This window comes from Dasypus novemcinctus, chromosome 22 (assembly GCF_030445035.2).
Source record: "Dasypus novemcinctus isolate mDasNov1 chromosome 22, mDasNov1.1.hap2, whole genome shotgun sequence".
In the NCBI taxonomy this organism is placed as follows: domain Eukaryota; kingdom Metazoa; phylum Chordata; class Mammalia; order Cingulata; family Dasypodidae; genus Dasypus; species Dasypus novemcinctus.
Genome location: NC_080694.1, coordinates 10,323,978 through 10,396,066, shown reverse-complemented (window position 1 = coordinate 10,396,066; position 72,089 = coordinate 10,323,978). Strand labels below are relative to the sequence as shown.

The 72,089-nt window shown below is 36.9% G+C and overlaps 2 protein-coding genes across 2 annotated transcripts; one reads left to right on the top strand and one right to left on the bottom strand.

Moving 5' to 3' along the window:
- Positions 1-7,231: 7,231 nt before the first annotated feature.
- LOC101425002 (olfactory receptor 5V1-like) lies at positions 7,232-8,197 on the top strand. Its single transcript, XM_004484818.2, has one exon. It carries the CDS (start codon positions 7,232-7,234, stop codon positions 8,195-8,197), a length of 966 nt encoding a protein of 321 aa, XP_004484875.2.
- Positions 8,198-47,508: 39,311 nt separating this feature from the next.
- On the bottom strand, positions 47,509-48,423 carry LOC101424551 (olfactory receptor 5V1-like). Its single transcript, XM_058285050.1, has one exon. It carries the CDS (start codon positions 48,421-48,423, stop codon positions 47,509-47,511), a length of 915 nt encoding a protein of 304 aa, XP_058141033.1.
- Positions 48,424-72,089: the final 23,666 nt, after the last annotated feature.

The window sequence follows — 72,089 nt, the reverse complement described above, 5'->3', positions numbered from 1 at the left end:
GACATATTGACCAGTGGAACAGAATTAGAGATCAGAAATAGACCAACACATCTACAACTAACTGGTATTTGACAAGGGTGTCATGCTTCCTCAACTAAGAAAGAATAGTCTCTTCAACAATGGAGCAGGGACAACTGGATATCCATATGCAAAAGAATGAAAGAGGATCCTACCTCACATCTTATACACAAATTAACTCAAGATGGATAAAAGACAATACCATAACTCCAAGAAGAAAATGTAAGGAAACATCTTCAATATTTTGTGTCTGGCAATGATTTCATAAATTTTACAACCACTTCACAATCAATGAAAGAAAAATGAGATGATTGGGACCTACTCAAATTTTTTTAAAAATTGTGCTTCAAAGGAATTGGTAAAGAAAGTGAAAAGGCAACCCATACAATGGGAGAAAATATTTGGAAATCAACTATCCAGTAATGCTCTAGTATCCAGAATATATAAAGAAATCCTACAATTCAAAAATAAAAATACAACCCAAATTAAAAATGGGCAAATGTAATAAATAGACATTTTTAAAAAGATGAAATACAAATAGCTAAAAAGGATATGAACAGATGCCCAACATCATTAACTATTAGGGAAATGCAAATCAAAACTGTAATAATGGGGGTGAGTAATGGGGAGTGGGGTATATGGGAACAACTTATGTTTTTTAATGTAATGTTTTGTGTGATCTATTAATTTTATAAAAGATAATTAAAAAATAAAATTAAAATTAAAAAATGTTGTTGGCAATCTAAATGTCCATCAACAGATGAGTGGATAAACAAATGGATACACACAATGGAATATCAGTCACTTGCACAAAGGAAAGACACATGTTATAACATGGATGAACAATGAAATGTGCATTTGAATTAAATAGGTCAAGTATAATCGAAAAAGTATTGTATGATTTCATTTTCATGGAATGCCTAGAATATGTTAATTCATAGATATGAGGAAGTTAGCAGATTCAGGATTGAATGGGGATTGAAGTCTTAATGGGTACAGACATTCTGTTTGATGTGATGAAAAATTTTGATGTTTGTTGGTAATCCTAGTATAAAATTGTGAATTCAATGAATATCCCTCATTGTACAAATAAAGTGGTTAAAGTTAGAAAAAAAAACTGTAATGAGGTATCATTTCACACCTTCCAAGCTATCAAAAAAACAGAAAACTAAATAAATATTGGAGACGATGTGGAGAAATAGGAATGCTCATTCTCTGCTTGTGAGAATGTGCAGTAGTGTACAGACTATTCTATGTGTAGGACAATTCGGTAGTTCTTCCCGAAGCTATGTAGGCATTGCTATATGATCCAGCAATCCCACTACTAGATATATACTCAAAAGAACTGAAAGCAGGGACATGAACAGATATATGCACCCCATTATTCACAGCAGCTTTTTCACAATTGCCAAAAGATGGAAGTAACACAAGTGTCCACCAACAGATGAATGGATAAACTTAATGTGGTATACTCTTATAATGGAATATTATTCAGCCATAAGAAGTAATGAAGTGAAAATGATCCTAAAGTAAAATATGGACTATAATTAACAGTAGCAGTTTAACATCCTTGCATGAGTTGTAACAGTTAGCACATAAATGTTAAGTTATCAAAAATTTTGGAATGTTGCATATTTTATTCTTAGAAAAATGTTATAGGCTGCAGAAACAACCAAATTTCCTTGTCCATTATTCTCATTTCCTCTGTGACTTTTCTCAAATTACATGTGAAGAATTTTACATAAGAACCAAGGCAAGTATATGATCTCTGTTCCAATTCTCAAATAACATAATCTTGGTTAAGAAGGAAAACATAGGATGTGATCAAGTGTCCTGATTTCTTTGAACATATTGTAAACTATATAGCTAGATACCTCCACGTAAAGGTATCCTGATTGCCTGTAGGTATGTTTACTGGATAGAGAGAGGCCCCCACAATAGCCAAAAGAAATACTATGTTTCTCTTAGGGAATTCCTGCTCCTTCTTAAAATAAGATGGCAAAAAGCTCTGGATTATACAAGCCACAATAAATGAAAACAGAACAAGTGAAGCCCTTGATCTTAAGGGCTACATTTACAAAGCTTATTCCTGTAACAATGAAATTAAGCCTAAGTATAATTAATGCCTAAGAGTTGCTTTCTGAAAACCACCTTATTTCTCAAATGTGGCCTCTCTCTTAGGCAAACTGCAAATAAACTCATTACCTTCTGTCCAACATGAGACATAACTCCCAGGGATGAGCCTTCCTGACACCTTAATGAGTGATGTATTTGGAGGAAGGAGTTAACCAACATGGGTAAATAAATAAAATATGGATTTTGTGTCTCAGAGATTGCAAAGTGAGCTGGGGTGTCATTCAAGTGGTCACACTATCCAGATTTCAGTCAGACTTCACAAACTTCTACAGTAATAAAAGCCTCAAACAAAAGTGCCCCTGAGGTCCACAGGGATGTTGTGACACCATAGACAAGCCATATGCCCTTTTGAAATCAACACCCCCTCAGTAGGCCCTATCTAGGAAAATATATAAATCTATTTCCTCAATATAACAGAGTATAATTATTTATAAAATCCTTAATCAAAATTTGTCTATTCCTTTTATCTGACTCTATTATTTTAAAATTAGCTGTTAACTATAGCCCTTAGAGATTAATAGGCTTCAGATGGTTCCTATGTGTTTAACAGACCAATCACTAATAGAAAGATATAATCAGTCATGAAAATCTACCAACAAAGGAAAGACTGGTACCAGATGTTTTCACAGATAAACTAGCCAATCATTGAAGAAGTATTCATTTCAAATACTGCTCAAACTCTTCCAAAAAACTGGAGGGGAAAGAATATTACTTAACTCATTTTAGGAGGCCAACGTCTTCCTAATATCAAAGCCATGTAAAGATTCTACAAGAAAAAAACATTACAGACCAATTTCTCTTTTGAATATTGATGCAAAAATCCTCACCAAAATACCTGAAAATTCAATCCATCGGCACATTAAAATAATTGTACAGTTTGATCGAGTGGGCTTTATCCCCGGTATGCAAGTGTTGTTCATCACAAGAAAAGCAATTAACATTACACCCCACATTAACAAATCAAAGGGGAAAAACTCATGATCATCACTATTGAAGCAAAAAAGCATTGACAAAATCCAGCATCCTTTTTCTAATAAAAGATTGGCATAAAAGGAAGCTTTCTCTATAGGATAAAAGACAAGGAGAAAAAAAAAAAAAAAAAGCTTACATCATGTCCAATGGTGAAAGTCTTAAAATTTTCCTCTAAGATTGGAGACAAGACAAGGATGCCTATTCTCTCCAATGTTATTTAACATCGTGGTAGAAATTCCAGAACAATTAGGTGATATAAAGAAATAATTGATTTGAACTCCTGTGTTCTTAAAATATATATTTAAGCATGTGTAAATTTAGGTAAAATAATTTATGATAATCTCAAGGACCTAGATAATCAATGAACTACTGAAAATTCATGTTAGGATTTAAATTTTAAATTAAGATAAAAATCATACCAAGGGTACTAAAAGGGTCATAACAACACAATTTTCATGGTGAATAGCAAATAATATTAACAATCTAAAATATGTAATAATACAATAAAATAGTGTTAATGTTTACCTATCATGAAAAATGAAAATTTATAGTGAGTTCATTATATATTAATATTTTTGGGAAACTTTTATTCGTTACAGCAAAAATACCTTAATGACATAAAATAATTATTCACTTTTGTCTGGCAATACAATTCCTGAAAAAAAATTTGCTGTATCTTAAGACATTAAAATAACCAAAATATCACTCTTCTACAATTTAATTTCTTTTTCAAAATATTAAATTGATTATTTATAAAATAAGTACCCATTATTAGGTTGGGAGTACTTCAGTTGTAACAAGAAAAGCTGTATATTCCCTCAAGAGTCTTAATTGTTGCTTCTCCTAAGGGGAAATGAGGTATAATATAAATTATAGAATAATTTCCAATATGAACTCTCTATAAAATGAAGTATTTGTTTTTCTTAACTGATGTGTTTTTCTTTTGTCAGATCATTTTATTTTCATCTTGTTGAAATCTTGTATTGGTAATGAAATTTCTGAAACTGAGAAGAAAATTCTTTGTTAAATTTTGGATTTTCTATGGTAAAAACAGATATTTATAAAGATGCGTGTGTGGTATGGTGTAATATTTAAGGCATTTGTTAAAATCAAATATTAACTAAGTAAGATAATGTCTATATTTTAATAATATTAGAGTGGGTGGCTAAATAAATGTATGAAAATCGTTCCAGTCTGAAGAAATATTGATTCTACACAAGTGTGACCAATACCATTGTATCTAAATTTCTGTTGTATATAAAGCATGTTTCTGACCAATTCTTGATTTATATTTCTAGCTTGATTTATATTTCCAAGATCATAATAGTCTACAAGGATATCACAAAGCAGGGGAGAGATTATATCTTAGAAAGGCTTTTTTTTGTTTCCACTAGTTTATCAGTTATCAATTCAATGGGTATTAATAGGTGTGAAAGATCTTTTCTTTAGCAATGTATTTTAATAGACAATTCAATAGTCCATTTTCAATGAAATTTTAAATGTAAGATTTTCTTGTTATATTAAATTATAAATTTTGAATTATCTTAAGATCTAAGATTTTTAGTGATAATTTTGCTTAACAAAATAATTTCCTTTTTCTCTGTATAGTGGAAACTTGAAGAAACTGTTTGTTAGAGGAAGAAGATCCATCTATGTTATGTTTGCTTTTGATCATATGTAAACCTGTAAGTGACACAAAATAACAATGCATAATTCTTGGTTAATTTCCAATGTAAGTCTAAACCTAGCCACAGGCCTCTTGTTCTGGATACTCCTTAAATTGTTTGGCTGTTTATTACTGTTTAATAATATGACTTCAATATATATAATTCATGTATTTATATGCTTAGTTATACTTAGTAATCTCATATGGCAGTTTTGGAGATTGAACTTTATAAGGACTTTTTCTTCTAGAGGAAATAAGCTGTTGATTCATTGGGTTAATTAGAGAAGTTACAGAATCTTTTCCTGAGCAATATATTTTTAACAAAAATATCTCCTCTACTTTTCTAATCATATGGCAAATAACTGAGATTTAATTATGTTTGCTTCAAAAGGAGGGGTTTGTTAAATAAGTTCCCTCCTCACATGAAAAATTTCTGAGTTTTATGTGCTGAAACCAGAATTTTGACTTAAGTAATTTATACTTTCAATGGTGAAATTTAGGTAAAAAGTATTTTCATTTCTTGAGGACACATGTTGTTCATATAGCCTGATCTAGAGCCCTGGGTGTAAGGTACTAACTTATTTCTTATTATCCTTGTTTAGAAAAATTAGGTCAAATTAGTAAGTGTGGGTGTAAAGGAAAATGAGCCCTTAATATAAAAGTTGTATTTACTCTCTCAAAATATTAATGTTTCTTGTAAAAAGGTGCCTTTTTATATTGACTATTATCTTTTTAAAATACTAAAATATAATATAAATTACTTAGTAAAATCTTAAATATTTGAGAAGTTGAGAATTAATGCTACAGATGTTCCTTTGTTTCAAACTTCATTCACTCATTTAACAAACTTTTGTCATTGAATAATATTATCTAAGTATTTTGTGCTTTGTATGATAATTTTCTTTGAAAAGATTCATTGTTTCAACAGTATTGCTGAAAAGAGTTTTCTCTCAAGTAGGACAAAGATCTGGTAGTCTTTAAGAAAAGGAAAGGGTAGTGATAGTAACAATGACCTGAAGGAAAGAGCAATAACATTTTCCAATGAATCTCAGCAATTCCTATTTAAATATTTCTCATGGAAAAAATTGTATTATATATTTTTATCTCAATTAAGAAATAATGAAGAATTTCTACCAGGTAAAAGAAATGAGGGGTGAGTGGTAGTACAGAGAAATGGTAGCAACTGACTTTTGCACATTATTTTCTAAACATAATTTTAGTTTGACATTTCTATCATTCACATCTGATTTTTTTAAGAAAACAGAACAAATTAGATTTTTCCAAGTTGTAGTACATCATCTATCATGTATACATCATGCACACTTCACTTAACTGAAAACAACCATTCTGTATGTGATTTCACATTTTTCAAAAAATTTAATTATATTCCCCTTTTATGGAAAAATATCTCTAGGACTCTGTTCTTATGTTTTTGTGATTTTTAAAAACTTTCTTTATATATGCCAAATTGTTAATGTTAGGTGAAAACATACACACACACACACACACAAGTATAAAAAGAAAATTATCCTTTAAGGAATCCTGATGTGATTTTTTTCTGTTTTGTTTATCTTTTTGTACTATTGATAATTGAGCTTTAAATTTTCTGCCTATGGATTTTAAATGGCTTTTTTATGTTCTTTTTTATCTTTATATTCAATCCTTTCTTCTATGTGTCATTTTTCATGACACACATATCTACCATGTGTGTCTACATGACACACATTATATTTTCTATGTGAGGAAAAATAGGAGAACATAAAGGCAATTTAAACAAAAAACAAAGATATTAGTTTTTAATGGGGCAATACGACATGTACATAAGTATCAATTGTAGACTTTCAAGTAAATTAATGCTTGTTGTAAATAATCATAAATATTCTGATGATTTGGGCTATTATGGTATAATAAAACATAAATAGAAAATAATACAAGAGTAAATGAGAGCATATAAGAATTAGAAACTCCATGTTGTCAAGTATTTGAGCTTTAAGGGGGAAGTGAATTGCATATATATGCAAATATTTCTGTTCTTCTGGTCACATGCAGACATTATCAACCAGGCATTATTTATATTACATAGGCTATCTTTAATTTGACTAAAATTTGTATTTAATTTATATTAAGGTATGCTTTGAGACTAAAATACGTTAATGTTCACATATAAAGGAAGGATCAACAATGTTTCTTCGTTAGAAACAAAGAAACTGAGCAAAGGAACTTAGTATGAATATTCCTAGAAACATAATAGCTGCATTCTATGTTTTTATCAATAATTCAAATAACTGAAATTTGTAATAAAATAGGGCTAACACAATTCATCATCAAACAATCCCAAACTATTTTCCAAGTGTTCCTCATTACTAGACTGCTAAGTGTTTTTTATCTTAACCTCTTTTGGTTTCATTTGCTCCAGAAAGAGTCTTGTGGAAAGAAGAGATGGACATGGACAATCTCACTACCCTGAATGAATTCATCCTTATAGGGCTCTCTGATCTACCCGAGGTGCGCTATCCTCTCTTTGTGGTTTTTGCTCTCATCTATCTGGTCACCTTGATGGGAAACGGTACCATTCTCCTTGCCATTGGGACTGAAAAGAAACTGCACACACCCATGTATTACTTCTTGGCAAATTTGTCCCTCTTAGACATATTCTGCCCATCAGCTACTGTTCCCAAGATGCTTGAGAATCTCCTGACTATGAAGCAAAATATTTCTTTTGTTGGGTGTGCTTTGCAGCTTTATTTCTTGGTGGCCCTGGCAGGGACCGAGGTCTTCCTTCTAGCTGTCATGGCTTATGACCGGTATGTGGCCATATGCTTCCCCCTTCATTACACATTCATCATGACCATGGCACGCTGTGCCCAGCTGACAGCTGGAACCTGGGCAGCTGGGTTTCTAAATTCCCTTCTGCATACAGTGTTGACATTCCACCTGTCTTTCTGTAAGTCCAATCAGGTTAACCAGTATTATTGTGACATCCCACCTGTGGTGGCACTCTCCTGCTCTTCTACGTACCTTGCAGAGATGGTTCTTTTAGTGGTTGCAGGAATATTAGGGATCAGTGCTTTTCTAATCACCTTTATTTCTTATCTCTACATCATATCCACCATCCTGAAGATCCCATCATCCGAAGGTAAGCGCAAAGCCTTCTCTACATGTGCTTCCCACCTCCTTGTGGTATATTTGTTTTATGGCACAGCAATATTTACATATATCCGCCCTTCCTCTAGTCATCACTCCCCAGACAGGGACAGGCTCATCTCAATGCTGTATGGGGTTATCACTCCAATGTTGAACCCCATCATCTACAGCTTGAGAAACACAGAGGTTAAAGGAGCACTTAGAAATTTTTTATGTCATAAACATGTTTACAGTTCATATAACATTAACAAAATTAATTAATTAGCACATTACTTAGATTGTATTCGTAGGAAGAATTGGAATAATTCATAGAAAAATAATTCTATCTGGATACCTTTCTATACAATGTAGACAGACCTACCCATGTATACTCAGAAATTTACACTCTCTTGTACCTATACACACATACATATAACCAAAGCTATGCATACCTCTATTCTTTGGGATCATAAAAAATTATCATGCAAATATATCCATTTCTGAGAGTAAAACAGTGACTAGGTATTTCAGTAGGATAAGTAGTATATACTGGACCTGTCTTATGTAAATTGAAACCTGTGACCATGTAATCTATGTCCATGTCCACAGACAGAGCTATACCTGTACTGATGTGGGTTATGGGTGGGAGGCTCTTTGTCTCTTCAGAGATAACCTAAGCTGTCTGTGACTTGTGGGTGTGGGACAGTGGGAGGCTGCAGTCCTGCCTGGTGACCATGGCAATGACTCCAGTCCCGGGAGGCAGTTTAGCAATGCAAACTCTATAAACTTTAAATGTTCAGGAAGGTGCAGACCAAATGTGCTGGAAGCTTATTTGGAATGTATAGGGTCCATGCTGGAAACTTGCCTAGGATGTCGAGGATATGTGCTAATTCGGGCCTATTGAGCACTGAAGCAAAGAACAATTTGGCCCTTCCTCTGTATAAAAGGAACTCGAAATTCTTGTTCAGGGCTTGGGTTTGAAATAGAAAGCACCTGAGTCCGGCCAGCCATCAATAAATCATTTTTCCTTCTCAAAATCATTCCTGAGTCCAGGCCTTTCTATACACAAATAATTGAACCTCTCTCAACTTCTACAACATTTTCTATACATATTTTCATCTTTATACATATCTATTATCTGTAGCATCTGTATTACCTATATAATTTATATCTATATATACTTATTTTATTTTTAAACCAAACTATCTATAGCTATTCTGCTTATTTCTTTACCTTTTCTATCCACTTATCCTCATAAGTGTCTTTACTATATCATTGCACTCTTCTTCATTTTTATTTTCCACTTACTCTATATTTTCCACATTTCTCTTTTTTCTCTGACCACATCCATTCCTGTTTCCACCTGTCCTTCCAAGTATAGCACATACTTTTCTGTATCTCTGATATCATTTGATGTATTACCATCATCCTAATCTCAATATGCACAAAACTGAAAGCACCATCTTCTACCATGTACACACTTGGACATAACTTCTAATTAGATAACAGCAAGTTTGTTATTTTTATCAATTTTTCCTAGTGAATCAGATTATAATTGCTGAAATTAATCTCTGTTCTTTCTTGATGCTCAGCACTTGCACTCTGCGTGAATAAAGAACTATCATTTCTGATCATGGATTACTCACCATTCTCATTTTATTTTTTTATCCACTAGAAAGTCACATGTTTTCTTCTGAACCACTGCTTATATAATACATGATTATAAGTCAGCAATGGTATATATCTCCTTAATATTCTCCAACTCTGCATTCTTATCACTTCCCACAATAGCCCCAGTCTGGTGATCTCATTGCTTTGTGTTATATTATAACATGCAATATCCACCTAATTGCTGTATTTCTTGACTATTCACCCTCTAGCTTTCAATATCTTCCCTCTTCCTCTTAACCACATTCTGTCCTTTCTTTACAAATTAAGCAAAGTTATCATATCACTAGTAAAACGATCTTATATTATTCAAAGATGTAAGGTTCTTTCTTCTTCTGGACTGTCATTGTTCTATTAGCTGTTTTCAAAGATTAATTAAAATATAATATTATTACATGTAGCATTGTTTTTAAAGTTAGAGGTTATAAGCATTTTGAGATAGCATGATTTGACATCGAGTACATTTTTCAAATCTCAGCAATGTCTCATATATAGCTTTTACAACTTTACAGATCTATTCATAGTAGTTTTTGATCAAATATCTGCTACTTAGATTTACAAAAAGTAGTAAATTCCATACAATACTGAACAATAAAATGAAGTAATAATTGCACATATTTGATATTTGCTTTTTATTCTCAAAAGCATTGTTTATATGTAATATGAAAGAAGTATAATTCCCCTTGTATAAAAATATCATTGGATTATTAAAGGAAATATATAAAATTCAGTAGATTTTAAACCTCAGATAATTGTTCATGATATATTTAAGCTGAAAACCAAATATTTATTTAATATTTCATCATTAAGTTGAACTAATTGTCTCCACCAAACAGATTGGATATTAGTGTTACATCTCTAATAGAGGAACCACTGTGAAACTCAAATTTTGCCATGCTGTAATTAGATTAGGGATTATGTACTCCAGGGGAAGGAGAGAAGGTTTGAGAGGTGGCTGCTAAGAGGTAGATTTTTCTTTTATTAATGAGAATACTCTAAAATTGATTGTGGTGATGAATGTACAACTCTGTGATTAAACCAAAAGTACACTTTAGATGGATTGCATAGTATGTGACTATATCTCAATAAAATTGCTTTTAAAACAAATTCTGTCTTGCTATAAATAATGTGTTTCTCACTAAATCTTAAACAAATTATGCATTTTTTTGATGACTGGAAGAGTGTATGAAAATGTAAAAAAATAAATTTTTGAAATTCTCAAGCATATTAAACTACAATCTTTTTGTAGAGCATGTTTTTGTAGAAAGACAACTTTGATGGAATCATGGTAATGCTAATTTATTCTTATTAAATAAAAAAATATCCTTGACATACAATTAAAACAGTGGATTTCTCTCTAGTTCCACACTGAAATATTTTGGGAAAATTGTGCTGAACTCATGATATATTTAAGCTAAATAGTGTTGGTGGATGGCATGTTTTCCCTGGTCTTGTGTAGATGCAACTATCTAAATCTACATATAATAAGAAATTGATGATGCCATTTTTTTTAAGATACTGTAGTTGCTGTGTTAGAAAAAATGAGTATATGTTCCTCTACTTCTCTCTTCCCTAAAAATCACAGTTCTCTTAAGATCCTGGCCAAATTACTTGACAGTTATGCTTTGTGTAACTTCTCTTGGAATATTGCTGCAAAATTAGCAGAAATGTGGATGGATAGTTCAACTTCAAATAGGTACTTCTTTAAAATTCAAGGCACAATTTGTTTATCCATTCATTGTGGTGTATACACACAATGGAATATTATGCAGTGGCAAGAATAATTTCAGTTGTGAAGCATATGACAACATGGATGAACCTGGAGGACATTATGTTGAATGAAGCAAGGCAGACACAAAATGACAAATATCATAGGATGGTGCTATTATGAACTTAACATATTGTGTAAACTCATGGAGTTAATAATTAGAATACAGGTCACCAGAAAATAGAAGGAGGGTAGAAAATGGAAAGATGAGGGTTAAAATGTGCAGAATTGGTAAGAAGGTTGTTTGTAAATCTTTGGAAATGAATAGAAATGGTGAAAGTATATCATGGTGTTTGGAACTAACAGAGCTATTACATGTATATGACAGTGGTTGAAATGAAAAGTCTAAGGTCATGTATATTACTATAAGGAAAGCTAAGAACTGTAACATGGGACTGTATAAGAAAGTAAAATCTCTTGTAAAACACAAATATAGGTGATATTGGATATATAAGATTGCTCTTACTAAATATAAATACAAATATTCTAGAGAGAAGGAAAAAGAATAGCAGCTATGTATGGCAGGGGGAGGAATAGGTGATGAGTTTTGTTTATTAATATTAATGGAATAGAGAAAGTGCACTAAGAATGATTGAAGTGCACATATATATATATATATATACCATCCAATCAGGCCTCTGATCAGAGGTGGGTCAGGTACATTGGTGTGTCTCCTGGTTTTGTGAGCTTGTGAATGTATGTATGCATAACATGAGGGATTGGGATATAGCAATTGGACTCTGTTTACAGATAATCCTTTGCTTATTTTTTATTCTTTCAATTAACACAGATTCACTAACTATATATATTTATATTGCATCCAATTGAGACTGGCCAGAGATGGGCCAGGTATGTCAGTGTGCCTCCTGGTTTGGTGAGCTTATATCTATATGTATGTGTATCGTAAAGGATTATGATGTAGCAGTTGGACCTCCATTTGTAGACAATCCTTTGCTTATTTTATATTCTCTCAATTATTAACAGAAGTTTAATAAAATAAATAAATACATATTCGTGTATTGTTTTCTTATACTTGAGTTAATTAAGTCATCATATCAATCTATATACATATACTTAGCAAAGCATTAGCAAAGCATTTTCTTTAGCAGAACAGTTACATTGGATAACTTGGAAAGAAATGAACTGTGGGCTGTGTGGTTCTGTGCATTGAATACAGAGTAGCATACAGGTATTGTTTTTGTTATTGACAATCTTACTTATTTTCTACTGATGGAAAGAAAATAAGTCTCCTTGTTCAGACAAATAACTTGCTTTCAATTTGGGCTATCTGCTGTGGAGCTGTTACAATCGAAACACAGTCTGTGTCTGTCTGGGGAATTTGGGGTCATTAATTTGAAGAAACTCAAACCATTATCCATATAGATTGTAGATATGAAGAAATATTAATTCTTTGACTAAAGATAAAAACATCAATTTATGTGGTTACTTTTCCCATTCTCAATTTAATACATGGTTAATTTTAAGATTGAGTCCTAGAAATTTGTAGCATTAACTCAAGGGACAAATAAACATTTGTCTCAATGTAAAATGAACCCGGTGTATGAAGTTGGCTATCAAGTTCTGTAATATGTGTCTTCTTAAGGTAACTATTCTTCATGTCTTTGTGTGTGTGTGTAACAGGTAAATTTGAAATTATGTGAATGCTAAGGTTTTTTTTTCCTCCTAATTTTCATCTCAACAGTGTGTAGAGCTTTCAAATATCTTATTCTAGTGTGAACAGAAAAAGTTAATATTTTATATGGTTAAAGTTCTGATGTGTCATATAATAATTTTTAGAAAATGTGGGCACAATTTCATCTGTTAAGTGTCTTGTGAGTGTGTATATTTATGTATTTAATTTTATAATAGTCCCTTGTTTAATAGTGTAAAAGTTCTGAGCAAGTTTTAATATTTCAAATGCCTTTGGATATTCCTGCCATAAAGGCAACACATTCTACATTAGGACTTATTACTCATTTGCCTATTGTCCATAGCTGAGCACAACTTCCATTTACAAATTATAGAAACAAGGAAGAATAATAAATAAACTTGTGAAAATTATATTTCTGTTTATGCCTCTTTTGAGTGATCATTCACTTTATGGCTAAAAATACCACCAAATATTTGCTGCATCTGGCCTATTAGTATTAATTAAAAACAAGTTTTGTGAAGTACCCTATTTTGTAATTTAAAGGAATGGTGAATATCAGTTGGGTTGGGTTTAGGGCTGAACACTAAAAGTTCCAATTGAGGGACAAATTTGTGTTTTCTATTAATTTTTGTAATGACACAAATATTAAGAGAACCACAATTCACTGATCCACTTATTCTTGTCCCTAACTGTGAATTTAGTAGTAAATGCACTTGTACCATTGAGAAAACATATTTCGACATTTCACACATTCCTTGATAAAATCAGTCTTTAAATGACTGGGTGCCTCTATGCAGACTCACAAGCCACCATTTTCTGCTCAAGGTGTCCCAGTAGACCTCTGATGGGCCCATATCAGCATCCACTCAGGTGAGTGTGGCAGGGATCACAGAGATGGCACCCAGATCACAGATTGTAGAACAGGGGTTTTGGCATGCTGGTCAGCTGTGGTACTTATCATTACTCAAGCCTCTGATGCTGGCTTCTCACAAGTGCTGAGGAGGTTTTCCACCTTCTGAGGAGATTTGGTTTGAGCCACCATCATGGGCTTAGGCATGCCACAGTTTGCCAGTAGCTGTGTTGTGAGCCCTTGAGATAGGGGTAGAGCCTTACAGTCTTAGCTGACTCTTGCTGCTCAAGGTTTTTAGCTCACACCAAGACTTCCATAACCCAACAGCCAATATGGTGCCAACTGCTACTGAGACCCCAGGTCACTGGCACAGTGCACCTGACTCAAGTGTCAAGACACCCCAGAGTAGAGGCCCACTGTGTAGGGATTCAATTCTAGAAAGGGCAGTGGAGACCACTTAGGGAAACACACCCACTTTCTACTAGGGCCTGTCCTTGGTAAGTTGCCTGTGTTACACAGCACCATGCACAACTTACAGCCATCACACTTTGGGAATAGTCCCCAAGGCAACACCCTGCAACAGCAGTATGTAAAACAGTTCAGAGCAGGCCATTGAACACCAACAAGTTGTAGCACTATCCCAGAGGAATTGGGTGGTCTAGTAAAGGAAGTCTGTTAACCATTTGCAGTGACCAGGCATTAGGAGAGTGTCAAGTTGCACCTGAGTTCCTACCAATCATGCCAATTGTCTTACTTTTTCTGTCAGGAGTTGGCAACTAAATAGTTTGCATGGGCAGAGCAGATAGGAAGCCTCTGGGTAAATGCTTCACATGGATGGATCACAGGCCCACAACACAGTCACAATAAGAAAGTTTAATTGTTTATTACTTATGGTCCTCAAGCTTGGCAGGGTGACCAGACAGGGCAGACAGCAGTCCTTTTACAAAACCTGAGCAGAGGGATAACTCACTCTTTGAAAAATCAGTCATCTATTTTAGGAGAACTGAGGATGGGAGGCCTTACTTTGGCCAGGATTTTTCCTATTGGGTCATTTAATTGGCTTTGGCTGCAAGGGCCAACCTGGCTATGAATTAAGGTTACTCCCAGCCTCCAGGAATGGGTTACCTAGCTTTCCTGGCCAAAGTTGACAACAAATAAAGGATGTCCTACCTACTCCAAAGACAGGAAACCACTTTGAGAAGTGGACAGACACATGAGGTTATTGCAGTAAACATATTTAGAGGTGGTAAAATAGAGTTATGTTTAATTTTGTAACTTCAGTAGTTAAAGCCTGCCTTCACAAAGACATGATCTGCAGAGAGATATTTTACACAGAAATTCATTACAATATTTTGAAGGAACTACACAAATAGGAACTTAATACTCAAAATATAAATATAAAATATACCAAATTTACATGACTGAATAGCATACAGTCAAACAAATCAGATGTTTAAAAATAATTTACTGGGAAGTGGATGTGGCTGAAGCAATTGGTCTCCTGTCTACTACATGGGAGGTCCTGGGTTCAATTCCTGGGGCCTCCAGGTGAAGGCAAAAGCAGTCTCATGTGGAGAGCTGACAGCCTGCATGGAGAGCTGATGTAACAAGATGATGCAACAAAAAAGAGACACAAAGGAAAAAAGACAATGAGAGATACAACAAACCAAGGAGCTAGGTGGCTCAAATGATTGAGTGCCTCTCTCCCATATTGGAAGCTCCTAGGATCAGTTTCTGGTGCCTCCAAAAGAGAATTTGAGAAGAAAAGACAAGCAGACACAGAAGAATGCATAGCAAATGGACACAGAGAAACAGGTGAGTGCAAGTGGCAAGGGAGAGGGATAAACAAAATTTAAAAATAAAAAAAAAAAAAATCTACCATTAAATTTGCTTAAATAACTATTTTAGTTTCCTAGACTGCCAAAATGCAATTATAACAAATAGGTTGGATGTCACAGTGGGGATTTTTTAACTTATAAGCCTACAGTTCTGAGGCTACGAAAATGTCCAAATCAAAGTATCATCAGATAATGCGCTCTCCCTGAAGATGGACTACAAGTGACCCTGGACTCCTCTGTCACGTGGCAAGGAACATGGTGGTGGCCACCAGTTTCTACATTCTCTTCCCAGCTGCTTTGCTCTCCACTACTGGCTTTAGTGGCTTTTCCTCTTGGCTCTTATCGCTTTTTCTCTGTCTCTTCATATTAATCCCATTTATAAAGGATGCCAGTAAGAGGATCAAGACCCACCTTGGGCTATCCCCATCTACAATAAGTTTATAACCACAGGAATGGATTAGCTCTAAGGACATGATTTTTTGGAAGTTCCATAAAAGCTTAAAAATAACACACTTATAAAAAGTAAACACAAGCATGCATCATCAATCCATTGATCAAAATGTGTGTATAAATACATTGTCAAGATTTAGGAAACAGTAAGTAAATATGGCCCTTTCTTTAAAATATGCTTGTCTTTTCTCTTTATCTTTTTAAATATTTTGAATATTGTCAAACATTCTTAAACTTTTAAAAGTTTATAATCAAAATAAAATTAAATATATTTGACTCTCATTCTGTCTCCCTTTCTCCTCATGTTGGCATTTTATTTGTGCTAAGATTTTCTATTTTATGAAAACCATTTTATTTTATTTATTTTTTAATTTTATTCGAAAGCATGCATTCCAGGATTCAGATTTGTCTGCTTTAATGCTTCCTTCCTAAAGAAAATGTGATAACTATTTTTATTGTCAAATAGCTCATTACAAGTGAAACCACACCTATTGCATTTACTACATTTTAAAAAATAAGTTCTAATAATTTGCAAACATACAATATGAGAATGAAATGAATGAATGGGATAACTGAGCTTCTTTAATAAGTCTTCAAATTGGAGTTAATTTTGAAATCCATAAGCTCTTAGATTGGTATAAATTGCCCATCCACAGCTCCTGTTTTGCCCTAGCTAAAGGAGGAAACAGTTTTAGGAGAGATTAAGTTACAAAGAGAAAACTGGGGTAAAGATGCATTATTAACATACATTAACCTAAGTACTCAAATTTGGGAAATATTACTACTTTAAGGAACTAGTTGGGAGGACATACAGAAGTTGCTTTCTTTGATTCAGAAAGTTTCACTATTATTTTGATAGTTTGCATATAGCTTTTGATTTTCTGATTGAAGAAAAAAGTTTAAGAAAGTTATATGGCATAAATTTCACATTTATTTATAGAGGAAACTTTGACAATACTATCCATGAATGCATAATGCCTTGAAAAGCAAAGCTAATTAGGCACTAAGAAAAAATATTTAGTATAGATTTTATATAATCTATACTCTGATTTTATATAATCTATACTCTGATAAATTTGAGAAAAATTTCAAACTTTTGCATATGTCACAAGCTGTTGATACCACTTAATTCTCTTATTGTTTAACAAATTTGTGTAAATACTACTTTGCTTAAAATAGCTCTTCTTAAAATTTAATGTGTATGCCAGTTACATGGGGATCTGGATAAAATTCAGATTTCCTCTGATCTGAAATGAATCAGTAAAGCTCAGACGGTGATAGCTGAACAAGAAAAATTAGATACTCTCATATTTAATTTTTAATAATGATAAATGATCCCTATCAATAACAGAAAGTGTTTGCTGAGAAAAAAATAGCATCTTTCTGATAACATGGACTATCTCACAGTATTTTGAAAATAAATCTCTAAGGTAAATATTCTAATAATGCATATTTTACAGACAGTTAAACCAAGGATGTAAGTAGCTCTCCCACAACTATAGTACTCAAGTAGTGGGTCTGGTTTTGAACTCAGCAGATTGATAGAAAAGACCAAAATTCTTTGTATTTTGTAATTGTTTGCTGCTCTGTGTACCCCAGTAGGGTATGTTCTTAAACATAATCCATTCCAGAGGGTGTGAACCAATTGTAGTAGGACCTTTTGATGAAGAAAATTCAGTTTAAACGTGACCCAGTCCATCCATTATGGTTCTGTATTCTATTGCTGGAGTCCTTTATAAGTGAAAAGAAGTTGTTGGGGGGGGAGAGGGGGGATGGGGGGGGTGGGGATGAATGGGACCTCACATATATATTTTTAATGTAACATTATTACAAAGTCAATAAAAAAAAATTAATTTAAAAAAAAAAAAAAAAAAAAAAAAGAAGTTCAGAGAGAGAAATGCCTTGCCATATGACAATTTAAAGAACAAGGATTACCAGCAGCCCGGCTCAGAAAACCACATCTTTGGGAGAAAGCATAACCTTGATGATGCCCTGATTCTGACTTCTATCTTAACTTCAAAAGAATGAGCTAATAAATTCTCTTGTTTACCCAACCTCAATTCATAGTATTTGCTTGAGCATCCAAGGAAAATTAAAACAGATTTAGTACCAGGAGTGGGGCACTGCTATTGCAAATATCAAAAATGTGAAAACAGCTTTGGAATTGGGTAATGGATAGAATCGGGAAGAATTGCGATATGCTTGATAAAAAAAAAAAGCGTAGATTGTTTTGAAGACTGTTGGTATAAATATGAATGCTAAAGAGACATCTGATGAGGGCTTAAATGGTAATTGGAAACTATAGGAAAGTTTACCCTTGTTTGAAATTCACAGAGAACTTGGTGAAATTGAGTTCTGAGTTCAGAAGGAAGGCAAAACTAGAAAATGAATAACAAACGGATATTGAGGAAAATTTCCAAGTTAAGTGTCAATTGTGCAGCCTGGTTTCTTCTTGCAACTTGTGATGAAATGAGAGAGTATCCTTTTATAGTTCTTTTTATTTCAGTGGAGTCCATCATAATGACCCCCACCATTTCTGATTTCATTAATTGTATCTTTTTTCAAATTTTCTTTGTCAGATTTGTTTGTCCATTTATTTTCATCTTTTCAAAACACCAACTTTTGGTTTGTTGATGATTTTTATTTTTTGTGTTTGCCTTCTATTTCATTCATTTCAGTTTGTTAATTCCTTCCTTCTCCGTTCTCTCCTTTTTATGGTTCTTCCATATTGGAAGTCAGGTTTCTGATTTGAAGTCTTTCTTCTTTTATGATGTAAGCATATAAAGCTATAAATTTCCATCTCAGCACTTCCTTCAATGCATCCCATTCGTTCAGGTGTATTGTATTTTCATTTTCATTCTCTTCTATATATTTCCTAAGTTCACTTCTGATTTTCTCTTTAATCCGTTGTTTAAAATTATGTTGTTTACACCCCACATATTAGAATATTTCCATTTCTCCCTCTGCTGATGATTTCTAGCTTAATTCCACTGTGGTCAGAGAATATACATGTCATATTTCAATATTTTTAAATTATTGAAATTGTTTTTGTGACATAACATATGGTCTATCCTGGAGAATTATGCATGTGCACTCAAGAAGAATATGTGTTCTGTTTCTCTTGGGTGAAGTGATCTCTGTATGTCTTTTAAGTCTGGTTGGTTTAGAGTATCACTCAAGTCTAGAGTCCTTATTGATCTTCTGACTACAAGTACTATCCATTATTGAGAATGGTGCATTAAAGTTCCCTACTAAAAATGTAGAACCGTTGATTTCTTCATTCAAATCTCTCAGTACTTACTACATATACTTACAGTTTCTGCTGTTATGAAGACATGTATTTATAATTGTTACACATCTTCCTATCAAACTGTCCTGTCTGTCAGTACATAATGATCATCTTTGTCTCTCTTATCTGTTTTTGACTGAAAGATTATTTTCTGATATTAATATAGCTATCTCAGCTCTGTTTTGGTTCCTACATGCTGGGATATTTTTTCCCTTCCCTTCACCCTCAACCTACTTGTTCATTTGAAATTTTTTTACATAGCTCTTATTTCATTTCGGTATATTTTATATCGTACAGTCATATTTTTCATTTCCTAAGTATTTTTCAATTTTATTGATATATATTAATAAAGCATAAATCTATCCAAACAGTACAATCAATAGTATTTGGTATAGTCATATGTTTGTGGATTCATCACCCCAATCACTCATGGAGCACTTTCATTATTCCAATAATAATAATAAACACAACTAATTACCTCTCAATCATTCTATGCCTTGCCTGGTGTACAAAGCTGCTATTGTTTTTCCTTCTCTCTAGTATATTTATATTTATATTTTATAAAAACAGTCTTATATATAGTATTATCCATATTCATATTTTACATGAGGTTTTACTATCTTATACTGTCTCTTACTGCAAATTTTAGCTTTCCTTCTAGTAATATACATAACCTTGGACTTTCCTTTTCAGCCACTGTAATATCCATACAATAGCACTGCTAGTTACAAACACCATGATAGGCTTTAACCATTTCTACCCACTTCCAAAGATTTACAAACTTTTAAAAAAAATTCTGCACAGATCAGCCCTCAACCTTCCATTCCATACCCTCCCTTTATTTTCTGGTGACCTATATTCTATTTATTAACTCTATGGGTTTACACAATATGTTTAATTAATAGCTCAATCATACAGTATTTGTCATTTTATGAATGGCTTGCTTCACTCAACATGATGTCCTCCAGGTTCATCCATGTTATCATATGCTTCATGACTTCATTTCTTCTTACTGCTGCATAATAGTCCATCGTGTGTATACACCAATTGTTTATCTGTTCATCAGTTGATGGACACCTGGGTTGTTTCCAACTTTTGGCAATCATAAATAATGCCACTATGAATATTGGTGTGCAGATGTTTGTTAGTGTCTCTGCTCTCATTTCTTCTGGGTATATACCTAGTATGTTATTGCCAGGTCACATGGCAAGTTTATATTCAACTTCCTTAGAAACTGCCAAACACTCCTCCACAGTGACTGTACCATTCTACATTCCCATCAACAGTGAATAAGCATTCCTATCTCTCCACATCCTTTTTTTTATAATTTTCCAAGTTTTTAATAGCAGCCAATCTAATAGGTATGGAATTATATCTCCTTTTAGTTTTGATTTGCACTTCCCTAATTGCTAATGATGTTGAACATTTTGTCATGGGTTTGTTTGACATTTGTTTTCCTCTTTGGACAATTTTCTTTTCAATTCTTTTGCCCATTTTTTTAACCTCCCCCCCAGTTGTGGCTTTTTTGTATGTGCTGTCTGCTCTCTGTGTCCATTCACTGTGCATTCTTCTGTGTCTGTATTTATTTATTTTATTTCCATCCCCCCTTGCAGCTTGCTTGTTGTCTGTTCTTGCGTTCATTCGTTGAGGGCTCTTCTGTGTTCTCACTTTGCCTCCCTTCATTTGTTGCATCACCTTGCTGAGTCAGCACTCTGCAGCACGTGTGGGCCAGGTAGCACTCCGCAGGGTGTGGGTGAGCCTACCTTCACAAGGAGGCCCCCAGATGTGAACCCAGGGCATCTCGTATGGTAGATGGGAGCTCTTCTGCTTGAGCCACAGCAGCTTCCCATGCCCATTTTTTAATTGGGCAGTTTATCTTTTTATTGTTGAGTTGCATGATACCTTTGTATATATAGATATTAACTCGTATTGGATATGATTGCCAAATATTTTCTCCCATTGAGTTGGCTGCCTTTTCACCCTTCTGACAAAGTCCTTTCAGATGGAAAAGTTTGATTTTGAGGAGGTCCCATTTATCTATTTGTGTGTGTGTGTGTGTGTGTGTGGCTTGTCCTTTGGGTATAAGGTTTAAGAAACTACCACTTACCATAAGATCTTGAAGATGTTTTCCTCCATTTTCTTCTGGGAGTTTTATGGTTGTCAATTTATATTAAGGTTCTTAATCCATTTTGAGTTAATTTTTGTGTAAGATGTGAGATAGGAGACTTCTTTTTTCTTTTGGATATGTCTATTCAGTCCAGCACCATTTGTTGAGTAGACTTTTCTTGCCCAGCTGGGATGAATTGACCATCTTGTCAAAAATCATTTGACTATAGCTATGACAGTCTATTTCTGAGTTCTTGATTCAGTTCTATTGGCTAATGCATCTTTCTTTATGCCAGTACAATGCTGAGTTTACCACTGTAGCTGGGTAACATGTTTTATTTATTTATTCATTTATTTTTAAATTGAATGGATAACTTTTTTTTTAAGATTTATTTATTTAATTCTGCCCCCCCTCCCCTGGTTGTCTGTTCTCTGTGTCTATTTGCTGCGTCTTGTTTCTTTGTCCGCTTCTGTTGTCATCAGCAGCACGGGAAGTGTGGGCGGTGCCATTCCTGGGCAGGCTGCACTTTCTTTTGCGCTGGGCGGCTCTCCTTACAGGATGTTCTCCTTATAGGATCCTTGCGTGTGAGGCCCCCCTATGTGGGGAACACCCCTGTGTGGCAGGGCACTCCTTGCGTGCATCAGCACTGCGCATGGGCCAGCTCCACATGGGTCAAGAGGCCTGGGGTTTGAACCGTGGACCTCCCATGTGGTAGACAGATGCCCTAACCACTGGGCCAAGTTCGTTTCCCGGTAACATGTTTTAAAGTCCAGAAGTGAGAGTCTTCCAAATTCTTTTTTCTTTTTTAAGAATGTTTTGGTTATTCAGGGACTTTACCCTTTCAAATAAAGTTGATTATTGTTTTTTTCACTTCTGCAAAAAAAAAAAAAGGCTTTTGAGAATTTTATTGGAATTGCAGTGAATCTGTAAATCAATTTAGGAAGAATTGAGATCTTAACGCTATTTAGTCTTCCAATCCATGAACATGGAATGTCCTTTCATTTATTTAAGTCTTCTTCAGGTTCTTTTAGCAGAGTTTCTAGTTTTCTAAATACAGGTCCTCAACATCCTTGGTTAAGTGTATTCCTACATATTTGACTGTTTTATTTTCTTTTGTAAATGGATTTTTTTTTCTGATTTCCCACTCAGATTGTCCATCTGTAGTGTATAGAAATACTATTGATTTTTGTGTATTAATTTTGTATCCCCCCCCCCACTCTGTTGAACACATCTATCAGTTCTGGTAGCTTTGTTGTGGATCTTCCAGGGGCTTCTAGATATAAGATCATATCATCAGTAATACTGAAAGTTTTAATTCTTCCTTTCCTATTTGGACATCTTTTATTTCTTTATCTATTCTAATTGCTCTAGCTAGAATCTCTAGAACAATATTGAATAACAATGGTGACTTTGGGCATCCATGTCTTGTTTCTGATCTCAGTGGGAAAGCTTTCTCTCTTTCACCATTGAGTATTGTTTGCTGTAGGTTTTCCATATATTCACTTTACCATATTGAAAAAGATTCCTTCTATTCCTAACTTTTGGAGAGTTTTTTAATCAAGAATGTGTGCTCTATTTTGTGAAATGCATTTTCTGCATCAATTGAGAGAATCACATGATTTTTCTTTTTCAATATATCAAGGTAGTTTATTACACTAATTGATTTTCTTGTGTTGAACCACCCTTGCATACCTGGGATAAAACCTACCTGATTGTAGTGTATAGTTATTTTAATTTAATTTGGATTCTGTTTGTAAGTATTGTGTTGAGGATTTTGTATCTATATTCATTAGAGATACTGGTGTGTAATTTTCTTTTTTTGTAGTGTCTTCATCTGCTTTTGGTATTAAGGTGATATTGGCTTCAAAGAATGAGTTTGGTAGCCTTCGTTTCTGTTAAGTTTTTTTGAAGAGCTGGAGCAAGATTGGTTAGATCATGTTTGAATGATTGGTAAAATTCAACAGTGATGCCATCTGGTCCCAGTCTTCATCTTTTGGAGGTTTTTGATGATTGTTTCAATATCTGCACTTGTTATTGGTTTGCTGAGACCTTCTGTTTCTTCTAGGGTCAGTGCAGATTGTATGTTTCTAGGAATTTGTTCATCTCCTCTACATTGTCCTTTTTTTGGCATACAGTCATTCATAGTATTCTCTTATGATCTCTCTTATTTCTGAGAGGTCAGTGGCAATGTTCCCCACTCATTTATGATTTTATTTGCATTTCTCTCTCTTTTCATTTGTCACTTTGGTTAAAGTTTTGTCAATTTTGTTGAACATCTCAAAGAATCAACTTTTGGTTTTGTTGATTCTCTCTATTGTGTTTTTGTTTGTTTGTTTGTTCTTGATTTCACTTATTTCTGCTCTGATTTTTACTATTTTTTTCTCTGGCTTGGTTTGGAATTAGTTTGCTGTTCTTTTTCTAGTTCCTTCAGGTGTACAGTTAGGTCTTTAATTACAGTTCTTTCTTCTTTTTAATGTAAGCACTGAGGGCTACAAATTTCCTTCTCAGTACTGTCTTTGCAGTGTCCCATAGGTATTGATATATTGTGTTCTCATTTATATTCATCTCAAGATATTTGCTGAATTCTCTTGCAATTTCTTCTTTGATCCATTATTTAATAGTGTGTTGTTTAATCTCCATATATTTATGAATTTTCCCTTTTCCATCCATTATTGATTTCCAATTTACTCCATTGTGATCAGAGAGGTTTTTTTCCCCAATAATTTCCATCTTTTAAAATTTATTAAGACTTGTCTTATGAAGAAATATATGGTCTTTCTTGGAGAAGGATCCATGAGCACTTAAAGAGAAAATACATCCTGCTGTTTTGTGATGCAGTCCTCTATAGATATCTATTAGGTCTAGATCATTTATCATCTATTCAAGCTCTCTGTTTATTTATCCTCTGTCCATATGTTCTATTCAATACTGAGATTGGTGTACTGAAGTCTCCAACTAGTAATTATTGTAGCGACATCTATTTCTTCCTTCAGTTTGCCAGTATGTGCCTCATGTATCTTGAGGCATTCAGGATAGGGGCATAAATATTTAGTACAGTCATTTCTTCTTGGTGAATTGCCTCTTTTATTAATATATAATAACCTTCATCTCTTATAACAGTTTTGCATTTGAAATTTATTTTGTCCAATGTTAGTATTGCTACTCCAGTTATGTTAGTAATGAATGGAATACCTTTCTCAAACTTTTCACTTTTAATCCACTTATGTTCTTACATCTGAGGTCATATCTTGTAGGCAACATATAGATGGCTCATAATGTTTTATACATTCTATCAGTCTTTGTACTTTTTTGGGGTTGTTCAATCCATTCAGTCCATTAATAATTCAATTTAATTATTGTATAGGCACTACTTACTTCTTCTATTTTGTCCTTTGGTTCTCTATTGTCAAATTGGCCTATTGTTGAGCAAAACACACACTGGGGGTCAAGGGACTGTGCACAAAAAGGATGAGGAATAGAGTGGCTTTTTGGGTAGAAGGAGAGAGAGCACCCTCTGCTAACTACTTCTCCTATTCAATCTCATTTAAAATGCAGAGCCTCCATATGAAAGAAATTCTATTATTCTTCTTAATTTATGGATAAACAAACAAAAACCCAAAATACAGAGTTTCTGTGTGGGGCCATGAAAAAGTCTTGGGATAGACAGTGGTGACTATAATTAATACCTCTAAAGGTACACTTCAAAATGGTTAAAATGGACTTTTTCATTTTATATATGTTATCACAATTTAAAAAAGAAAAAAAAAGAATTTCTGCAAGGCTGAGCAACTTGTTCAAGATCACAAAGCTAAGAAATTCACACTCTTTCCCAGGCCTAAATAATCCCACTGTTCTAACCCTTATTCATTAATAGCCCCTCTCAGAAAACAAAACCACAAGTTCCTAGAATGCACCAATGGTCAACACCTACCCCAGCCCTAAACAAATAAGATGGTTCAATCAGGTGGCAGGGGAAAATGAACAAGCTACTTTAGTGATTAAGGCAATAGGTGATGGGTTTTCGGTAGGAGGAATAAGGCAGCTGGAGATGAAACTTGTATTTCTACCTGCAGGCCCCATGTGCAACTCACTGTCCATCAAGCCATAACAGAAAAATTATTTACAGAGCACCAATGGCTCACTTGGCCCTTTCAAAGGAGATCCTATGGAGGGGTAGGAAAGTCTTCATTACTCCTCCAAAGGAACTAATCCCCTTTAATTAGGTTTCTTATTTGGAAATGCATTCCAAAGGAGGTGAGAGGTCAAGGCTTCATGAACTGACCTCTTCTTCTGTTGGCCAATCCATAATTACAGGCAACTATATCTTATGTTTCCATCTCATAAACAGAGAAGCACAATGTTGTCAGAGCTGGGAGGGACCTTGGAGATAAATTTGCCACTTCATTTTCAAAGAGGAGACCCTGGGGCAAAGAGCCTGATCCAGGGTTACACAGCCAGTGTGTGAGACTGAAGAAGACTGTCTCTCCAGGCCTAGCCGCTGCTAGTGTACTATTCTGAGCCCACCTTTCAAAGCTCTAACTGGGGCAATTATTTTGGCCTTGTGCCTGGACCCTTTCAAAAACCCCCAGTTTTCACCAGTCCATAACTGCATCCACATGATTTGGTTTACAAACCCAAACTTTCATAAAAGGGAAACCAACCTAACTGAAATGCAATTTCAGTCTTGCCAAGATTCTGCTTCTCTCTAATTTCATAAACTATGTGCCTTACTCACATTTCTTTTCCACCTGTAGGAGTCCCCGAAGTAATGTGCGGGCCTCAAGTCACTTTGCTAGGGAGGATCAATGTGTGCTGAGAGGTGAGGGTATGGTCAGCTGTGTCTGTACATGCAAGTAAGCAGAAAGGAGCTGATGTCCAGATAAGAAGAAACTCTAAGAAAACCCTCCTTAAAGAACTTCATGCCTGATAGCCCCTGCTCTGAGAACAATGACCTAGTAAACTGCTTTAAATAAAGCTTGTGTGCCAGCTCAGGGCCTCACTTTTGCCATCAGCTAGCCCTGGCCCACCTGGTCCCTTCTAATCTTGTCTTTGTCTCTATATGTCTTTCTTCAGCTCCCATCGCCTCCCTTCAGGTTCTCAGTTCACCCGCACAGGTCGTGGCATCCACCAGATGACAAGCTCATCGGGAAGCAAGGATGAGTTGATTCTCAGCAAGAACATCAAGCTGTCCTCTGTGCCTTCCTTACCCTGGAGTCAGTCTACGTCAGAGCCAGCAAGCACCATGTGGTTTGGTGGGTGCTGATATCTTAGGACTCTGCAGAGCCTGCACTCGTCAGAGGGTCAGAGACACCCACCTGCACACAGTGTGTGTGCATGGGGAGAAAGCTGCAGCCATGTGTTTATCCAGTTCTAGGCGACTGAAGTAGCCCCAACCATGAAAATTAGCACAGATGTACAAGTACTTAAAGGTTTCTGTGGATCCATGGTTCTGAAACTCTAACTGGTCAATTATAAAAGGGAGAAAATGGGGTAAGACAAAGGCTAATGCCAGTCCAAAGGGCACGTGTGTTGAACTAAGAAAAGGCATCCCTCCTTCTGGGCAACCACAGTCCCACACCAGGGCAAACAGCTTTTCCAACAGGGTGACATCTGGATGTCTGCCCCTATTCATCCCCTTGATCAGATGCCCTTGTGCAGCAAACAACTAGCACAACTTTAACAGAGTAGCCCTGCTAAGAGGAAGGAGGAGAAAAACAAAAGCTCTTAACATATTTTTTAAAACTCAGGCTGCAACTCATTGGTGGGCCATGAAATTATTTGAGAGGGTTGAGAGTGTTTTTAATACAATAGAAAATAAAAGAAATCTTAAGTGTCTTAATTTTTATATGCATATGTACACACACATTTGTATGCCTGTGTACTGGGTTGAGATGTAAAATGTATTCCCTAGTATTTGAAAGTCACTGACTTAACAGAGCCTAAGTTGCAATGTGAAGCTAATTTGGAGGCTTGCTTTTGGCTTTATTCTGTACTGCCCTGGGAGAAGCACTAAGATATAAGAGAACTAGCATACATTTTGGAATCAGACTCAAGATTATATGCAGTTTAAATACCACTAAGTTTGGACCTTAGGCAAGCCTTTTATGTTTTCTGATCCTCAGGTTCCTGATCTGTAGATAGGTCTGATAATATCTGTTTGAGAGGGTTGATGCAGTAAGTGCCTAGTTTTCAGATCCCTCTCTCCTTTTGAATCTGGAGAGGAGCTGATCCCCAGCAGATACCAGCCAACCTAGGTGCACATTTAGCTGTCAAGGAGGGCTTTCAATGCCAGGAGCCATAAATGCTAAGGAGAGCCAGTGTCCTGTAGTAAACGATAAAAGACTTTCTCCCATTTGAGTAGTTCTGTCTTCCTGGAAGAGTACTTCCCACAGCAGGCTTAAGCTAAAATTATTGCTTGGTCAAGCTGTTTAAGTAATTTAAGTGAAAATGCTACATATAAGCTTATTTTCAAAAAGAGAAGTTTGGTAATATTGACACGGTTAGAAACTGGCCTTTTGTTTACAGTAAATGTATTAGATTGCTACTTTGATATTGTTAGGACACTTCGCAAATAAAATAGTAGGCCTTCTGAGGACAAAAATGGAAAGCTAAAATCAATCTTTTAGGTCATGTAGGTCAAATCTCTCATTTGCCAGATGAGGAAATAGGGGCCTTAGGAGTTGCAGACTTCCCCAAGATCAAGTGGCCAGAGAATGTATGGACTGGGAATCTTGTCTACTAATTCCTCATCACAAGGCAACCTTTTCTAGAATAATCCAACCACTGAAAGAAAAACAAAGAAGTGAAAAACTTCTAGACTTTATTTAGGTGTGTTAATGTGAGGAGAGCTAAAGTTATTGAATCACAGCATCTATTTGTAGGAGATCTTTGCTTTAGTCATCACTGAAAACATTAAAAATGAATGACACCAAGTATGCACAGGAAACTAGTAATCCATAAAAGAAAACTTTAATTCTCAATAAACTTATTTTTCAATGCTCAACTTCCCAACTAATCAACTAAATGCAAATTAAAGCAATGAATGCCTTGTTTCCCCTATGACATTGGCAAAGACTGAAAATCATTATAGTCAGTGGTATCAAGTGTGTAGAAATGTGGCAGAAAGTTTACAAAGCTCATAAACTTTAACCCATAATTTCTACTTCTAAGCTCTCTTTTAAAGAGAGAGATAAAGAAAAATCATAAGATAAGGTTATCCGTAACTCTCTTGGGGCAAAAGAATTCATAAAGTTTACGTTGTCTCTTGCTGGGGAAACCAGAGTAGCAATGAGCTACTGAACTCTGTGTCCTAAACTCCACTGGGCCTTGGGTCTCTTCAAATACCTCCTTCACTTTCTGCACAACTACATTAGCAGCAACTGATTTCTAAAAAATAAATATAAGTAGATGAGAACAAAACAAGGAAAATATTGCCATATAGTATCCATCTCTAGACACACCCCCCAAACACACATATTCACAGGCATCTAGTCAGTTAAGAATTTTAATGCCTGTTTTCTTTCTTTTGAGGAAATAAGGAAAGTCTTGTGACTGTCCAACTATCCAGCTTTACGAATCCTTGTTTAGACCACTCCCTGCATTAGAACTGGGCAACTTGCTGTCAGATTACAGAGCCAACTCTAAGAAGTTAAATACCATGGACAACTTCTTTCCAGGCCAATTACCTCCTAGCACTTCAACAGCTCAGTGGACCCTAGCAACATGGCCAGGCATAGCAAAAGCTCCACTGAGTCAGATGGACTTTCTGTATATGCTGAAATGCCACTGCTTCACATTCCACAGGATTCTTATTAATTCCTAAACTGCTACAAAAATTTTAAGAGGAAAGCACCGATCATCTCTAAGTACAAATTCCCTTAAAATTAATAAATGCTGCTTGGCATAGCATTTATTTCTAAACCCCAGCCAATGTCCTACTTATGTCAAGCAAAATTCTACACAATAAAATTTCAGGCAACAAGGGTATTTGGATGTTCCTTTGAAGTTTATGATCATATATCGCCTGCACATATTCACTATATGTGAATTGAGGCTTAAAACTATAACATGACGAACATAGGTGCTCCAAAGGAGGACAGTGGCTTAACTCACCGATTCACTGGAATGAATCTAATCTTCAAGGAATGTTTTGAAATTCTCAAATTTGAAATATTTTTTTCTATTTCACTTTTCATTTAAGAAGAGAAGATGAAAGGGAAGTAACATTTATTGAACAACTTATATTTACAAAGGACTGTTAGCAGCTTAACCTTCATTTCTACATTTAATAAATACCCCCAAACTTATGAAAGAGGTATTAGTCTCATTTTTCAAATGAAGAAACTGAGGCTCAGGTTTAAGTGACTTCTCTGAGTTTGCAGGGCTTTTCACAGACCTGGGATTAAAACCCTTTCCTCCCTGAGTCAAAGCTATGTCGTGGTACTACATAACTTTTTAAAAAGGATAATGATGTCACTTAAAGACATAATAATAATAAATACACACACAGGGTAGAGCAATTAAAGAGGATGAGAAACTAATATATTATGGGAAAAAATGCCACTTCACATTTTTTTATGCTTCAAAGAGGCCCCATGACATGAATCATCAATAATGGAGCCAAATTAAAATTTCCAACTTGTCTATGAAATAGTTTCAAAGATATTTCACTGCCCAAAGCCCAACGGAGTTGATGCTTTTTTGTTTCCTTTAAACCAGAACCATCTGGTGATTTGTAAAATAATATCTAAAATGTGTTCCATCCACTTTCCCAAACTTGCATGCCTCATGATTGGGCAAACAAGACAATGAGACTGTTTTGCATGAAAACATACATTTCCGTTCCTAAATTCTTGTACAGAACATCACTATGCAGACTCCTTGAGAGCCACACCTGAACTGCAGTTTTTTTTCTGAGTGTCTGATGGTGTCAGACACACTGAGTTCTGTGGGGAAAGTGGGATGAACCGCCAGAGATGACTCATAGACCACACAACCAGACGGCCACACCCAGGAGCTCATCCCTCTTCAGGATGCCTGATGTTCTGGGCTTGGGGAGTCAAACCTCTTAAAGATTCTGAAACTGGGCATATAATGAGGCTAGAACTGCAGAAAAATACGTTTTTCACAGCAAGCACTCAACATAACACACCAAGGTAGAACATTTGTTACAGATAAGATAATATCATCTGATTGTTACCATGTCTGTGGTATACATTTGGCTCCAATTTTCCATACTGTCCCATTATCAACACAGTACATCTTTGGCATAGATGAAAGAATATTATATTATTACTGCTAACCACAGTCCATAGGTCATTCAAGTTGTATTTTTCCCATGTGTTCCCAACACCCTGCAGTAGTGATATACATTTGCTCTAGCTCACAAAGGACACTCTTGCATCTGTACCATCAACCACAATTCTCATCCACCTCTTGGTTTACTGTGCTATTCAGTTCCTAGATAATTCTCTAGCATTCTGTCAATTGGCATTTACATACCTAGACTACCATTTTCAGTCATATCCCAATTTATAAACTAGCTATTACTTACTGTTTGTTACCATCCATTCTATACATTTCCACACTTTTACAGTAAAGCTAAGTAAAACTTCTACATACATTAAACATCAGTAGTCCATCTCAGTCCTTCTCTTATCTCCATGAAGAATCCACCACCTACCACCAGGTCTTGAAGATATTTTCCTACAATTTCTTCTAGAAGTTTTATGGTTCTTGCTTTTATTTTTAGGTTTTTTATCCCTTTTGAGTTAATTTTTGGATAAGGTGTGAGACAGAGGTTCTCTTTCCTTCTTTTGGCCATAGATATCCAGTTCTTTCAGCACCATTTTGCTGAATGGACTGTTCTGCCCAAGCTGTGTGGGTTTGGCTAGTCAAAATCATTTGACCATACATATGAGGGTCTGCTTCTGAAGCAACAATTTGGTTCCATTGGTCTATGTGTCTGTCTTTATGCCAGTACCACGCTGTTTTTACCACTATAGCTTGGTAATATGGTTTAAAGTTCAGAGATGAGGGTTCGCTTTCCTTTTATGATGTTTCCGGCTATTCAGGACTCCTTGCCCTTCCAAATAAATTTGATAATTGTGTTTTCAATTTTTTTTTTTTTAATGCTGGTGGAATTTTTACCAGGGCTGCATTGAATCTGTATATCAATTTGAGTAGAATTGACATTTAAATGATATTTAGTCTTCCAATCCATGAGCATGGAATGTTCTTCCAGTTATTTAGGCCTTATTTGATTTCTTTTAACATTGGGTTGCAGTTTTTTTAATACAAGTGCTTTACATTGTTGGTTAAATTTATTCCTATTTGAGTTTTATCTGTCATATTTTATGTTCACCACTCTTTTGACACTTTTAGTTACTTCTATTGATATAATCTTCATTTCTACACTCCCTTCCAGGCCTTTCTTTCCTGTCTTTTCTCTTCAGGGTCTAGCACACCCTCTAGTATTTCCTCAAAATCTGGGCTCTTGCTTAGAACTTCTCTGTTTCCATTTATCTGTGAATATTCTAATCTTGCCCTCATTATGAAAGACAGTCTTGCTGGATATAAAATTCTTGGCTAGACGTTTTTCTCTCATAGTATCTTAAATTTATCAGACCACTGTCTTCTTGCCTCCATGGTTTGTGATGAGAAATCGGCACTTAATTTTATTGGGTATCCCATATATGTTATTCATGGCTTTTCTCTTGCTGGTCTCAGAATTCTCTCTTTGTCTTTGTCATTTGACATTCTGATTAGTATGTGTGTCAGACTTGGTCTATTTGGATTTTTGGAAAGGAGTATGTTGTGTTTCTTGGACATGGATATCTATGTCCTTCAATAGGGTTGGGGAATTTTCTACCATTATTTCTTTTACTATTCCTTCCACCCCTTTTTCCTTTTCTTCTCCTTCTAGGACACCCATGACATGTATGTCTACATATCTCTGGCTGTCATTTAGTTCCCTGAGACCTTGCTCAATTTTTTCCAATCTTTGCTTCATCTCTTCTTTTGTATGTTCACTTTCAGAGGCCATTTCTTCAAGCTCACTAATCCATCTTTCTGTCTCCTCAAATCTGCTATTATATGATTCCAATGTTTTTAAAATTTCATTGATCACACCTTTCATTCCCATAAGATCTGCTATTTTTCTATGCATGCTTTCAAATTCTTTTTTGTGCTCATTCAGTGTCTTCTTAATATCCTTAATCTCTTTACCCATCTCATTGAATTTATTAAGGAGATTTGTTTGAACATCCATGATTAGTTGTCTCAACTCCTTTATGTCATCTGGAGGCTTATCTTGTTCCTTTAACTGGACCATAGCTTCCTATTTCTTGGTGTGGATTGTAGTTTTTTGTTGGTGTCTTGGCATATGGATTACTAGAGTATTTATTCTGGGTGTAGTTTTTCTCTTTAGTTAAAGGCTTCCCACCCTTTCTCCCTTGCTGGTTGTGCAGAAGTAGCCAAGGATGTAATTGGTGCTATAAACTGTGGAGGCTCAAGCAGTCCTCATTACCCCAGGGACTGATGAAACTTTTCCCAACTTTCTCCTTTCCCAGAGGTATGAACAGAGTAACAGTTGTGTGGAATAACCCAACTTGTGCGCCATGAACATGTGAACACATTTATATGCCTTATACGTATGCCCAGGTGAGTTTCCTCCCATGTTATCCCCTGTCACTGACATCCCACTCCAGTGATCCTCACCTGCCACTGTTGTAGCCCTTCTGTGATCCAAAACTTCTTCAAAAATTGAACCAATAAAATAGCCAAATACAATTAATAAGAAAAGGAAATAATGATAGCTTTAAAAATAAGAAATAAGATACAAAATATTTAATTAAAAGAAAATATAAATTTGGGATAATAAATAATAATGAAAAGAGATTTAGTTTTTTGGACATTTTCCTTTTGTCACTGTAAGATCTGTTGCCCTATATGTACAGTGATATTTTACTTCATTTATTCCCTCAGTGTCTTACTTTTATCATTTTGTCTTCAAAGAAGTTTTAGGTTACAGAAAAGTCACCGAGTACAGGGGATTCCCATGTATCTAACGTCCTCTATAGGTTCATACCACCTTAAACCATGCAACAAATAATCTACCAGTACTAAAAATATCCCATGTCTCCCAGTACTATAAATTACTCATTTTGTTTTCCTTTAGTCCAGTTACATAATTCCCAACTATAAGCAAACTTTTCTGCTCTAACCTTTCATTAATCTGTCATGACAGATGTAAATAGACATGGAAAAGGTTGAGTGTTGGAGGAGGTAGAGCTCATTTCCTGCAGACATAAAGATCTCAAAACGTTATTTTTTCATGAAAAAGCCTTCCTTATATCAGATGCAGAAAAGCAGCTCTTCAAAAATTTAAGTTTACAAAGGAATGCTCTGGTGACAGAACAAATTGTGATCCCTAAACACGTAGACATTCTTTTCAGTGAAAGATTTTTAAATAGCAAAATTTTAGTCATATAAAAAACTGATGAATTAATAAGTTGGACTGGACTCCTAAAGCAGTAAATGGTTCTCTAAAAATAAGCTACTTGGAGACAGTGTGCATTTCAAAAACAATACGCAAGCTGCAGCAATACCTCTGTCCAAAAAAAAAAAAAAAAAAAAAACTGTCAAAAATAGCCCCAACACTGAAATCTCTAGTAGATTAGCTACGGAAAGCAGAATTTTCATTCTCCACCCACAGGGAGACGGGTAAAATATCGGGACAGGGAAGCGGATAATTAGAAGATTACTTTTTAAATCGTTTTTCTTTGAAAACACAGATTTTTAAAATTCCATTTTCGAGGCATTTGCTAAAATAATCTCAGGTGTAAAATCTGCTAATTAAACACTCGCCTGTGAAACACTGAGATTTGGGGGAGCTCAGGTTTGCAGAGCAGAGCAAGAGCAATAGCACAAGTGAAACCAGGCTGAGCTGCTGCTACTCCCAAGATAACCCAAACGGACCCCTGAGATCCCCGCCGCTGCAGAGGCCACGCTGAGCACCACGACGAGCGCCTCCCCCGGCCCCGGGATCCTCACCACGCCCGGCGGCAGAAGGACCCACACGGCTGCCGGGAGACCGCCCAGCTCCCGACCCAGGCTGCTCCCTGGGGGCTGCCTCTGCTGGCGAAGTGCATCTCCCCAGATCGTCCGTGGGTGCTTGGGAAAAGGGGGATGACCTCTGCGAGTTTCCTCCGACGGCAGGACCTGCCCCGCGCCCCCACCAGCGGCCTAAAGGAAGGCTGGCTGGAGGGAGAGGCGGGGGCGGGAAACCCGCCTGGAGCCCAGAGAGGCAGCTGCGCGCCAGCCGGGCCTGGGGGCGCGGAGCCGCAGAGGAGCCACCTGTGAGCCTGCGCCAGGAGGGGGTGTACGCAACGGGGCCCGGGGACAGCGACCGCCAGGCCACGTGGCCTGGCACGGGAGGGAGCCGTAGCTGCGCGCACCAAGCGCACGCGGCCGCACTCACCGGCTCCTCCCGAGGACACGCCCACGGCGCTGCCCAGCCGGTCCGCGCCCCGCGCCGCCGTCTTCGCCCTCCCTGGCTCGCCTGCTCCGAGGCCCGGGCTCGGGCTCCACTCGCCGCCGGCCGCTGTGGCCCGCCGGGGCCGGGTTTGGAGGAGCCTGACCGCGGCGGTCCCAGCGCGCAGCGTCCGGCGCTGCCCGGCCCCTGCCCCCCTCTCCCTGGGCGCCGGGAGCGAGGCCTGAGCGCTCACCTCCGGCGCCTCCTGCGCCTCCCGCTCCACGTTACCGGCGCGGAGGCCTAGGCCGGCCACCATCTGTTAGGTAACTCCATCATGGGACTGGGGTCAGGGCAAGTGGTCAGGATTTATTGGCGAACAAGGGCAGAGAGGAGAAATCCTACCGCTAGGCGTCGCGCCTGATTCCGGAAGCCTGAAAGTGCTGCCAACTTGAGGGTCATCCGTGAAGGGTACCTCCTCCTCTTCATTACCTGCAAATAGTAGTCATACAGTCGCATCTTTCTTTAGGAGGCAACGCAAGACCCCATTCGAATGATAGAAAAGACATCTAGAGGAAAAGCACTGGGCAGGCAAGGCAGGCTGTGGGGCCCAGGGTTTCCGGAGTCTCTGGTTTGGTGGTTGGGATACTAAAGGGTCCTTAGCAGTCTTGCAGGCTGACTTCTAATTTCATGGGGGATGAAACTGGGACTCATGACACACTGCCCTTTGGAGTCACAGATAGGGTTCCAATGCTGGCCTCAGGATTCTCTGGTTGCTCTATCTGGAGAGCAATGAACTGAGTCAGGCTAATTGACCCTGGACCAAAGAATGTGTGAAAAGAGACAAACCTGTCACTGAAGGAAGCCCCTCTTACCCAGACCCTGTGAGCCCCCCAGAACTGCCCAGAGCTGCACACGTGTGGAACCGAGGCTGTTCAGCTGGTATCTCCACTCTCTTTACCCTCCACCCTTTTCCTGGCCTTCACCCCAGGGCAGAGAAGGTTCTTCTTAACCTCCTTGAGTCCCTTTTATCTTGAAAGGGGAATGTCCCTTTTATCTTGAAAGCTCACTACCTCTGACTTAGAGTGAAATTCTGTCTTCAGAACTCTGGGCTCATTCTTGGTAGTCAAGGGAAGCACTGGGAATTTAGAATTCTCTCTTCTCCTATCAAAGCCAGGTATTACAAACTAAGGATTTCAAGAGCCTTTTTTGGAAACCATAGGTTGGATTTTTTAGTCTTTATTTTTCATTTTGGAAGATTTCAAATAGAGACAATTGTAAGACAATAGTATAATGAACCTCTATGTGGCTGTCACCAGCTTGAGTAATTAATAACTCATGTCAATCATATTTCATCTTTCCCTCTGCCATTATTTCAAAGCAAACCTCAGACGTTATATCATTTCATCTATGAATATTTTCAGAAAGCAAGAAAGGAGCAACCACTACTGGGTTGTATGCAAATGACTCAGGAGCTAATTTAAATAGGCTCTACCAGCCAAAGATGGGTCAATCTGAGCATCAAAAAAGATAACTGCAGTTGTCTAAAACATGTCAGATATGATTGTATCTATATCATGACTCTAAAACAACCCAAGTGATGGTTACTGTTGGTGAATGAGAGGGAATCAACTCAATATTTTGAAAACTGATTTTTAAAAAAGAAAACTATTGTGCATTTATTCTGCCTTTGCTATACAAATTGGACCTCAGGGTGAGCCCTTAGGCTTTACTTTCTCCCTGCCTCTGTCTGTGTTTCCCTGGTTTAACAATCCTATTCCTCCCTGAGGCAAGCAATGCCTCTGGCTAAATAGGGGGAGAGGCTCTTATACAAGGTTCTATTTAAAAGAAGATTGTTAAACATTTCAAAAAATTTTTTCCCTTTAATTGTACTTTACTCCTCCTACCAGGATCAATGGCCAATGCTGATCACATAATTTCAAATCATTGCTACTTTTATCAGTTAAAAAAAAAAAAAGAAAAATATTTTACTGTTTTAATATTCAGTTTAAAGTTTAACATCTTCATTGGCTTTTTAGGCATTGTAGTTTTTCTCTAGAGACTTTTATGTTCCTGTTCTTTTGCCCATTTTTGGATATTGTTATCTTGAGTATGTGTTATCTTGATCTAAGTGTGACATCTCTTCCTTGTCCTCTGAAAAGTAATAGAGACAAATGGTGGCATGAGAAAGGATGCAGGACTCAACTCTGAGTCTGGGGGAGGTCCAGCATAGTCCACAGTGGGCTTTTAGTAACTAGGTATTTGGTCCCTCTGCAGGGCATTCTGAGGCTCTATTGGGCAGGAGGTAGGAGGTGACAAAAAAATGGAGAGTCAGTTTTCATCTGCTCATTTTTTGGGCAAACACTCCATAAAGATATACAAAAGCTGACCCACAGATTGGAAAATTGGTCTCAATAATTCAAATAAAAACAAGGCTGAAGAACATCTGAAAAATGCCACCTTGCAAGCCCTCCTATCCTGAGCTCTGCTCCCCTGAAAAAAAGGCTGATTCATGCAAGCAGCCGAGATATGCTTCCTGTTAGTTGTTTCTCAGTTCCATTTAATATTCAGAAAGACTAATGAAAATAATTGCATCCTAGGAGACTTTGAAAACAGTTGTGACTCTAAGAACATGATATGACTAAAGATTTCCTAATACAAAAAAAAATCAGCAATCACTATTTCTTTTGCTCATTTAAGAACTACTAGAACACTTAAATGCAATATCTCAATTCCTTTAGGCAAGTGTCTCATTTCACAAGATATGGAAGTTTGCCAATCTAAACCATTTTATCTACTGCAACAGTGCAAACAAGGAGCAAAAGAAAAAGGTGTCATTTCCCCGGTAATCCATTTTTCCCCATGGATCAGTACCGGTCGTGGGTCTTAGGCAGAGCAGATGATGGGATCCGTGCCACTTCTAAGCAGCAACAAACAGGCTCTTTCCTTGTTATGGTCCTAGAAGGGAAAGAGGGATAAGAGTGAATGCCTAGGAGTGGAAAAGTACTGAGCCAGAGTGGAGATAAGTACCTCAATTCAGATCCCCCAAGAATTAGGTCCCTGAATGGAGTCACAAAGGCTTGGAATGGAGATGTGCACATGAATATGGCTGTCCAGGGGACATGAGTTTTTTACTGCAACTCCTGCCAGAAAACTGCAACACACTGCAATCACATCTGATGTGAATAGAGCAGCTTCCCTCCATGAGACCCGCTAGGCAAGAAGCCAGAAAGATCACAATAAGATTTATCCCTGGGAAACGGACTTTGGCCCAGTGGTTAGGGCGTCCGTCTACCATATGGGAGGTCCGCGGTTCAAGCCCCGGGCCTCCTTGACCCGTGTGGAGCTGGCCATGCGCAGCGCTGATGCGCGCAAGGAGTGCCCTGCCACGCAAGGGTGTCCCCCGCGTGGGGGAGCCCCACGCGCAAGGAGTGCGCCCGTGAGGAGAGCCGCCCAGCGTGAAAAGAAAGAGCAGCCTGCCCAGGAATGGCGCCGCCCACACTTCCCGTGCCGCTGACGACAACAGAAGCGGACAAAGAAACAAGACGCAGCAAACAGACACCAAGAACAGACAAACGGGGGGGGGGGGGGGAAGGAATTAAATAAATAAATAAATCTTTAAAAAAAAAAAAAAAAAAAAAGATTTATCCCTGGAGCTAGATGCCTCAAACCCACCCCTTCATTATTCAGGGTCCAAATGAAAAATAGAAGCAACTCCATCCTGGACTAAAATGATAGACATTGGGAGGCTGTGACCAGAAACAATCAGTCTGAGGCAACCGTGGATCAGGCATATGGCTGAAGTCACTCCAAGCAGGATCATCAAGCATGTCTGGAGATGTGAATGTAGTCGTGAGACTCAGTCATTTCCATACCAGAAAGAGGTGCCCCAGTAGGACATACTCTAGAGATCCAGGAGGAATTCCATCTAAGCCTCATACTAGACATTTCTGCATTGCCAGTTCCATTGATCCAGATACAACAAGAGGCGTTGACAATTGCACAGAACCCTTCTTGGTTGGCCAGCAGAAAATAGTTGACTAGTCAGTTATTTAGTACTACAAAGGCCAGTAAAATGAGGCTGATCTTTTATGTCTCCAAAGCTGAGGTAAAATCTTTAATAATCTCAGTGAAGTGCAGTGGCAAGTTCCATACAACTTTATCTATTTGGGTGACCCTAAGTGGTAATATCACACAATCTACTAAGTGTAGGGGAGGAGAAATCCATTATGGTCATGCTCAAAATAGCTCCAATGATAGATCTCTCAAACTCTTCTCCAGATTTCCAATCATCCCTATTTTTGACAAAAGTGCACTGATTTTTAGGAAGGCATTTCATTCCTGAGGTTTAAGAGTCAAGCTGTGGCATTGCATCAGGTCCTAATTAAGAAGAAAAATCCATGGTTAGAGAAATGTCCATTTGTGTTATCTGAGGCATAGCAGTCGTATGTTTATCTGAAGGATTGGGCGGTGGGTGACTTATCCATCAATTCATCAAATTCAAGGTGGTGATGACTGCCTGGAACAGGAAGACCGAACAATTTGGTGAGGCAGGAGTCACACAGGCTGCTCCGTGGGAGTGAGTGAATAAAGGTTATGTTCTCCTCTCCTCTCCTCCATATCTGGGTTCAAGGGTCTGAAGGTGCTCATGTCCTTTTGGTCACTGTGACTTCTCCCCATTAACTGGAATGGGCAGGGATAGTGCTATCAATCCATCCCCCAAGTACTGGATCTCAAATATTTAGGCATGGATACACTTGTCGTTCAATAAATGTAATCTAGATTACAAATGCAGATAAGTGTATAGATATGGTTGGTCCAAGCATTCTGGAACTCCCTCCCAAAACTGAATGCACTGACTGTTGACCATGCCTGATGTGGGGAGGTTAGCTTTTTCTATAAATCTGCCAAACAAAGTTTTGTAACTTAATATGGTCATGGATGAAAGAGTACCCACAGAATTTTGGCAAAGAGCTAGACTTCTCATTATTAACATATGTATAATATATGATGATTTAAATATTTCATCAAAATTTTAAATATTTTTATGGTTGTCATTTAATCATATATTTTGTCCTATAATTAGCTACACACAATTGAAAATTCATTACTTCCTAACAAATTTAAATATCATTATGTGGATACTTCTGTTTCCTCTTTGAATGATTTTTTTTTTACACTATCTCACATGATAGAGTTAGGTACTTAAATGATATTAATATTTTCACATGATTTTGGGGTTTTCTGTTAGTTGTATATTTGTCAATGATTTTCTACTTCTTACAATTGATATGTTGTTTTTTGCTTATATTAGTCTTTTTGGCAGTAGTGCCTTGCAAGTCAATTATTTCATGGCTTCCCATTAAATTTCTACCTGATAAAAACAGTGTTAATCTCTTTAGACATAGGTGTGAAGGTTGTTTTCTCATGGGAAGCAGTTATAAGATTAAAAGTCAAAGCATTATAAATCTTTTCAGATGAATGTAGGATTCCTCAGGGTAGAACTTTATAGGTATATATGGCAAAGAAGATCAGAAGAATCTCAGGTTTCAATGTCCCCAAATCACTATTTTTAGTCCATATGTCCCCATTCGAATATTCAGTAGCCCATTCCATCCTAAATAATGTCCTAACTTTAACAGAAGATACATGCAAGTTTGGGAATCAATTCATTTTGTAAATAAATTACTGGCTCAATGAGACTCTGCATCTGATTTCAGAAATCTCCTGTGTGTAGCTACAAGATAAGAGTTTCCTTCATGTCTCACATAGAAAGACAATTTGTAGTCCTATCTTTCCTGATGTGATTGAACTGGGAATTTGAACACCTGGGCTTATCCTTTCCTTTCCTTTAACAACTTTATTCAATACATTTAGGAATCACCAGCCAACTTTATTATGCCTTTTAACTTCACAAAAATATAATAAGATATCAAATACACTGTCATCTGAGTCATTCCCCTTAATAACCTTTTGAGTAAAAGTATCCAATGATAAAACTTTGCATATCTATACTGATACTTATGCCATGGACTCTCAATTCTCTCTTGGTCATTGGAAATGGAGTGACTAGTGCATTTTAATATAAGTAGATTAAGAATCAGTTCTCAAAGGTCTTGATGGGGGGAGGGGTGATGTATGGGAATTCTGCACTTTATGCATGATTGTTTTGTAAGCTCACAACTTCCCCAACAAAATAAAAGAGAAATAAGAACCAATTCTCAAATCCCAAGAACCAACTCAGAAATGTCATCCTGAAGATTCTATTTCTGAAGAAAATAGACTTTTCTTGAACACACAAGAGGACAACATTACATAGCTCAGTTGAGAAATGAAGTCATCACAAACTTGAAGATACTTTAATAGAAAATAAATCTTAAAACTAAAGGAATCGAAAGAGCCTAATAATAACTATTGCCTAAGGATTGCCTTCTGAAAACATCCTTGTTACTCAAATATGGCCTGTCCCTAAGCCAAACTCAGCAAATGAACATACTACCTTCTTCCAATCATGGAATATGACTCCTGGAATAAGCCTCCCTGGCACCTTGGGATTGCTACCAAATACCAACCAGCAATGGATTTGGAAAAAGACCTTGAACAAAAGGGGGAAACATCAAAAACAAAAGAGTTTTTATGGCTAAGAGAATTCAAAATGAATCAGGAGATCATTCCAGAGGCTACACTAATGCATGTGTCAGGCAGATCTCAATAACTGCCATTGTGAACAAAGCCTCAAATAGGGGGACTCCTGAGGGTTCTAGAGTCATCAGACACTATATGCAAGGCACACAACCCTGTGAAATCAGCACCTGTCAGTGGGCATTACCTTGGAATATAGGACAACCTAGTTCCCCAATGTAACAGAACTATATTTATTTATAGTTTCCTTACACATGATTTGTTTGAGCCCATATTTATCATTATACCCATTCAATATATGTCTCAAAGACAAATCTTCAGTCTGTTCATATGCCAGTTAAGCCCTGAATCTAAGCAGAGTTGCAGTCAGCACCTTCTCTCCAGTTCATCAGACTCACCTAGGACAACTGATTAAAGGATGGTGATGGGCATTGCCCATGCCAAAAAAACAGAATATCTACAGCTGCAAGCAAAACATTTCCTTCCATCTGCCTCATAATATCTAAGACCTCTCAATCTGAGGCAGAGCAGGCATCACCCTCTCCAAATCCTCAAGGTTGAAGAATGTTCAAACATAAGGGGGGAATGTAACCATGGGAAAAGTGAATATATTAATACTGTAATAAAGAACACGTAGCATTGTTATAAAGATAATGGTTGCCAGAGGTTCTGAGGGGAGAGGGGATCTTGGTGGAACACAGGGCATTTTTAGAGCATTGAAATTAAGTGTAAACCACAATGTAATTATAGACCTTGGTTAGTAGCAATGCCTCAATATTTATTCATCAAATTTAACAAATATATCACACAAATTAAAATGTTATTAATTGGGGAAGAAGTGGGGGGGGGAGTATGTGGGATATATGGGAATTCCTTATAATCTTGATATAACTTTTATGTAATCTAAAATCTCGTGAAAAATAAAGCTTATTTAAAAATAAAGGAAAATTTAAATAAACTGTAGACAATGCATTTAAATTTTAGTTTTGATTTGATTTTTAGATTTTTTTTGTCTTGAGAATTATAGCTTTTTTTCACTCTTTTTAATTTTTAAAAGATACTTTGATTTTGTAAATGTTACAGAGAATATATAGGGGATTCACATATGCCCTACACCCCACACCTCCCACATTGTCACACCTTATCAACATCTTTCAGTAGTGTTGTACATTCATTGCAATTGACAAACATATTTTGGCACATTGCCGCTAAGCATGGATTATAATTTACTTTGTAGTTTGTAGTCTCTCCCATTCAACTCTGTAGGTTATGATATATAATTGCCTGTAACTGTCATTGTAATGTCATTCAGACTGATTCCTGAGTCCCAAAAATGCCCCCCATTACACCTGTTTTTCCCTCTCCCTAACCCCAGAACATCCAGGAATCACGGCCTCCACAACAATGGTATTTCTTCCATTGCTAGAATCACAATAAGTCTATATTAGAACACTAGTAAGTTTATTATTTTCCATAGTTGGTTTCCCCAATCCTGAGAACTCTGGAAGGAATGGTGATGCCCACTCCACTATTGATTGAGGGGGCTTCGATCACATACATCTGATGGATGGGACTCTCTTGCTTGCAGTTGTAGGCACTCTCAGTTCTTTGGTATATTGTTTGTCCATCATCTCCTCCCCATTAGTTGTCCTGGGTGAGTCCATTGAACTAGAGAGCAAGTGTTAGCATTTTTGAAGTGAGCTTTAAAAATTATTCTAATAGGAATAGAGTGGGCAAGATAGTAAGATAAGTACAGTAATATCAGGAAATCAAATTAAGATGTTATAAAATATAATCCAATTATAATGTAAAGATAGTCTGAGCTTTAAAAATAATATTTAAAAATTTAACAGAAAAGTAAGGACATGAGTAAGAAATACTGCATAAAAAGAGCAGGAAGTTTGGTGATAATATAATTTTTGAGGAAGAAAGACTAATAATTCTTTCAGATATGGATCTAAGATGCCATGGCCTAATTTACAAAGTTTGAAAGGGAAAATGAATTTTGACGAAGTATTAACCCTGGAAGATTTGGGATGAAGATCTGTATGTTCTAACTAGTTGATCTTAATAAATTCATAATTGTGTAAGAACTGGAAGACTTATCAAAAAAGAAATGACATTTATTGTTCCTGAAGAAATAAAAAAACAAAATAGGATAAAAACTTGTTAGCATATTTCATTCTAACTATAAGTACAGGATTGAACAAAGAGACAATGGTTTAATGTGAGCCCATATTGGAGGAATTGGCAGATGGCAGTGCCAGTGGTGGTAGGGGAACTGTTCAGCAGTTCAATAAAACCCAACAAGCCCATGTCAACATGGAGAGGTAGATGCTTTGGATCAGTGTATCAAAATGGTCTTTGTGATCAGTAGGAGTCATTCAGTAGAATCCTAAGGTGGATGAATTATGTTATGAAACAGATGGTGATGTGAAGTATTTGGTCAAGATAAATGAATATACTCTATTTTCGTGCTGCCATGTGAATGAGTTAAAACACAGAGCTTGTAAGAACTCTAAGTCTACAAAGACCTAGAATCTGTGAGTAGGTATTGTTGTTCTTTTCCTTCAATATGAAATTCAGGTTTGTAAATACAGTCAAGAATAAACATGAATGGATCAGTTGTACCAGTATGTACATCCAATTACATATTGGATAAATAAGACTGAAATCACCAAGTTTTGTCATTACTTATATAGGCAAATCATCCAAGATGCATAACCTTTTCCTCAGAGACAAAAATATGGAAAAATGATCAGTTAAAAATATAAGTTCCTTATGAACAAGAAATATTTCTGAATGTTGTATTAGAAGGTACTGGGTTTCATTTTTGGTTTTGGTTTTTTGATTTGATATCTGTTTAATTATGGTAAATCTCATGAGTTCCTCTGTGTGCTATAAATTTAGAACATTAACTGTTTAGAGATTGTTTTCCATTTGTGCCATCTTCAAACACATTCTATTGTTTCTCTGAAGATAGGGCATTTTTTTTCCTGTTTTTCTGAACATCTTTTGTTTTTCCACTGATTATTCATTCTTTAATTACCTACAAACTTTAAGACTTTTTATCTTTTAACACTCCATGTTTGTAAAACCTGCCCATTATACCTACTTCTCGTCCAGTTTCCACAGTTAAGTCCCAAAATCCCTATCCTACTAAATGTTGCACGGACACCTGCAAAATGTTCTTTAAAACTGATAAAGCCATTTTCTAAAATCCTTAACCTGACTCTACAGAACTTTTAATGTAACATCAATAAGACAAATATAATGTACAATGTATACAGGCCTTTATTTGTCCTTGCAAGTCATGCAAGACCATTCTAATGTCCCAAAAATGCCCCCATGTTATACCTAATCTTCCCTCTCCCTCCCTTCAGAACTTCTGGTGGCCACTACCTTTACATCAATGATAAAAGTTCTTCCATTGCTAGAATAATAATAAGTCTATAATAGAATAATAATGTCAACTTTAGTCCATTGTTCATTCCCCAATTTTGAGGATTTGGGGATGGTGATGCCCACTCTGTTTCTAATTGAGAAGGGCTTAGATCCCATAGGACAGATGGATGGAACTATCTTGCTTATACTTGCAGACACTCTCTGTTCCTTGGGATGCATGTTGTCCATCATTATCTCCTTGTGTCTTTAAATACAAGAAGGCAGCTTGAATTACATGTAGCTCCAAATTTAGAGGATATTCACTATACCAAAGTAATTCAGGGTGACAAATGTACACTCCCAATTTGAAGAGTACTGAGCCCAGAAAAGAACAGATACTACTTCCCTGACAGAAAGTGAAATTGTGATCATTAAAAATGAAACTTAATAAAGGAATATCACTGTCAGAAATAAGAAAAACTAACCATGGCAGAAATGTCATTCGGATAAAAGCACTGGGCTTCCAGGCTTTACTTACCTTGGGGGAATTGAGCCTCACTTTGAATACATAACTAATAATACAGTGCATGACATTGGAAATGAGTTGTAGTAAAGATGTGTAGGTGATTCCCACAATTGCCCAGGGCACCTTTGCACTAAATATCAAAATTGTGTGGAAACTTGATATTATTTAATGAAGGAAGGAGACAAAAGGACAATATTTGAATAGAGAACATGATGAGGGAATACTAATGAATCAGATTGAGTATCAATATAAGTAGAAAAGAATTTGGTTTCTGAAAGTAGAAATATTGAAATGTACTGCCTAATTGTGAACCCACAAATATAGGCAAATTTTCTTATGATTTACAGAGTAAAAAATACATATCCATTTAAACATAACAATGTTGTAGCAGAGATAATGATCTGACAATAATTTCTAAATGTATATATCCACATGAAATATATGAGAGGAAAAGATTTATAACATGGAAATAAATGAAGTAGAAGCAGGATATGTAACCCTGGGGTTCTTGTCTACTGGAAGGTGCTAACATAAAATGAACAATAACAAAGCAGCAAAGTTTGTCTGTCACATTTTGGAGGACATTTAAAGAATGGTATGTGTAAGTAATGATCTGCTAAGTATCACAGAAAAGAATTTGCCTGGCACAAAGAAAGTGACATTTGAATTCTACAGAAAATAATGATGAGTTTTACAAGTAGTAATTTCTGCACTTACTGTAAAGTAGAAAAATGAAGAAACTCTCCTGCATGTTTTGAGATGTAATGGGTTGAGAGTGTGGATGAAGGTGAGGATAAATGCAAATGAGTTTTTATGATCAAAGGTAATACACCATATCATGAACAGTTTTTACATCAAAGAAGTGGCAGAAGTGATTGAAGGACTTTCTTTCAGGGAATGTGTTGATCCACATTTTAGAGAGATAACCTGCACCTTTGTTGTCAAAGATTTGGAGAAGAGGACTAGCTGGAAGATGAACCTGAAGACTATTTCAGGTATTCACCAGGGATTCTGAAGTATTTAACCAAGGGCTCCTGTCAGAAAATATGGTGGTCGGTGAGGAGGAGAGATTTGTGCTCGGCACTAAGCCCACTCTGCCACGTTAATGTCCACTTTGATTGATACTAACTGGAAGGTGAACATACTAACTGTTGTTTGGATGAAAAATACGACTTTCTTGCAAAATAGATTATTCTTGAAAATCACTGAAGTGAATAATCATAATTGATTCCAGAAAAGAGGAAAAGAATCCTACACTGAGAAAAGATTTCATGTGTTCGATCACTGTTATATTTTGGAAGAAAAAAGAAAATTTATATGCAAATTCTATTTAGGAGAATAAAGAACAAAGTTGAAATGAAAAACGTAAAAATAGTTTAGCCTGATAAATTGGACAATCAATGTACTACCTGAACAACTGAAGTAGGAACAAGACAGTGTAGAGGTTGAGGGGAAGTTATGAGTACATCTTTGATGTGTGAAAAATGAAGTGCTTATTGCGTTTTTTTTCTTATTGCATATTTGCATAAACATGGAGAAGAGAAAGTTGGAAATACAAGACTGGGAGTCATTCCATGAGAACGATGAAAACAATTTGATAGTAAAAATTAAAGCTAAGAAATGACATGAATTCTCCCAGATATGCTAGGTAAAAGAAGGATTTTTTTTTTACCAAAGCATGATGTTATGGTAGAATATAAAGAATTATTAGTGTTTACATGTTGCTAAGTTAGAGGAGCTGATTCTGCACTAGGGGGAAGAATTGTTTAGAAAGGGAAGAGAAGCAGCAATGCACTGCCATGGGGAGACAACCTGCAATGGGCCTGGTCACCAGTGTAAAGTATCAGAGGACAGAGGATGAGGAGTGATGAACTGAGACTCAATTCAATCGCAGTAATGAACTTCTGAAGAATCCACAAGTTTTAACTCTCTAATTCTTAATGTTTTCTTCAGCAATACAGCTTCCGCAGAGCATCTTTCATGTCTTTGTTCCTCAGACAGTAGATAACGGGGTTCAAGGTAGGTGTGACAATGGTGTAAAAAAAAGAGGTCAGGCGACCCTGAGTTGGGGAGTATTGGGAGGCAGATCTCAAATATGCAAAACTTGCAGCTCCATAGAACAAAATAACCGTAGTGAGGTGAGAGGAACAGGTGGAGAAGGCTTTCCACCTGCCGTCCACAGAGGAGATCCGAGCAATTGTGGAGATGATGCAGGCGTAGGATACAATTGTGAGGGCAAAGGAGCTCATGCCGATACAGCTGCTAACAGCAAAGCCCACTTCCTCATTGGTGTGGAAATCAGTGCAGGAAAGTCTCATGACAGGAGGAATGTCACAGAAGAAATGTTCAACAACATTGGGCCCACAGAAGGGGAGGGAGAAGGTATTGGTGGTGTGGAAGGCTGAGTACAGGGCCCCAGCCACCCAGGCCATGATGACCAGTTCAGAACAGAGTTTGTGGCTCATCATGGAGGCATAGAGCAGGGGTCTGTAAATGGCCAAGCACCGGTCATAGGCCATGGCTGTGAGCAGGAAGAATTCAGTAGAACCAAATGTAATAAGCATGTAAAGTTGAGCTACACACTCCAGGTAGGAAATGACCCCAGAGCCCAAGAGGGAGGTCACCAGGGCCTTGGGGATGGTAACAGAAGTATAGCACATGTCCAGAAAAGACAAGTTCTTCAGGAAGAAATACATGGGGGAGTGGAGACGGCTTTCCCTGGTCACAGCTATGATGATGGAAACGTTTCCCAGAAGGCAGAACAGATAATCAAACAAAAAAAAGAAGAAGACTACAAATTTCAATTCCTGGGTATCTGAAAAGCCCCTGAGGATGAATTGTGTCACCCTCGTCTGATTAGACATTTTTCATTCCCCTTGAAATTGTATTAGGCTATGCTTATAAGTGAGGAAACAGAAATAGGAAACTACCTTGGACCATGATTATACAGGCTCGTTTGCTCTATAAAGGTGCAACTTCTCTTAGTGGAAAAATCAAACAAATTAAGTAACTTGTTTAATTATGAAATGACAATGAATCATGTGATTATTTTGATGACTCAGTTTGCACTGGATCCAATTCTTCTGTCCTGAGTGAGAGAAAGGAAGAGAGAAAACAAAAAGAGAACAACAGCATAATCCTCTCCCTCTTTAATTTTGGATATCTTTGGTGAGAAGTAGTCCCTGTATTACTCTTGTATTGAAATATTTTATCTCTTCCTACTGTTTAAACATTAATTCATTTGTTTATGTTTTACAAAAAAGAGATGTGGATTTTTAAAAAACAGTTCCTTTTAAACATGCTAATTTCACACAGTTTACATGAGGCCCCCTAATTTTTTCCTACTAGTTATCACTCTCTATCCAAGTCTCCATAACTGGTGGTAGGTATTTCCTCTGTTTCCCTAAAGAATGCTATTCTTGAGGAATCTTTCTCAACTGACTATATATATATATATGTATGTATGTATATTCTTATATATAAAAATCCAATTTAAAATGTCTTCTTTTAAATGAATATATTGAATCTAAAGTGCTTAGCTTCTAGGCTTACATTGCACATTGCCTTTTATATATTTAATCTAGAATATATCAGAATGCACTATATATATAAATTTCTCTTAAAATATTCTTCCTCCTATACATGATTTTCCAAATTGGCTCCTGGGTATTATGTGTATCTCCTCACTTCTGCCCATCTCATTCAATGACTAGAGAATCAAACAGATTCCACCCATTCCACCTATCCTATGACTGTCATCTCTGCTTAATATTGATAATCCATATCTATACCCATAATATAGGTTTTTAAGAAGCTCCCAAACTTTCCTGCTGCTTCCTTCCAGCCAATTCTACATGTACTTGTTTTACCTTTTTCTCTCAGTAGCTGAGTTGCTTATAGTATTGCCTGTTAAAGTACTTTTTGGGGCTTTATTACTTAAGGAGACATTTCACATCCATTGAAATTGCACAGAAGCACTGCATGATTTGACTCTTGCCCCTATTTGAGAGTCATATTGAAATATTTAGACTTTCACTAAATACATAGCATAGTCTCATGATTCCCTATCTTTATTTATGATGTTATTTCTTTTAATTCTCCTCTCCTCTTATGAACTTATTGGTGCCTTCTCTTGTTTCTAGTCTGATTCTCCATGACAATTTTTTCATCATTTTATAAGCAGTTAAATCATAGCACCCAGAGAACTTGGGAATATTTATTTGTTTTCATATATGATTTTTCTTTATGAGCAGAAATATCCTTTATTCTTTCTTTACATGGGATGATTTTCAGGCCCAGTGCATAATATGCACTTCAACAGTGAATAAATAAATGAATAAAATTGAAAGTGTGCCCCTTAGGAAATTTCCCCTCATATACTAGTAATTTGGTTACACTATTCCATCACGGTGAGCTTTCTGCAAGATTTCCAGCTGCAGACGTTCCTGCACATTCACAATCACGCTGCTCTAAACATTCATTAATATCATATTATGTAATAAGGTGATAATGTTTATTAAAAGAGTTACGTCCATGGGAATTTTTATGTTACTCTGAGACTTTCTTTCTTCTCTTTGTCCAGAGCTTTGGAGAAGGGACATTAGAGGAGACTAGAAGAACTAAGACGCCACTTTCTTTAATTATTTCCCAAAACTATAATTCTTTCATATATATATATATGTATAATTATTAAAATATGAAGGAGTCAAGCTTAATTGAGAGCTTCCTCTTGCTACTTTCAGGATAATCAAGTGGGAAGCAGAAGTCAATTTAGAGTTAATCTAGAGCATCACACTTATGCTTTTCAAGTCTTCTTGTGAACAGAGAAATCTAGAAACTGCCCTGAAAATGGCCTAGATTTATAGACAGCACACCACTTCTGGAGCCTATGATCCTGTAAATGTCACTGTGGTTCATATCCCACCTGTTAGTCTGGATGTGGTTCAACAGATCTGCCTTCTGCAAAATATCAGGAGAAAATAGGAGGGATGTATGGGGGCAACTGGGCATAGACAACATGCCCTAACAAAGGCACTAAAATAAATAAAATAAAAGGTAGGATTATTTAAAAGAAATATATTAACTGATTTAAGCAGATTATGTTCTTATTTCTGTATCATCCAAATATACAAACCTTTTTATTAATATAAGTCTTACAGAAAATACCTAACCATAACTTAATTCAAAACTGCATGGCCCAAATTACTAGAGATGGTCACAGATACTGTGTCAAAATATATATAGTGAGATATTTTAAAAATGATAGGGTGGATTTGGGGAAAAACACACCAAATGCAAGATAAGAACTATGATTAACAGTAAGATTTTGACAGTGTTCTTTCATAGTTTGTAACAAACGTCTCATGACAATGCAAGGTGTTGGTGGAAGGTTGATGTGTGGGACCCCTGTATGATGTTATGCATGTTTGCTTTGTAAGTTCACAACTTTTACTATATACTTAATTGTTTATGTATGTTCATATATAAATGATATAAAGATAATAATCAGATTGGTTAGGGGAAAATACTTTGTTTAGTGGTAATATTTTGACAAACATTAGTTTAAAAGGTTTAAAAACAATGCAAGTTATTGGTGGTAGGCTGAGATGTTATATATGTTTTTTTTTTGTAAGTTCACAACTGTTATACATTTATTGTTTATGTATGAGTGATATATTTCAATAAATTTTTAAAAAGCTGAAAAAATATATATAGTGAGAAGGAAAAAAGGAAGTGCTGCAGCGTAGCAGAGCTGGAGAAGCTGCATTAGAAAGAGGGAGCCTATGACCTCTGAAATCCCTGAGGATTTTCTGAGAAACCCAGAGAAACTTGAAGACGCAAAATTAAAAGCAAGGTGTCCTCATCTGGGGCAAAAACTTGGAGTTTCAAATTTCTTAAAAAAAAAACGATTATGGAAAAGGTAAAAATATTTTTATTCTATCGAGTTCTGCATGCCTTGATCAAAAATGAAGAACAAGCAACTTCCTACCGCAGCCCGGGATAGGACAGAGGTCACCGTGCCCATTCCCACTCCACCACAGCAGCTGACTCAGGAAACCAGCCCTTGTTGCTAGCAGGTTGACTGGCTGATTCAAAGGGCTGAACTGCATGACTCTTCTAATTCCCAATATTTCTCCTTAATATGTTACTTCTTGGATTTTATTTTTTCTTCCTTTCAATCACTGAGTCATTTGATCCCAACAGCTTTGCAGTATGTGCTGCTTTTGTAAGGGAATATACATGTGTAGAGTTTTGATTAGTTTAAAAATGCACTGATGAAAAGGATGTGCTAGAGCAACATAAAGTAATCTACTTAAAAATAATTGTATATATTACATAACTCCTAGTGCCTGGTTCCAACAAGTTACAAGGTGTAGTTTTAATGTTTTGGACTCTTCTTACTTAATTATGGCTCTTTATATTATTCTTATTTCATATAACCTCTATTGCACTGATTTCTTTCCGATTTTGTAAAATAAAAGTTTAGGGGCACAAGTTGGAAGAAAGATGAAGTATTTCAAACACAAACAAGTAGATGGGACTCTGAAAGACTTGTCTCTGTGCTTGAACTTGAATGGCCTTAAACATGTTTCAGCTTTTATAAGAGACTTTTATTTGGGCAATATTTGCCTGTTATGGTGTAACTTATGTGATTCTAGTGCTTAACAGCTGCCATTGAAGCTAGTAATTTTATTCAGTTCTGTAGAGTTAGAATACTTTTTGTTGTTGAAGATGTGAATAAGTCTGCATGTGCATCAACTATGGAATTTACACTTTCATGCCATTTTTGTAAATATAATAGTTTTGCCCAACCTCTCAAACATCTGAATAAATTTCATACTTTAAAAAAGTAGATGTGTTAACTAGAAACACAAGAGTGTGTATAAAACTCTGTATGTCACTATAGTGTGAATAGTTTACAGTCTTGAGCTTAGAGCACCAAAATGAAATCTTTGAGTCTGGAGGTTGTCAGAAGGATTGCCCTTATGCACACCTGAGCAGAGACCCAGAGACAGATAAAGTAGATACAACCCCAGGTATTGGTTCTTTTGAGGGCTAAAGAGACCCACAGGTTCTATGGTCATGGCAGATGGAGTTCACTGCCATGTCAGTTGGCTCTTCTTTGGAGCTGGTGTTTCTGCGTGATGGAGCTGGACTCAAATGTGATCTCTTTTCACAAGCCTTTCATGGTACTTTACTGGAATTGTAGTTGGTGCTGGGGTTTAAGATATATCTAGGGGATTTGAATCTCTGGACTGACAATATGATAGCCAGGTCCTGAGCCTCAACAGACTTCAGCTCCTACACACTGATTAATTGGACTTACCCCACTCAGCTAACATGGAGTTGAAGAATGTCAACCACCACACCATGGAGCCTAGAGTGCCTACAACTGAAAGCAGGAGGATTGCATCCAGTATCCATGTGGAATCTAAGCCCCTTCTTGACATAGATGTGGAATGGACACAACCAATCCAAGGTCCACAGAGAAAATGTGGCATTGGTGTGGGAAAAGTGGCCATGGTGGCTGCTGGGTGCGGGGAATGGGAGGAAGAGATGAGATGTGGAGGCATTTTCGGGACTTGGAGTTGTCCTGAGTGGTGCTGCAGGGACAATTGCTGGACATTGTAGATCCTCCCATGGCCCACTGAATGGAATGTGGGAGAGAATGGGCTATGATGTGGACCATTGACCATGAGGTGCAGCGATGCCCAGAAATGTACTCACCAAATGCAATGAATGTGTCATGATGATGGGGGAGAGTGTTGCTGTGGAGGGAGTGGTGGGGTGGGAGCAATGGAGGTGAATGGGACCTCATGTTTTTTGAATGTAATATTTTTTAAAAATGAATAAAAAAAATATATATATAAAATAAATAAATTTAAGAAAATGAAATCTTTGTTCAGCCTGCCATAGGCTTTAGGTCTTTTTCATTTCTTACTAATATCCATGATACTCAGTAGCCTTGTGCAAATATGTTGCTTAAGCATATCTTTTGTCCTATGCAGAATATTTAATTCTGACTTTTATGAAAATTGCAACTCATGTAATTTATATAAACTTTTTAAATTTAGAAAATTTTACTTCTACAGTCAATATTGGTGATGCTGGAATAAAAGTCTTCAATAGTCTGTCCTGTGGTCTTCTCCCCTCCCTTATTAATTCTTTGACTCAAATGGAGTTGGGCTGTTTGGTTTGTTTAGAAGCATAGACATATATATTGTCAGCCAAAGGGTTGCTAATGCAAAATATCAGAATCTGTTGGCTTTATAAAGGGTATTTATTTGGGGTAAAAGCTTAAAGTTACCAAGTCATAAAGCATAAGTTACTTCCCTCAGTAAAGTCTATTGCCACATGTTGGGGCAAGATGACCACCAACTCTGCCAAGAGCTCAGGATTCTTGGGTTCTTCTCTTCCTGGGGTTTCATTTCTCTCCCAGCTTAGCTGCTGTTATCTTTACAAGGCCAGCTGTAGACTATCTGGTGAATGACTCTGTCTTTTTCCCTGGGGTTTCTGCTGTGTCTAAGGAACCATCTCTATTTCTCTGTGTTCTTCTACTTTGGTTTGTTTCCCAGGCTCCAGCTGAAAACTCCCAACTCTGTTCTTTGCCATGTCTTTTCTCTTTGAGTTCCCACCCACCAAGAGGTGGGGATTCAATATCCTACTGATGTGGCCCAATCAAAGTTGTAGCCATAATTTAATCAATTAAAAGTGATATTTCTGACAGACCAGTTTACAAACATAATCCAATAACTATTTTTGGAATTCATAAACAATGTCAAACTGCTACAGCATCAACCTACCTTCTGTAAAGTCTCTGTGCTCAAAACTCAGGATTTTCCCTTGGAAAAGAACTGTCACTAAGGATTCCTAGGTGTAATTGCTTAGCTTCCATTACAGTAGAGAGGTATTTAATTTTTCTATTTTTTGTTCTGCCTCAAAGCTCAGTTTATTGAAGGCATATTTACCTGTTTACCATTGCTTGATGAAGATTTAGATGAGTTGAGAATTGTGGGAAATGACTAATTTTAATCATTGCCTTATGTAGTATAAAGGAATTTTGGGATAAACTGAAGTTGAAGATAACTTATGAAAATTGACTAATATCTGAAACAAATGCCCTGTTCATTTCTTGTCCCAGATAGTACTTGAGAAAGCTACATCTGACTAGAACAATTATTCTTGGCAAGTTTAGATATTAAGGATTGTTTTGATGAATTGGAAGGAGCATGTTTGTGGTCTCTTTACAAATTCTTCAATACTCTTGTGCTGCTGACATGAAAATAGGGCTTAACTATTCTTCAAGAGAGGCCTGGCAGAACCTCTGCTTGTTATCCCTCCACTGGTTGACATTATTGCTCTTTTTACTCCATGTAATTACAAAACTATACCTCTGAATATTCCCTGATACTTTTTTTTATTAAATCAGACATGCATTCTTTCTCAGTCAAAATAGTGAAGTTTTATCAATGCTGAAATGTAATGTCTACACAAATTGTGCTCTTAACTTGGTGTTTGGTAATCCAGAGACAGGAAGCTTATGGGAAGAGAATTTTCTGAGTGGGAACTAAAGTAATTTTTTTGGATGGACTTTTCACATTCCCCAACATTAAAATATTTCTTCATTTTTCATTTGCCTTCTTTCACTTTGTTTCACCTTATACATCTCTGCTTATTCCTCAAGCCCACCGATGTTACTCATTAAGTGGTGTTTTGGGCTGGTGAATTATCAAACCTTGATATCCTTTACAATACATCACAAAACACTGTCCTAATCTGGGTAATGACTAATGTGAACCACTGTCCCAGCTCTGTAACTCAGGTGCACTGCTAATTTTCCCATCTCTCTTATTCTCCCAATGCTCTTACACAACTTGTAAAATTGTGATCAAAGTAATCTGAATCTGGGATTGTTAACCAAAGGATAAAAACACTGATTTTTATACTCTTTTATTAGTTTCAGCCTTTTAAATAAGTAGACCTATGGATTTTTACCCTGCAATCTATTTACTGGTGGTTGTGATAGCCATTAATGTATATTTGTATTGTTACTTAATGGCTAAAGAGCAGTGGGAAGAAAATACCTTATTTCTTTATTGTCATGCCCATCTATCTGTTAACTGCATCTCTATCATTTTTGATGCATTATGACACTTTGCCTGTATCAAAAGGGCCAAGGGTAAATGGCTTTTTTGTTGAACACATATGTAGTTTGGAGTTTATGCTGAAAATTGTCAAATAGCCCTTCCAAAATCATACTTGTGAAATACACACAAAAAAATAAATTGATCTCCCCCCAAAAATAAATATGTAGAGAAAGAACATTAAAATATCTTTGAAACAATCTAATAAGAAAAGAACATGAAACTATAATCCTTCTCTGAAGGGTTTAAAGGATTGTCTTGAAGAAGATGTTTATAAAAGGAGGCTCATATCAGCTGTCCCTATAAGAAGATAATTATTTTCAAAATATAACCTCTTCTCTAGTTACTTTATAATTTTAATACCATCAAAATAAATATTTTGAAAAATTATGTAGTGGAAAAAATATTTTTAAGCTTGTCTGGAAGAATGTATATGTGAAACCTAGTTTGCATCAAAATCTAAGTAACTGGTGCTAACGTATGCATAAACAAATAAATGAACAAAGTCACAAACAATTCTTAATATATAAAGAAATTTTATATGCATTAAAACTATCTAAAACCAATAGATAAGCTATTATTAAAATTTTATTTTTATAATTTTAATTTGGAAAAGATCAGTTTATATCCTTTCATTATTTGCTGTATAAAAGTGTATAAGCAGGTGAAAAAACTAAACAAAATATCAAGAACATTAAAACATATAGGGAAATATTTAATTCATTTCAAAATGGGGAAATGTAATCCAAACATAAAGAATTACATTTTATATTAGAGTAAAAATTTTACTAAACAATATTTAAAGCTTTGGAATAATAGCATCAAAACTGATTATATATCAGGCACTAATGGGGAAACTGTTTTCACAATAAATAACTCACACACACATTAATATGTGGTAAGATTTACAATTTAAAAATTTTTATTCAATAGAATAAACAGCAAGAGATGCAATTAGGCAGAATAATTGAAAATGGATAATGGACATATCAGGGGAAAAAAAGGTTCAACATCACTCCCAATCACAATTTTGAAATAAAAATTAAAAAGAAGAAAGGAACACTCCACTTATTTATATTTATTAAATAGGAGATATTAATGTACAGCCAGGAAAGATTACCTGAACTTTCTGCCAGAAAGTTGGGAGTATGTTTTTGCAGATTCTGAAATCCAAACCATCCCGACAAAGGAATGGGGAAAAATAACTGGCCAAGAAACTGACTTGGATCCCCCAGACTTGAACTTTGAGACCATTTTCTTCCCTCTTAATTAGCCCAGGAATTCTGGGGCATTAGGTTCTGTTTCCAACTGGTTGGTCATTTCAACTCCATATTTTGCTATAGTTCATTTACCCTGATCTCCATTGGGTGAACGTACTCCTTTCCCTTAGTATATGAGTCTCCAGAGCATGTTTTCTAAGAAGGCAGATTTTGATTATTTTATTTGTATTACATATGAGTATGAAATTTTGCTCCAGGTAGGCTCAATGAGAAGAGATGTAGGGGAAAAACAACAACAACACAGTAGAATAAAACTTGTATTTAAAAGACCCACTGCCACTTACAAAAAGACATTAGATTTACTGTTCTTTGCATTCTTAGGCTCTAAATTCCATTAAACCATCTCACCCTAAATTTTGAACTTTCACATTCTTTGCAACAGCAATTTTGACAGCCTTCTGTGAGTTCTACACATATTTACAATGCTTCATTTATTGTAGTATTTTCTTGTTATACATGGTTTGATGTTCGTTTGGTGGTGGAATTGTGGATGCTACAGCAGTACATGACTGGAGACACACTATACCCAAGGTTAACATAAGGATGAGAGAGCTCCAGAAGGCTAAAGCTATCTGAGGTTATGTGTGCTCAAGAGCAATGAAGGCTAGACCTGGGAGTGTAATGAACATGAAGATCTTAGTCCACACAATTTTGACATTCTTTTGCCTTTGGTCTGAATTTCACTTCTCATTCTAAATTGTTTGGGTTGCCCTAACTACTGTAATAATTTATCAGCAAGCTCATATTGAGTGTGTAATGATATATCTGGCATTGTGCTAAGTATTAGAGTTGCCAAAGAAAAAAGAAATGGCTGTGCATTTTGGAGGTCACTGTGGGGTTTGGTAAACCATCATTCAAGCTAAGAATATTAATTAAGTTGGTTAGTGTGCAGGTAGAAGTAGTAAAATACACCATCGGTACAGGACAAGTGACCCAAACACTAATCTGGGATCAAGGAAACCTTCATCCAAAAAGAGATTCTAGATCTTGGGTTTAACAATTGAAGGGAAATTGGATCATCCTTTACCTACTCACCTCAGTTTCCACATTTACTTTTACATAGGATTCTAAAGAGAAATAGAAATCTTATAATATAACAACTTTTAGATTAAAGTGTACGTGGACACCTACATTCCAAATGGTTAATAGTTTTTTCATTTTTATTTGCAATTGGGAGTGTATATTATTTCAAAAAGAGATTGAGTTACTTCCATAATTATATAAAGAAATCAAAATCATATATCAAAAATACCTTGGATTTTTTAAAATATAAGGGATAACCTGAAGCCGAGAGCTCACAGGTTTGTAGCCTCAAGCATCTTTGTGTACCTTCCTTCAGGGTACTTTTATGGATTGAGAAAGACCAAATGGGTGACTAGGAACTCACATGGGGACACTGCTCAGAGTGGTTCTTGGTATGTCAGCTACAACTGAATTTCCTGAATTCTTCCTGAGAAAATAACATGAACCTTTCATAACCTGTTTCCTACTCTTTGGATTATTCAGGCTTTGTTCTGGCCTCCTGTTTCAATCAGACTAAAATTCCAATGGTAGAATACTCAATTTTCCTATCTCATTCTTTCTTCTCAAATATCCCCCACACAGATCATACCCTAACCACAGGGTGGCAAACTCTGCATCTTCTTGCTGCATGGACAATGAATATTTGTCCACTCTAGCCTTCATCTCTCTAATATCTAACATGGTTGTTAGATATTAACATGGTTGTTAGCCAAAGTGGCTAACATATGACACAAGCTCAATTATTAAAGAAGTAGTCTTTTCTTTTCTTTGTCCATTTCATTTTTATTGAAGATAGGTACACATCTAGCTGTCACTGTCACCAACTGCCTCAACTCTATAGCAGCCAGAGCTTCCCATTAAGAATGTTAGGCCTTCTGTTTCTGGGGCACAATTACCAAATAAAATATGCATTAACCTGAAGTTCCTTGAAATCCAGAAAGTAAAAAAATATCAACTCTGTATTTTGCAAGAAAGCAAACGTTAATGCTATACTGTTGTAATATATCTGATTCTTCATTCTGGGGAAAATAAAATGGATCCCAGTTGAATGAGACCTTCCACGCTGTCAGTATTCTAAGAATGAACTTGGAGATATATGAACAGCTGTAGAGCTGGAAATTAACAGTGATTTTTAATATTCTATAGAAATAAGATTGTTAAGCATGAAGTAGTAATTTCGTTATTTGACATAACTGACTATATACAGAGAGGCACTGTTAAAGTTAAGCATATAATTGTTGTGATGTAGAAATATTCAACCTATTTTATCAAGGTCTATAATATTTAGCACTGCAATGTTCCTAAAAGAAATAGAGGTCATGGGATAATAATAATATGCAGTAATCAGGTACAGACAATATATTATTTTCATTGAAGAGGCCTCACCTGGTGGACCAGGGCTCACTCTGTTTCCAAACATATCCAGATGGTCAGTGGAGAACAGAACCTCCTGGGTTACCAAGGTCAGTGTGGTGTCTGGTTAGGATAATGCTGGAGAGGTGGATGCAGCTAGCTGCCTCTATCTGCACGTGCATTAAGTATTGTGCAGGGTGGAATCCTGCAGACCATCTAGGATCATGAGATATAGTGCTATGAGCTCCCTGGAGACCCTGCTTGGGGAAAATTTTTGCTATCTCTAATTATAGAGTTTTATTTCAATGAATCATTATCTAAGACATTCCAGACACAATTTTATTGTTTTTTGAGAGCTGATGAAGAGCAGATCCTGAGGCAACAAGCAAGTTCAATTTAGTGCAAGTAAATGCAAATCATATTCACAGGAAAGGAAAACAATACAGGGGATTTAGACAATGCCAAAACAACAGCTCATGAGGATGAAGAGATGTCACAAGGAGAATACCTATAATTCAGTCGATGGTCATTTTTTTTGGCTTAGTGCAATCTGTTATTTAATTTATACTTTGAAGTTAAGTAAAGTTTTATGGAATTTACAATACATAAATCATAAGTGTACATGTCCATGAAATTTTCCAATGTGAAGTTTCTTAAGTAGCCATAAATCTGATTGAGACATAAATGGTCCATTAGCAGATGCTTAGCTAAACACAATATGGTATTTATGTGCAATGTAACATTTTCCATTTGTAAGAAAGAATAAAGTTCTAATACACTCTACAATATGAGTGAAACTTGAAGACATGTTGAGTGAAATAAGGGGACTCAAAATGACAAATATTGTATGATTGAGGCAGGATAGAATAGGGACCTAAGGAAGACAGGAAGAAAACCTAACAAATTTCCACACAAACACCACCCAGCAAAAATACTGAAGCAAAATCCTGCTGGACTCATGTAGGCAGATTATCAGTAGGCAGCTGGTACCTGCTGATGTGCACAAATAAGTTTTGAGAAAGCAGCTTACAACTTTCACAAGATACACTAAGGAAACAACATTGACAGCATGTGCCCACTAATCACACAAATAAGGAAGTGCCCACCCAGCAGAAAGTAGGGGAAAAACAGGATATTCCCACTCTACCCACCTATTTTCATAAGCCGGTCATGGGAGCAGTAGCCAGGAACCAGTCGCCACTGACAGCAACCCCTAAGCCCCTAAGAGAATCAAATCACTTGATGGAGTTTCCCTGCTTTTGTCTCAAATATGCCAATCACCACAGACCCTGGAGTCCTGTACTTCCCAATAAAATAGAGGACCCCAGGGCAGGACTTTGCATTTCACTCTCTTGAGAATGCCCACCTTACACTCTAAAGGCATATTTCTGTTCTCTTGCTTTACTTCCCCCCAATAAAATTTCTGCTTGTCTAATTAATTTGTGACTCATCATTGAATTCTTTCTTCTGACAAAGTCAAGAACCAAGACACTAGCATCAATAACATGATCTAACTTATATATGAAATAATTAGAATACACAAATTCATAAAAGTATAGATTAAAATATTGGGGGGAAAGACATTAATGCTTAATTGGTGTGGAGATTTTTTTGGAGGTAATGGTAAAGTTTGGTAATTGATGTTAGCAATGTTAGCACAACAGTTTGAGTGCAATTAACACCACTGTGGTATATATTTGAATGTTAAAAGGAAAATTTTAGATTGTATATAGGTCACTAAAATAAAAATTAAAACAAAACCAAATGCAGAAATGTATGCACCTAATGTAAACTATGGACTATGTTTATAGTGTAATTATAATAATATTGTTTCATTACTGTTTTAGTCAGGGTTCTCTAGGGAAACACAAGATATTTGTCAATAATATGCGATTCTATAAGAGTCTCTCATGCAGCCATGGTGATGCACAAGTCCAGGTACCACAGGCAGGCTGCAACCAGGGGCTCCATTGAAAGTCCAGAAGGCATTCAACTGATTAGATAACACATCACCCATTGCTGATGGCAAGCTCCCTGATTGATGTAATTGTAATCAGCTATCTATGATTTACCACTGCAGTAAAGTCAATGGTGACTAAAGTCCATAAATGCCATTGTATTACAGTTAGCCCAGTGCTTGCTTGACCAAACAATGGGGCACAATTAGCTGGCTGAGCTAACCTAACCATCACAGTCCACCCCTTGTCAACTCAGCATTCACTCTTAGTCTCTAAGTAAAAACAATAACAGACAAGCATAAATAAATATATTTCTGCCTAACAATGTTCAATTTTCCTGTGTACAACCAGAAACACATTAATTCCATACAGAATAGCATGCAAACTCTTGGGTAATATTCACTCTTAAACTTGACATCCTCAAATATTATGACATGAAACTGATACAACTTGTTATATGATAAGGGAAAAGTTTGGGGAAGAAGACAAATTCGATTTTATACATGTACAGTAATCATCATAATGAAACAAGGAATAAAGATTTATGACCATTATAGTCCTCATTTCTGTAACTGGTCATATTGTTGAAGTTCATATTTATCACTACCTTCTTCCACTACCCATTCCATGTTTCCATTGTCCTCAGCAAGCACTTCAGCTGGTCGTGCTTCTTTGCCTGGTGGGGTGACCCAAACTTTCATTCCTGAAGATTCTGGGCCATTGTTAGTTGTGCTTGGATTGAGTTGTTGCAGTTTTCCATTTACTTTAATCATAGGACATGGCAGAACTAGGAGATGCCATACAAGATCTCCGGTATTCCAGGCAAACTTTCATTACCCCCATTATGTAGATATAGTCTTATTTCCCCTAGATTGTCAGGATGAATCATCCCAGCCAGTACAGTAATTCCCTTCTTTGACTGTCGATTCAGGTAAGAGGAACTCAAAATGACCAGGTGGCAGTTTTAACTTCCAGTTCAATGGAATCATTGTTGTGTTCCCTGGTGACAGCACTCTTTCAGCCTGATCCAACTTTATATTCCTTCCACCATTATCCCAATGTCTCTATCCCAGTTCTCTGGATTCCACCTTTTTCTAATCAATGCCTTCATTTTAACTGCAGAAACCCTGCGGGGTTGAGATTTTAGTTTCCTTTCTAACTCTGCTACTGGTACAATGATAATGTGAGTTTCGTTCTCAGATATTTCAAGCCTGTGGCTACAGGAGACAAGATTTTCTTTCAGAGCACTCATAGAAACTTTTGCATCATCCATTTGATGTTCAAGTTTCAAATTTAAGTCTTTAACTCATCTCTTTCTTTTGTAACAGTATCCAGCGTATCTAGGAGGAGCCAGCCAACATCATTATACTTTTTGACTCCACAAAACTCTGTTAAGGTGTTGAAAACGTTTTCACCCAGATCCTTGCTTCTTATAAGCATGGAAATAGGGGAATCTAGTGATGACATTTTGCATATGTTGATTGCCAACTCATGCCATGGACTGTTAGCACCCTCTTTGTTATTGAAAAGTGAGTCATGTTGGACTCCTTTTGAGTCCTATTAGAATAGAGCCATTTGCAAAACTCCTAGAACCACTTCAGACATCTCATGTTTAAGCCTCTGTTCCTCAAGAACCACTCCTGGTACCAAGCTGTATTAATCATGCTTCTCCAGGGAAACAGAATCAAAAGAGATATCTGTCATTAGAATGCAATTTTATAAGAGTCTCTCACATGATCATGGGGATGTGTGAGTCCAGGTTCAGCAGGCAGGTTTCAACAAGGGGCTCCAATGAAAGTCCAATGAAGGTTCTTGATGAATTCTGGGCAATATGAGTTCTGGGCTATCCAAAGATGAGCTGGGAAATTCTCACTCAATACTGGAATCACTTCCCCTTTTAAGGCATTCAACAGATTGGATAACACATCACCCATTCCTAATGGCAATCACCCTGATTGATGTAATTGTAATTAGCTATCTATGATTTACCACTGCAGTAAAGTCAATGGTGACTAAAGTCCATAAATGCCCTTGTATTACAGTTAGCCCAGGGCTTGCTTGACCAAATAACTAGGCACAATTATCTGGCCAAGGTAACACAATAGCCTAACCGTCACATGCCAGATAAGAAATATTTAGCTAGCAAGTTTTTCCATTCACCGCCTTAAATATATCATACCAATGCCTTCTCACATACATAGTTTCTGATGAAAAATCATCACTAAGTCTCAATTATGCTTTTTATGTGACGAATTATTATTTTTCTTGCTGCTTTCAGAATTCTCTTTTTATATTTGGCTTTCACATTTGGTTTTCACATATGTCTTGGTGTAGGTCTATTAGGGTTTATTCTGTTTGCCATGTTCCATTTCTTGGATATATGTATTTATGTCTTTCTAAAGAACTGAGTCATTTTTCGTCATTATTGTCTCAAATATTCCTTTTTCTCCTTTATCCTTTATTTTCCTTCTGTGATTCCCATGATGCATGTGTTTTTATGTTTCATGGTGTCATTTAATTCGCATAGACATTGCTCAATTATCTGTATAAATTTTCTATCTCTTCTTCCAATTCCTTGGCTTGATTTTCCAGTCTTCTACTTCACTGATTCTTTTCCTCAGCCTATTCAGATTTTCTCTGGTGTGTCTTTAGTATATTTTTAATCTCCATTGTTATGGCATTCATCCCCATAATTTGACTTATGCTTCTTTGTAAACTTTCTAATTCTTCTTTCTGCCCCCACATTGTCTTCTTAATACTCTATCTTTATAGCAAACATTGGTTTATTTCTATTCATATTTTCTCTCATCTTCTAGAACTGATTTAAGAGGTTTGTTGAGACTTCTTTTAATATTTTTTTCCAAAGTCCATGTCCCTTCTGAAACTTTAATTTGTTCCCATGACTGAGCAATATTTTCCTGTTTCTTTTATGGCATGTGATTTTTATTTTCCTGATGTCTTGGTAGTTGATCATTTTGATCTGCTAATTTTGGAAATCAACTTTTCCCTCTTGACTTGTGTATTAGTCAGTCAAAGAGGTTCTGATGCAAAATAGCAGAAATCTGCTGGCTTTTATAAAGGGTATTTATTTGGGGTAGGAGTTTACAGATACCAGGCCATAAAGCATAGGTTACTTCCCTCACCAAAGTTTATTTCCACATGTTAGAGCAAGATGGCTGGCAATGTCTGCCAGGGTTTAGGCTTCCTGGTTTCCTCTGGGCTCAGCACCTCTGTTTTCTCCACAAGGTAAGCTGTAGACTATGAGACTCTTGACTTTGCCTCTCTCAACAAGTCAGCTGCAGACTATCTGGTGACTGTCTCTTTCTCTCTCCCTGGTGTTTCCGCTGTTTCTAAGGAGCCATCTCTATTCTTCTGTTTTCTCCTTGCTCAGGTCCTCTCTTCCTGGGACTTGCTTCTCTTTCCTCAGGTGCTCACTTCCTGGGGCTCCAGCTTAAGACTTCAGCATCAAACTCCATCATCAAAACCCCAACATCAGAAACCCTCAACTCTGTTCTTTGCTCTGCCTTTTATCTGTGAATCCCCCCCACCAAGGGATGGAGCCCCAACACCCTAATGATGTGACCCAATCAAAGCCCTAATCGTAGCTCAATCATGCCTGGGTACAGACCAGATTACAAACATAATCCAATATTTATTTTTGGAATTCATAACCATATCAAACTGCTACAGCTTGGTCTATTGTAGATTTGTTGCAAGTTAATATGATTCTATGATGCTTGGTGTAGCTTATACTGCAACTTTAGAGTAGCCTGTGTTTAACTTTTCAGGTTTTTAAATTTCTTCTGCAGGGTTATTTGCCCTGGATATATGTTGCAACTTTAAGTTGCCCATTTTTTATGCAATTGAGAAAGCTTCATTTCCTTTGTCCCTTCTCAGAGATTCCAGACCACTTTTGTTTGTTTCTGAGAAGAATTTTCTCCCCATTTCCTATGGTTTGTTTATCTTCTTTCTCTCACTCATTGCTCCTTTTTCATTACTCTCTTCATTTCTTGGACCCATTTTGCCTTACAGCAGTTAAGGTTTTCCCATTTTTATTGAGAGGTTTTTGTGGACTTTTTTTCCCTCTATTTGCTTTTCTGATAGTGTATCCTACCTCAGAAGTCATTAATCCATCAAATTTTGGAATTTCCCTTAGAAGAGCTCTAAGAGCTTTCTATTGGGGATAGGGAATGACACTTTATTTGTGATGCAGTTGATTCCCTTTGAACAGCTTCCCATCCGTGCAGAAAGTAGTTTTTGGAGGTTTTTTTTCTGGTCAATTTCCTTGTGTACAATTGAATAGATGGTTGGAAAGCATTTCCTCCATGGTGGCTATACAACTTTTGCTACCTCTTTCCTAGGTTTAGAAGTTTGGTTATACAAAGGTTGATTTAGTCTCAAACTGTTATACTCTCTTTTACCCTAGGTTGTGGGCATTGGGACAGAAAAATTTAAAACTTAGCTTTTTTCCTTATAGTTATAATTAATTCCTTGGGTCAAATTTTATGCCCACAAATACATGAACTACATTTCTCACAAGATGTGACATGTAGCTTGATCTTCTTAGGCTTTTGTGGAAGAGTTACACATTATTTTTTAAGCTGAATCGTTTTGTCTAAATGAAAGGATATACTACTTAACCTCTTTATTTCAGAAGGATCAACAATTAGCTTTAAAGCCACATCCTTGAATTCATCTCTGGCACAAGATTGAGTTCTAATGAACCTTTTTCATTTGTCAGTAAAGAATTAACAGAACAGGGGGGAAGCGGACTTGGCCCAGTGGTTAGGGCATCTGTCTACCACATGGGAGGTCCGTGGTTCAAACCCTGGGCCTCCTTGACCCGTGTGGAGCTAGCCCACATACAGTGCTGATGCACGCAAGGAGTGCCATGCCACGCAGGGGTGTCCCCTCATAGGGGAGCCCCATGCACAATGAGTGCGCCCTGTAAGGAGAGCCGCCCAGCATGAAAGAAAGTGCAGCCTGCCCAGGAATGGCATCACTGACACGGAGAGCTGACACAGCAATACAGTGCAACAAAAAGAAACACAGATTCCCATGTCCCTGACAACAACAGAAGCGGACAAAGAATATACAGCAAATGGACACAGAGAACAGACAACTGGGGGGAAGGGGGAAGGGGAGAGAAACAAATTAAAAAATAAATAAATAAATCTTAAAAAGAAAAAAGAGGTAACAGAACACTTTCTCCTCCATGGACAAATTTGACTTGTGCTAACTTTCCATCATGGTTGACCTGTATATCTGCAGGTACATTACCAGGTATTACTGTGTTATAAACACTGCTTATGAACCCAGCTCAATTAACTGCATCTGGACTGAGAAGGAAGTTGTTGAGTAATAAATATGTAGGGAACATCCAAGTTTTGGGATTTCCTTAGCACAATGAAACTAGCAAATGGATATGCCCTTATGAGGGCTTTGAGCTGTGTCCTTAAATCTTATAAGGGCTAGGACTCATAATCCACTGCTACATGTACCTGTTTTGTGGTCTCTTTCCTCACATCTGAGATATAGTAGAAGAGTACCAAAATGATAACATTTCAATGACTAACAGAAAGCTAATAATCATAGAGGAGAAAATTTTGCATTACCTTGACACCAAGAACAAAGACATCATAAGAAAATCATATTACAAACCAATAAACCGTATGAGTATAGATGCAAATCCTTACTGAAAAAGATCTCAGAAAGGTAGAAATAGAAGGGAACTTCTTAAAAAAATAATCTAAGTATCATTTTAAAAATTTAAGAAATGAAAAGTAAAAGTAGATCATTACAATGCACAGTCCCTAGATTATCCTCCAGCTCTTTCAATTAGCAATAATCTCTGTAAGCCACCTCTTTCAACAAAAATCACACATTAAATCAACAATGTTAGTTATACCCATGATAATATGTTATCTTCAACTCTATAAATTTCCAAATGCTTACTATCAACCTTATTAAATACTCAAAATACATTCAGCATCAGGTCCCCATTCATAACCCACATTCTGCCACCTACTAACCTATACATTTTAGTTTAACTTCACAAATTTGCTCATTATATTTAGCTCATATAAGTGAGACTATACAATATTTTTCCTTTTCTGCATTGCGGTCACCCCTCGGGCTGAAGCATGGTTTGCTGGCCTGGCGGGGGAGCAGCCGCGGCAGGCCAAGCCACTGCCCCCATAATAGGGTGGCTGGTCGGACCCACCGCCACCCCTGAAGGAAGCTCGGCATGAGCGCAGAGTGCCCTCAGGTCTCCCCTTCTCGGCAGCCATGCTTCCGCGGCCGCCCCTCCTCCCGGATGGCGCCACACGATGCCTGTGGGGCGGCACCCTTCTTCTTCTTTCTCCCTGCGCAGGCGCAGGGTGGAAAATTCCAATCTGCCCTTTTCCCCTCCCCCGACAGCAGCAACAGCCAGGCGTGGGTGGAAAACTCAAGTCTGCCCTCCACCCCAGCAACAGCAGCCACCAATCACTAAACCCTGCCCCTTCCCCCAGCAACAGCGACAGCCAATCCCTAACCACCACCCCTCCCCCATCCAGCACCTCCCACTGACCTTTTGCTGGCAACCAATCAGAACAGGGCATGGCTTCGACCAATCAGCCTTCCCCAGCCCCTATAAAACTGTTGCCTCTCCCTCAATAAAGTGGACTTGCGTGTTTACCTTGTCTCCGTGGTAGTTCTTCTGCCGTGCGCCCTCCAGTCCTGAGAGCCCCCGACAAGGGCCTGGCCTCCCTTGTCCCCAGTTCATCACCTGCTTCTCCGGGCAACCCCTTCATCGCCGGCTTTGCCAGGCGACCCCATCAGCCGAACCGCGCAACCCCTGTGAGACCGATCCCTCGTCTGCTGCCGGACCAACCCCTCGTCCCAAGTGGGACCGACCCCTCGTCCCAAGTGGGACCGATCCCTCGTCCACAGCCAGACCCCACCTCTACCGACTGAGCAAGCCGCCGCACTGCATGGCTTATTTCACTCAACAAAATATTCTTGACTTTCATCCATGTTGTCATATGATTCCCGAGTTCACTTTTTCTTATAACTGGATAGTATGCCATTGTATATCTTTAAATAATTTAAAATCTGTTCCTTAGTTGATGGGAATTTTGGTTGTTTCCATGTTTTCTCAGTTGTGAATAATGGTGCTATGAACAAAGATGTGCAAATATCTGTTTGTATACCTGCTTTCAATTCTTCTAAATATATTACTAGTAGCAGATTTGCTGCTAATACAGAAGTTCCATGTTAAGTTTCCTGAGGAACCACCAAAATATCTTCTACAGAAACTGGATAATTTTGCACTCTGAAAGTGAGTGAGTATCCCTAAATCTCCACATCCTATCAGCACTTGTTTTATATATATATTATATGTATATACGTGTGTGTGTGTGTTTTAATAATGGCCATTCTGTAATGTGTGAAGTGATATCTCATTGTAGTTTTGATCTGAATTTACCTAAATGTTAGTGATGTAGAAGATCTTTTCATGTGCTTTTTGGTGATTTATATTTCCCCTTTGGAAAACTATCTAAATGTTTGCCCATTTTTAATTGTGTTGCTTGTCTTTTTTAATTGAGGTATGTGATCTCCTTAGGAAACATGGAGGCCAAACCATTATCAGAGATGAGGTGTCCATTGAGGAGGCTGCCTTTTCACACTTTTAACAAAGTTATTTGAATTACAAAAGTTTATAATTTTGAGGGAGTAACATTTATTTATTTTTTCTTTCACCGTTCCTGCTTTGGAGGAATGTTTAAGAAGCCACCACCTACCACAAGACTTAGAATATTTTCTCCTACATTTTGCTCTAAGGTTTTATGTTTGTAGCTTTTATACTTAAGTCCTTGTCTGATTTTGACAATTTTTGTATAATTGGTCCTGTGAATATCTAGTTCTCGCAGGGCCATTAATTGAATAGACCATTCAGGTCTAACTGGGAGGGTTTAAGAGCTGTGGCAGTTTGAAATTATTTATGAATTCCAAAAAGAAATATTGATTGTTTGTAAACTGGCCTATTTCTTTGGGCATGATACCCTTTGATTGATTTATATTCAAAGTCATTATGTTCACTTGATTAAATTAAGATTAGGGATTTGACTTGATCACATCATTAGTGTGTTGAGGTTGAGTCCCACCCATTTGGTGAACTATATAAACTGTTTTTTAATCAAGAACACATAAGTAGATACTCACAGAAGAACATAGAGGAAGAGAGACAGCTTCATAGACATAACAAAGTTCCTGGGAAGAGAGATAAGCCATTCAGATGATAGTTTACATCTGACCATGTGAAGAGAATAGAACAGCTAAGCCTATATAGAAATGAGAACTGGGAAGAGTGATGAGCCTTATGTCAGTCTACAGCTAAGATCAGAAGAAGTTGGATCCATGGATCCTTAAGAGAGAAGAGGAAGGCTGAACCATCACAGACATCATCCCCTGCTTTGCATCAACTCTTCTTTTTTTTAATAAGTAACTCAATCATTAAGCGACCTTTCAAAAGTCACTTCTTATTTTTTAAAAAGATTTATTGATTTATTTATTTCTCTTCCCTCCCCCCCTCCACCCTGGTTGTCTGTTCTCTGTGTCTATTTGCTGCATCATCTTTGTCCTCTTCTGTTGTTGTCAGCAGCATGGGAATCTGTGTTTCTTTTTGTTGTGTCATCTTGTTGTGTCAGCTCTCCATATGTGCAGCACCATTTCTGGGCTGGCTGCACTTTCTTTTGCACTGGGCAACTCTCCTTATGGGGCGCACTCCTTGTGCGTGGGGCTCCCTTACGTGAGAGACACCCTGCGTGACAAGGCACTCCTTGCGCACAGCAGCACTGCACATGGGCCAGCCTCACACCGGTCAAGGAGGCCCAGGGTTTGAACCACGGACCTCCCATGTGGTAGACAGATGCCCTAACCACTGGGCCAAGTCCGCCACCTGCATCATCTCTTGGCAACAAACTTTGCATGAGAAAATATCTCTTATGGTACCTTGAGCTGAATGAACTCTTTAGGGCCTTATAAATGTAAGTTTTTACCCCAAATGAATACCCTTTATAAAAACCAACAAATTTCTGATACTTTGCATCAGCACTCCTTTGGCTGACCAATGCAGAATTTGGTATTAGGAGTGGGATGTTCCTTTTACAATTACCAAAATGTTAAAATAGTTTTATTAATGAGTACAGGTTAGTTTTCGAAGGAATTGTCAGATTCTTAATGGAAAAGGCCCAGATTGCTTTGAAGAGACTGTTAGTAGGAATATGGAGTGTAAATTTGTTTGTGATAAGGCCTTAGAAGGAAATGATGAAACTATAATTGGAAAGAAAAGGAAAGACACATGTTTAAACTTGCAAAGAAATTAGCAAGATTGACTCCTGATGTTATATGGATGGCAAAAATTGAAAATTATGAATCCAGACATTTAGCCAAGGAGATTTCCAAACTAAATGTGAAAAATGTGGCCTGGATTCTCCTTGAAGATCATAGTAAATGCTAGATGAAAGAGACAAACTGAGAACTGAATTGTTGGGCACAAAGAAAACAGAAACTGATCCTGGAAATTCCAAGCTTCTAGAAATCAAGCCCCAGATGATAGTGACCCTTTAGAGGAATTAACTAAATTTGGAACTTGCATGAAAATGCAGTTATCTAGGAAAGATCTAGTAGCTTGAACCAACGTTTCCTGTATGCTATACCAGCAAGCTTTTTGAGAAAGCTGTATGAAGAACATCACTTTCAGCTTGGACTAAAAGGGACAATATAGGGGAGAAATGGAAGGAAATATGGCTTTTAAAGGAAAACCATGGAGGTTGAGGCCTGGAATTTAGACATTTCCTTGGGCCAAGAGATGAACCCAACCTATGTGTAGGGAAAGGGAGACTATACCCTGGCATTTAAAAAGGATGGATATTACTGCCTGCTGTTTGAGGAGAATTTTGCGACCCCAAGGTACAGAGGGAGTGGAGTACATTCACCAAGGTTTGGGGAGAGTGAGGCCAACACTCCAGAGCTCTGAGTGGGGTGGAATTTTTCCCCATAGGTTGGGGAAAGTGTGGCCATCACCTCAATATTTCTGTAGGGTGATGTCTGGAGCTCTGTTCCCACCCAGATGCTTGATCAGGGTGGAAGTAGGAAAATGGCCTTTGGTTAAGCCTGTGCAAAGGGTGGGCCAAAGTGAGGCCCCAGAGATGAGAAAAAAAAACATTATCTTAAAAATGACTGTCGGACTTTGAAATCTAATGAAATATGTTCTGCAGGTTTGCAGAACTGTAGGGGACCAGTAACTCATGTTTCCCTCCCAATTTCTCCTTAAGAAAATGCAAATATATACCTTTGTCTCTCCCTTTATGTTTTCTAAGTAGATAAATTGTTTTGTAAGTTTCAGAGGTCTACAGCCAGATGGGTCTTTGCCTCAAGACTAACTGTAATTCTTTAAACTGATTGTGACATTTTGTAATTTAATTGCTAACTGAAATATATTAAGCTTTTTTGAATATTGAAATGTCTTTTTTTTGGAATTCAGATGGTGGAATCTATCAGTTTGATACTATTTATGAAATCCAAAAAGAGATTTGATTGTGTTTGTAAATGGTTCTGTCCCTCTGGGCATGATATGCTTTGATTGATTTAAATTCAAAGGCTTTATATTCGCTTGATTAAATCAAGAATAGGGTTTGGTTTGACCACATTATTAGTGCAGACAGAGTTGATCCCCTCCCCCCTTGGTGAGTATATGAACTGATGTTTAATCAAGAGCACAGAAGTA

Bases quoted from the DNA above. Each gene is read 5' to 3' on its own strand.
- LOC101425002 (XM_004484818.2), top strand. From the start codon at position 7,232: ATGGACATGGACAATCTCACTACCCTGAATGAATTCATCCTTATAGGG.
- LOC101424551 (XM_058285050.1), bottom strand. From the start codon at position 48,423: ATGTCTAATCAGACGAGGGTGACACAATTCATCCTCAGGGGCTTTTCA.